The sequence below is a fragment of the Trichosurus vulpecula genome, chromosome 4, assembly GCF_011100635.1.
Source record: "Trichosurus vulpecula isolate mTriVul1 chromosome 4, mTriVul1.pri, whole genome shotgun sequence".
Taxonomy (NCBI): Eukaryota; Metazoa; Chordata; class Mammalia; order Diprotodontia; family Phalangeridae; genus Trichosurus; species Trichosurus vulpecula.
In genome coordinates this window covers 97,671,737-97,743,825 of record NC_050576.1, presented here as the reverse complement: position 1 = coordinate 97,743,825, position 72,089 = coordinate 97,671,737, and the positions used below count along the sequence as shown (strand labels likewise).

Below are 72,089 nucleotides of genomic sequence, written 5' to 3'. Positions count from 1 at the left end.
GAACAAGGAAAATTCTGCTTCCTCCATACTCCACCCTGATCAGACAATGTTTGAAGAATTGTGTTTGTTTTAGATACCAAACAGGATCCTAGGATCATATAATTAGAGCTAGAAGGAATCTCAGAGGCCATCTAGTCTGTCGATAAACATTTATTAAGCACCTAATATATGCCAGGCACTCTGCCAAGTGCTAGAGATACACAGAAAGGTAAAAGATAGTCCTTGCCCTGAAGGATCTCATAATTCAGTCTAACACCCTTATTTTGCAGATTAGGAAACTAACACCCAGGGAAATTAAATGATTTGCCAAAAGTCATATAGGAAATAAGTGACATTTTAGGAAAGACACTGATAAGCTAGGTCACATCCAGAGGAATTATCAGTACACAAAATGAATATGCAAATAGTGGTTGAAGCAGCTGGAAACATTTAATCTAACAGAAGAGAAGACTTGGGTAGGGAGGTAGTGAAGGATAACATACAGCAGAAGAGTTTTCATATAAAAGAATTAAATTTCTTTTTTCTTAATCACCAATGACAATCCTGATAGCAATGGGTAGAAGTTACAGAGAGAGAGATTTTGGCTCAATACAAGTGAGATATATATATATATATATACATATATATATATATATATATATAAAGTCTTTATACTATACATAAAGTCATCTTAATAGCTTTATTTGTTAAGACATTTTTCCTTACATTGGCAGCTATTAGGATGTGGTTTGTATTGTCCCAGAAGTAGTGAATTTCCTTCACTTGGAAGGCTGCAAATGGAGGCTGGATAGTCACAGACAGGGGATGTTATTGACGTGCTTCCTTCTCAGATCCACGTTGAATTAGATGACTTTGGAGATCTTTCCAAATCTGAGAGCCAATGATATTATAGCACTTATATTTAAATGAAAATAGGATTCAAATGGAAATAGAATAGAAATATATATGTGTATATATATGTAGAACAACCCATTCAGTAAATGTCTCTGATATTTCTAAGCTTCAGAATACTTATTCTGTAAATCTTCTGTAGAGTGTTACTATACAGACTTATTTTTTCTTGTGTTTGTATTTCTTATAGATATTTCTTGAAAATGTTTTGTGTAAAATTTTTCTTGTTATATTTGGAGCTATAAATAAATACAAATTGTGATTATTTAAACCATAATAACATAATGCCTTTAAGTGTGTTCAAGCTTTTGTGAAGAAACATCTGATAAACCAATGAGAATTTTAATAAGCACTATCTTCCACCTGTCTGTAATTCAGAGAGTCAGAAGAAGGAAGGAGATCATGAGATGTCTAGATTAATGTTTCCCAAGTGCAAATCTATGGCGTCTTTTTAGTGATATCCAAAAATTTCATTCCCAGAGGTCCTCACCTTTTAATACTTATAAATAAAAATTGACTCTGAGTGGACATAGCAAATCATATAACTAAGTTTGGACAGCATCAATAGACCTTAATTCCTGGGTGGAAGGTCTTGGTGATGACATATCCAACCCCCCTCCAGGCAAAGCTAATACATACAGATGATTAGGCAAACCCCTAACCACAAGAAGAAGAATATCAGCCTTGGATAGAGAAGTTGGGTCCAAGTTGTGATGAAGGAAAGTATAAACAAAAATGACAGATCAAGTTACTATTAAGGTGTCTGTGAAACATTGAAATGCAAATGGCTGGAACAAGGTAGAAAACCAATTGCAAAAAGAGATTTTCAAGCAACAAAATTTGTAATAGATTAATAAATAAACTACAGAGAGATGACTGTTTGGCTGAACTTGTATCCCCAACATCTTGGTCCTTTTATAGTGAAAGCTAAAATTTTCTACTGTTGGCCATCGACTATGAATTAGTATAGTTAAGGGAAAGGGGTTCACCATATCACTCCCACCTTAAATAAGCCCATTAGACAATGGATTGTACAAGAAGATACAAACATGGAGGAAGAAGTGGGAGAAATAGAAGTCATTTGAACCTCACTTTCTTCTAAGCCCTGCAAAAGACAGTAGAATACCCTCTCATATACACAATAGCCTGCTGTTTGGTCTGCCTACACAATCCTCTCCCCACTTCAGTCCATCCTCCATTAAGTCACCAGTTATTTCCTTAAAGCATGGGTCTGACCGTTTCACTCCTCCTGCTCAATAAACTCTAGTAACTGCCTATCACCTCTAGGATCAAATCTAAAACCCTTTGTATGTCATTCAAAGCCCTTCATAAACCACCCACCCCCACCTTTCTAATGCTCTTATCCCTTACACCCTACCCCCTACATATTCTTTGATCCAGTGGCATTGCCCTCCTAGCTGTTTCTGTAACAAGGAACTCCATCTCTCAGCTCTGAGTATTTTCGTTGTCCACACCCCCACCTCTGGTATGCTCTCCCTCCTCTTCTCTGCTTCCTGGATTGCCTTCAAGCCCCAGATAAATGAAACCTACTGGAAGCTGTTCTTGATCTCTCTTACAGTACTTAGTTACTTGCATGTTATCTCCTCCATTAGACTGTGAGTTCCTCAAAAAAACTTTTGACTTCCTTTGACTTTTGACTTTTGAATTTTTTTGACTCCTTAGTGACTACCGCTGTGCTGGGCACTTAATAAATGCTTAATGACAGACTGACTGACTGACATGTATATACATTGAGTCTGGTACAGAAATACATTCAGCTCAACAGAGAAATAGGAGGGAACTAAGAGAGATGAGAAGGGGACTAAGTAGAAGAATAGATTCAGGGAGGGATTAATAATAAGAAAAGTAAACACTAGCCTCATTGACTGAATTATAAAGAGAGGTTTAAAAGGGAAGAAAGAAATGATAAGAAAATGAGTGAGTGTTGGGCAAGGGAAGAGAACAAAGTGAGAGGAGTAGGCTTAGATTACATGAAATATGGGTGACTAGTGCTGAGTACATTCCTCTTACCACCCACCTCATCTTTGTAAATATGGGAGCAGCAGGAAAAGATGAAAAAGTAAAAAGGGATAGACTGACTGGAAAGACACAATTAACAGTCATAATTGTGAATGTGAATGGGATAGTCACCAGTAAAATGGAAGAAGAGAGCAGAATGGTTTAGAAAAAAATCCAACAATATGGTGTTTAAAAGAAATGCACTTGAAGCATAGAGATTCCCACAGAGTTAAAATAAGGGGCTAGAGCAAATTCCTAACTGGACTCACAAAAGCAGGGGATGCAATCATGATCTCAGACAAGACAACGGTAAAAAGACAACTACAAGAGATAAACAGGGAAACTACATTATGCTGAAAAACATCATAAACAAAGAGTTAATATCTATATATGCATTGAATTAAATAATACCTAAATACTTAAACAAAAAGTTAAATGATTTCAAAGGAAATAGACATTAAAACTACAATAGTCAAATGCTTCAATGTACCCCTTTCAGACTTAGAAAAATCTAACAAAGAGATAAACAATGAAGAAGTTAAAGGACTGAATAAAATTTTAGCAGAGTTAGATATGATACATCTCTGACAAATGCTGAATAGAAAGAAATACACATATTTCTTGGCATTGCCGGTTTGTCACTTTTACAAAATTTGACCACATATTAAGACTAATAACTTCCCAAAAATTTCAGAAAAGCAGAAATATTAAATATCTTATACTCAACACAATGCAGTGAAAATTATATCCAATAAAGGATCTTTAAAGAAAATATTAAAATTAATTGGAGACTAAGTAACTTGATCCTAATAAATTAGTGGGTCAAAGGTTGAATCATAAAAACAAGACATAATTTCATCAAAGAAAATGACAACAACAGACAATATGCCAAAAGTTTTGGAATTCATCCAGAGCAGTTATTAGGGGAAATTTTATATCTCTAAGCACTTTCATCAAAAAAAGAGAAAAGAAAACAGACCAATCAATGGAATATGCCATTTCAAAAACCAAAAAAACCAACAAATCAAAACTAAATACCCCTACTAAACACCCAAATTTTAAAAATGTAAATCAAAGAAGAGAATAACAAAATTGAAAACAAAATGTTGAATTAATAAGTAAAACTAAGCTCCATTTTAAAAAATAAAGTAGATAAACTACTAGCTGGACTTATTTTTTTAAAAAAAGAAAGAGGAAAAACACATTTCCACTATCCAAAATGAAAAGAATTTACAACAAATGTAAAAATATATTTAAAAATTCATCATATTATATATGCATACATACATATATGTGTATACATATATATCATTAAAACTGACATCTTAAATGAAATGGATGAACATTTACAAAAACATAAAATGTCCAGATTCATAAAGCAAAAAAAGCTATTAAATAACCCAATCTCAGAAAAAGAAATTGAACAAGACAAAAAATCCCAAAATAAAAAATTCCGTGGCCAGATAGATTTGCAAGCAAATTCTACCAAAAAGCTAAAAAAATCTGTTAATTCTAATATTATATAAACTACTGAGCAGCATATAGAAAGATTTGGCAGAATATAGAAAAAGTAATGATTTAAGTGGGTTTATTTTACGTCCTGAAACTTTGCCAAGATTGTTCCAATTAATTTTAGCAGACTTTCTAGGGTTCTTCTAAACAAAGCATCATATCATCTGTTAAAAGTGATCATTTTATCTCACATTTACTTGGGCTTTCCCCTCAATTCCTTTTTTGTTATATCTAAAAGTTCTAGCACTGTTTAAAGTAATTATAGTGATAATGGACAGCTTTCCCCTGATCTCATTGGAAAGTCCCCTAGTTTATTCCACTATATATAATACTGATCTCTCATTTTTGATAGATGGTATTTATCATATTAAGGAAAGGTGCTTTTTTATGATGTGTTTTTATGTTTTTAACAAAAATGGGTATTGTGTCTGATGAAAAGTTTTTCTACATCTGTGAATAAAATTATCTGGTTGCAATTGTTTTTATTAATATGTTCTGTTATAGTTATAGTTTTCTCAATATTAAACAAAATCTGTGTTCACTTTCTCTCTGTGAAGAGAAACTCTATTCAAAATAACTACAAAATTTATGACATATTTGGGAGTCTGCCTTTCAAGGAAGTATATGAATATAACTACAAAACACTCTTTGGAGCAATGATTGACATACTATGACCTGTGAGCCCAATCTGGCCTACCACCTGTTTTTATATAGTTTTATCAATTTTTATGGTGCCAATTTTAAATAGATTTTATTCTCCAGGACAAGAATTGCATTTCCACTTGTTTACAGTATTGATAAAGTGCAATATTGTTCACTTCTCTCCCTCTGCGTACATTCTAGTATTCAGAGTGCCCAGATTTACACAGTAGATTAAATGTTACTTTTAAACTGCTACTGCCTTGGCTACAAATTTGAGTCCTTCAATCTTTGGAAAGCTGCGTGGAATGCTCTTTCTTTTGGTGTGTTTAGTCGACCTCTTCAATGGTGGATCCAGAAGAAGCACCTCCAGATGGGGCTGCTCCACCCCTGGGAACCCACCAGGCATGCCTCCTGGCATGCCCCCTGCAGTCTGGTACAGCTTAGTAATTATGGGGTTGCAGGCCTTCTCCAATTCTTTCTGCTGATGCTCACATTCTTCCTCCTCAGCAGTCTGGTTCTTATCTAGCCATCTGATTATTTCATTACACTTGTCAAGGATCTTCTGTTTGTCTTCATCACTAATTTTGCCTTGAAGTTTTTCATCCTCTACAGTAGCCTTCACGTTTAAGGCATGAGATTCAAGAGAATTCTTGGAAGACACCTTGTCTCTCTGCTTCTCATTCTCAGCCTTGTATTTCTCAGCCTCCTGGACCATATGCTCAATGTCTTCTTTGCTCAGATGTCCTTTGTCATTGGTGATGGTGATTTTGTTCTCCTTGCCTGTGCTCTTATCCACAGCAGAAACATTGAGGATGCCATTTGCATCAATGTCAAATGTTACTTCAATCTGAGGAACACCCCTGGGTGCTGGGAGAATTCCTGTGAGCTCAAATTTGCCAAGCAGGTTGTTATCTTTTGTCATTGCTCTCTCACTTTCGTAAACCTGAATAAGCACCCCAGGCTGGTTGTCTGAATAGGTGGTAAAAGTCAGTGTCTGCTTGGTGGGGATGGTGATATTATGTTTGATCAGAACAGTCATAACTCAACCAGCAGTTTCAATTCCAAAGGAAAAAGGACTGACATCCAACAGCAGCACATTCTCAGATTTATCTCCAGACAAAATGTCAGCCTGGACAGCTGCACCATAAGCAACAGCCTCGTCAGGACTGATACTCTTGTTGAGTTCCTTGCCCTTGAAGAAATCTTTCAGAACCTTCTGGATTTGGGGGATTTGAGTAGAACCACCCACCAGGATGATGTCATGAATCTGTGATTTATCTAGCTTGGCATCTCTTAAGGCCTTTTCCACAGGGTCCAATGCTGTCAAGAGGTCGGCATTCAGCTCTTTGAAATGGGCTCGAGTGATTGATGTATAGAAGTTGATACTTTCATAGAGGGAGTCAATCTCAATACTGGCCTGGGTACTGGAAGAGAATGTACACTTTGCACATTCACAAGTGGTGCGAAGATGGTGAATTGACCTCTTGTTCTCACTAGTGTCCTTCTTGTGTTTTCGCTTGAATTCTGCAATGAAATGGTTGACCATTCTGTTGTCAAAGTCCTCCCCACCCAAGTGGGTGTCCCCAACTGTGGACTTGAGTTCAAAGATGCCATCTTTAATGGTAAGAATGGAGACATAGAAAGTACCACCTCCAAGGTCAAAAATCAACACATTTCTCTCGGCACCAACCTTTTTGTCCAAGCCATAAGCAATAGCAGCACCAGTTGGCTCATTGATGATTCGGAGCACATTGAGACCAGCAATGGTTGCAGCCTGACATTGGGAATCATTGAAATAGACTGGTACTGTGGCCATGGCATTTGTGACAGTCTTCACAAGGTAAGCTTCAGCAATTTCTTTCATCTTGGTCAAGACCACAGAAGATACTTATTCCAGATAAAAACTTTTCGTCTCCCCTTTGCACTCCACTTGGACCTTAGGCCTGCCTGTGTCATTTGCCACCATAAAAGGCCAATGCTCTATGTCTAACTGTACAACTGCATCATCAAATCTGTGACCAATCAGACATTTGGCATCAAAAATTGTGTTGGTGAGGTTCATTGCAACTTGATTCTTTGCAGCATCACCGATTAAACATTCCATGTCTGTGAAGGCAATGTAGCTTGGGGTGGTCCTGTTTCCTTGGCCATTAGAAATGATCTCCACTTTCCCATGTTGGAAGACTCCCACACAGGAGTAAGTGGTGCCAAGATCAATACCAACTACAGGTCCCTTCAACATAGTTGCTGGGGAGTTGGGGGGTCATAGCTGACCACTGTGGAGGAAGAAAGGCTGCTGCTGCACTGAGCAGACCCTTTATCATATTTTTTAAAAAACACATTCTTAGCTCACTGACTATACAAAAAAAAAGAAATGGGTAGATTTTGGTCCTAGACCATAGTTTGCTGACCCCTGCTTTAGAGAAATAAGACAGATTTGAATAAGTAGAAAGATATTGCTCAGGACACAGCAAGGTCATTGTAAGAGAAATGACAATGCTACCTAAATTAATTTTCTTATTCTGTCTCATACCAATGAAACTACAAAAGGAATAAATTAAAGAACTAGAAAAATAATAGCCTTCATGTGGAGGAACCAAAGACCAAGAATCTCAAGGAATGTGATGGAAAAAAATGGAAAGGAAAGGAGCCCAGTAGTGTGAAATCTTGAACTATATTGCAAAGTAGCAATCTTCAGATATATTTTGTACTTGTTAGGAAATAGAAAGATAAATCATGTAAATAGATTAGTCACAAAACCAAGAGATAGGGGGAAAATAGTAGCATTATTTTTGATAAGCCCAAACACCCTGACTACTATAGCAAGTATTTGCTATTTGAGAAAAAATGCTGAGTACATTAGCAAGCTATCTGGCAGTAACTGGATTTAGACCATCTCGTACCATCCAGCAAGATAAATTCCAAAAGGATTAATGACTTATGTGTTAAGAGTTAGATCATAAACTAACTAAAGATGCAAGAAAAGAATTACCTACTATAGATCTGGATAGGGGAAGAGTCCATGCCCAAACATGGGATAGAAATTATCACAAAAGATAAAATGTACAGTTTTTATTATATAGAATTTTAAAAGTTTTGCAGAGATAAAATTAATGCTGTTAAAATTGGGATAGAGATTCCCCAGAGGGGTGGAGCCAAGATGGCAGCTGGAAAGCAGGGACTAGCGTGAGCTCCCTGCCGAGTCCCTCCAAAAACCTATAAAAAATGGCTCTGAACCAATTCTAGAACTGCAGAACCCACAAAACAGCAGAGGGAAGCAGGGCTCCAGCCCAGGACAGCCTGGATGGTCTCTGGGTGAGGTCTATCCCACACGGAGCTGGGAGCAGTGCAGAGCAGAGCCTAGGGTGAGCAGCACAGACCAACCAGACCAGAAGCCCGGGAGAGCATGCCCCAGCGCCCTGAATCAGTGAGCTGTAGCAGTTACCAGACTTCTCAACCCACAAACACCAAAGACAGAGGAGAAGGTTAGTGGGAAAAGCTGAGGGAGTGGAAGGAGATCGGGTTTGGCCACCACCCCCTGGGCAGTGGAGGTGGGGCAGCTACAGAAGTATAGCTGCAGTTGCTTCCGGCCCCAGGCCCACCTGGTGGGAGGAATTAAGTGGCGGATCAGAGATGGAGTGAAGAGCCTGCTGAAGATCTAAGTCCAGTCAGGGTTGGAGGTTCTTGGGGAAGGAGGAGTGCTGGTGTGGCAGAGCTGGCGCATCCCCCCAGGCATGGAACATAGTTCTCTAAACTCTACAAGCAGTCATAACCCACTGAAAAACTCAAGGGTCAAGTTAGTTGGCTGGGAATATGGCCAGGCAGCAAAAATGCACCCAGATTCAGTCTCAGACTTTGGATTCTTTCTTTGGTGACAAAGAAGACCAAAACATACAGACAAAAAAAGTTAACAAAGTCAAAGAGCCTACACCAAAAGCCTCCAAGAAAAACATGAACTGGTCTCAGGCCATGAAAGAGCTTAAAATGGATTTGGAAAAGCAAGTTAGAGAAGTGGAGGAAAAATTGGGAGGACAAATGAGAAGGATGCAAGAAAACCATGAAAAACAAGTCAATGACCTGCTAAAGGAGACCCAAAAAAATACTGAAAAATATACTGAAGAAAACAACACCTTAAAAAATAAACTAACTCAAATGGCAAAAGAGCTCCAAAAAGCCAATGAGGAGAAGAATGCCTTGAAAGGCAGAATCAGCCAAATGGAAAAGGAGGTCCAAAAGACCACTGAAGAAAATACTACCTTAAAAATTAGATTAGAGCAAGTGGAAGCTAGTGACTTGATGAGAAATCAAGATATTATAAAACAGAACCAAAGGAATGAAAAAATGGAAGACAATGTAAAATATCTCATTGGAAAAACCACTGACCTGGAAAATATTTCCAGGAGAGATAATTTAAAAATTATTGGACTACCTGAAAGCCATGATCAAAAAAAAGAGCCTAGATATCATCTTTCAAGAAATTATCAAGAAGAACTGCCCTGATATTCTAAAGCCACAGGACAAAATAGAAATTGAAAGAATCCATCTATCACCTCCTCAAATAGATCCCAAAAAGAAATCTCCTAGGAATATTGTCGCCAAATTCCAGAGCTACCAGATCAAGGAGAAAATACTGCAAGCAGCCAGAAAGAAACAATTTGAGTATTGTGGAAACACAATCAGAATAATCCAAGATCTGGCAGCTTCTACATTAAGAGATCAAAGGGCTTGGAATACGATATTCTGGAGGTCAATGGAGCTAGGATTAAAACCAAGAATCACCTACCCAGCAAAACTGAGTATGATGCTCCAAGGCAAAATATGGTTTTTCAATAAAATAGAAGACTTTCAAGCTTTCTCAGTGAAAAGACCAGAGCTGAATAGAAAATTTGACTTTCAAACACAAGAATCAAGAGAATCATGAAAAGGTAATCAAGAAAAAGAACAAGAAAAAGAAATTGCAAGGGACTTACTAAAGTTGAACTGTTTTGTTTACATTCCCACATGGAAAGATGGTGTGTATGATTCATGAGACCTCAGTATTGGGCTAGCTGAAAGAAATATGCATATACATATATATATATATATATATATACATACATATATATATATGTATAAGTGAATGTGTATGTATGTATATATATATATATGTGTGTGTATATACATATATATATATATATATATATATATATATATATATATATATATATAGAGAGAGAGAGAGAGAGAGAGAGAGAGAGAGAGAGAGAAGACAGAAGGCACAGGGTGAGTTGAAGATGAAGGGAAGATATCTAAAAGAAATAAATTCAAATTAAGGGATGAGAGAGGAATATTTTGAGAGAGGGAGCTAGGGAGAGATAGAATGGGGGTGGATTATCTCCCATAATGGTGGCAAGAGGAAGCAGTTCTGTGGGAGGAGGAGAGAGTGCAGGTGAGGGGGGAATGGGTGAATCTTGCTCTCATCAGATTTGGCATGAGGAGGGAATACCATACATACTCACAGGAAAGAAGAGGGAAGAAGATTTAAAAAGGGGGGGATGATGGAGGGGAGGCAGATGGGGGTGGAGGTAATCAAAAACAAACACTTTCAAAAGGGGACAGGATCAAGGGAGAAAATTCAATAAAGGGTGATGGGTTGGGAAGGAGCAAAATATAGTGAGTCTTTCACAACATGAGTATTGTGGAATGGTTATACATAATGATACACATGTAGCCTATGTTGAATTGCTTGACTTCTTAGGGAGGGTGGGTGGGAAGGGAAGAGGGGAGAGAATTTGGAACTCAAAGTTTTAAAAACAGATGTTCAAAAACAAAAAAAAGTTTTTGCATGCAACTAGAAAATAAGATACACAGGCAATGGGGCATAGAAATTTATCTTGCCCTACAAGAAAGGAAGGGAAAAGGGGATCGGAGGGGAGTGGGGTGACAGAAGGGAGGGCTGACTGGGGAACAGGGCAACTAGAATATATGCCATCTTGGAGTAGGGGAGGGTAGAAATGGGGAGAAAATTTGTAATTCAAACTCCTGTGAAAATCAATGCTGAAAAATAAATATATGAAATAAATAAATAAATAATGGAAAAAATTGGAATAGAATTAGCTAACTGGAGGGAAAATCTTTGCAGCAAGTTTTTCTGATGAAGGTATTATAGCTAAGATATATGTAAAATTTTATTCAAATGTATAGCAGTAAGAGCCATTCCTCAATAGAAAAATGATTTTTAAAAAATATGAACAAGAAGTTCTCAAAGGAAGAAATATAAGCTATTGACAGACATATAAAAATGATCTACATCACTGATAATTAGGAAAAAAATCAAATCAAAATAACTCTAAGATTCTACATTATACCCATCGGTTTGACAAAAAGAAAAATGATACTTAAGTGAAGAGGCTGCAGAAAAATAGGCATACTCATTCATTGTAAGATAAACCTTTGTGGCTCCCCATAACCAACCTGGTCAACACATAAATCTCGTATTTAATCCATTAATATAATAGAACACTAATGCACCACAAAAATTATGAAAAGGACATTTTCAGAGAAATTAAGAAAGACCTTTATAAACTAATAAAGAATGAAGTGAGCAGAACCCAGAAAACAATTCATACACCAACATTGTAAAGAAAAAAACAAAAGCTCAAGAACTCTGATTGATGCAATGACCAGCCAAGATTCCAGAAGATTTGTAATGAAATATGCTACCAAGTTCTGGACAGGGAAGTGAACTTAAGGTGTAGAATATCATATGTTTTTGGACATGTCCAATATGTGCATCTGCCTTCCTTGACCATGCATATTACATAAAAATTGTATTTCTCTTTCAGTTTCAAAAAGAAAATTATGAGATGTAGGGACAGAAAGATTAGCTATTACCAATAAGAAAAAAGAAGAAAAGTAAAATAGAATCATTCAAGTATTTAAAAATGCAGAGAAGAAAACAGAAGGAATATTAGTAGGACCTATAGACAAAAAGGACAGCTTTAAAAATAGCATGTTGAACTTACTATATATTTTTAAAAGAAAAGCAAACTATATGTGATTCAGATTTGCAGTTTTAGACATTAAAAGATGATGGGCCTTTGTTTCAGGGAAAAGGTTAGTGACATTAGAAGTACTTTGTAATTTCCCAAAGAAAATCTTGCCTGCTCCCCTTCTCCTATTCTGGGTCCAACTCACTGTCCAATTGTAGTGCCTACCCATCATAGAGGATGTATGCTAATGAATGAGATCTAGAAGTCATCCATCTAACTTTACATCACAGACTAGACAGGAAATTGATTTTTAATCCCTTTGTTTTTTGCTAGATAAATAGGCCAAACTCTTTGATCAATTAAAAATCTCACTTCAGAAACTCAACAACATTCAGAATTTTGATACAGTTAGCATTATGTCATCCACAAAGAGGATCATGTAGAAGACTTCACCATCTGTAGAGAATGCCTCTTTGATTTGGAATCTGTACAGGATCTTCTCTATGACAATGGTACACACCTGTATGCCTTTTTATAATTCACTCAATGTTAATAATAGGATCATTGAATAATATTATTTCTGTTGTTTTATCTTTCAAGGAGTCTTTTATGATTTTGACATATGTAGGGGAGACATGTTGCTGGAGGAGAACCTTTGAGGTAGCATTTTGTTCTCCTACAAAAAATACTTTTTAGAGTCAACAAATAATAAGCACAATTGGGTATTGTATTCTCTCCATCTTTTTGTCTTTGTAGTCCCACATCCTAGCATGATTCCTGGCACATAGTGGGTGCTTTATAAATTATTATTGATAGAATGATTTATATTGTATAAAAGATGTGGTCAGAATTTTGCTTATGAAAGCTTACTTCTTGTCCCTTGCAACTTGATCAAGGATACTCTCGATGGCATCCTTCACATAGCTGCCAAAATAATCTTCAGAAGGGACAGATCTGAACATGTAACTCTGCAGCTTAAAAACTATCATTGGATCCTTATCATGCCAGCTGTGATCCCACTAGAATATAGTGAGACTATCATCTCCCTCACTCCAAACATTCTTTCCCTTTCGTGCCTCTTTCCTGTATTGATCCGTCAGATTTGAAATATGCCTCCTCAAAGTAACATTTTTCTCCTCTTTCCAACACCTTTTCCCATTATTTGTTAGTTTTCTTTGAAAATTCGTGTTTCCAGGTGATCGATGCACTTTTTTTAAAATTGCCACAGTAAAGGGGGATTTTTGTTTGTTTTCAAATAACAAAGATTTCATTCAGACAGAATAGAAAAGTAATTAACAAGAAAAAATTCCTCATACACAATGGGGTACAAGCTCTCATAGATTCCCATACTACTGGTGGGAGAGGGAATATCTGAAAGAGAAATATTTGAAAGCAGCACCATCTGCTTCTTCTCTGTCGTTTTGTGAGCTAAGACTTTCTGCATACCTTTAGGGAGATTTCTCCATGTTTCTGTATACATAAACTGTACACATACCTTTAGCACAAAATTAGAAAGCTTCAATCCTGTAGGATTATAAACAAGGAAACATAAGAAGTGGTCTTTATTTTCTCTCCTTCTTGAACTCCTAGCTCATCTCCTGGTATATTTAATTTCCAAAGCATCACAGAAAAAAAACTGCCCACATACTTTTCATACTGTGTGATGATTCAGCATATTTCCCTGACAAGAAGCCCAAGGCGTTAAAAACCCTAATAAGGAGTTATAATAAAGGAATTCCTCCTCAGAACAACCTTTCCCCGCTAAGAATCACCTGACTCAGCTGGTTCAGTGTGCAACAAATTCCCTAATAAATTACAAATTGCTTGCTTTCTTAGTAGAAACTAGAATATTGTGTTCCAGAAAGTACAATATAAAAATTCCAAATAAAAGGCAAACCAATGCAAAATGACAACAAAGAAAGCATTCTAGCATCAAACTATAAAATTATAGAAATTAGTTTTACATTTTTGCATCATGAACTTTTGAGCTAGAAAGGACCATTTTGTTCAGTCTCCTTGCCTTATAGATAAAGAATATGAAACTTAGAGAGACAATGTGACTAACTTGGGCAAGGTCTTATAGTAGTAGAACTGAGGTTCGCATCCATATCTTCTGACTTTAGGTCCCCAGTGCTTTCTTCTATATTGTGTTTCTTCTTACTTAAGGGAAGGGGCACATGCCTAGGTGGTACAGTAGATAGAGTATTAGGCCTGGAGTCAGAGTGACTCATCTCCTTGAGTTCAAACCTGGCCTTAGACATTTACCAGCTATGTGACCCTGGGCAAGTTACTTAACCCAATCTGCCTTAGTTTCCTCATATGTAAAAGGAGCTAAAGAAGGAAATGGCAAACTACTCCAATATCTTTCTCAAGAAAACCCTAAATGGGCTCATGAAGATTTGGACATGTTTGAACTGAATGAACAACAACAAGAGAAGGGTCAAGGGTTTTCCTGAATAAGGGATTCCTTTAGAATACACTAAGGTTATTGTGGAGAATTCTTGCTAAATGTTTCTTTGGAATGTGAGAATCAAAGATGATTTTTGTCTCAGTGAAAGAGGTGTTAACATAAAAATGAAATCTATTTCTTTTGGAGACTGCACTGGATCTCACTTCAATGGAGTTTCTCAGAATTTTTTCTTGTCTCCTCCTCTCACCCATTTAATATCAGATGAAACTATTAGCCACAACATTAAACACAGGAAGGAAGAATGAAAATAGTATCCAGGTCTAGAAAGGACTATCAATCAGAAGGTATCCATGCATTGTTCTCCACCACTATAGGACTGAAAATTCTGAGAAGGACTTAAACTACAGTGAGAGGTTTTTATGTTACCTGTTTTCCTAACATGAAGAGTTAGCAAACACCAGACAAAGGTGATCAGGATGAAGAGTGGCATATATAGATTATGCTCTATGAGGACTGGCTGAAAGAACTGGGAATGTCTGCCCTGAAGACTTGCCAGATACACAATTTCTATGGGGGGGTGGGGTTTAAGTATTTGAAAGATTGTCATGTTAAAGAAGCTGTTTGGCCACAACTAAAAATGATAGGTGAGAGAAAATTTATACTCAATGTAAGAAAAAATTCCTGAACAATTAATTGGAACAATCTAATTATCACTGGCCCAGCAAATGGGTTGGCAGAGGAGAAAGAGAATGGCATTACAGGGGAGAGACTTTTAGAACATACTCAAAAGTAGTAACAGTTAATGCTGTTTTTATAAAGCAATATTGTTGTGCCATCAAGAAAAAAAACACATGAAGAATTCAGAGAAGCACAGGGAAACTTATATGAAGTGATGCATTGATGGAAGCAGAAACCAGAGAACAATGTAGACCATGACTACAGTGCTATAAATAAAGACAACACAGCAAGGCAGCAAAACTCAGATCAAAGACAACAAATGATGTTAATGATGTCATTCCTTTCTAACAACAGCCCCTAAGTTAAAAAATTATTTTTAAAATAGGGTGAGTGGAATGTGTACTATCAGTCATATTCACTGTACTGGGCAGTTTTTCTTAACTACTTGGGAGCAATGTATTTTTGTCTTGGTGGATTGTTTAACTGTGTTTTGGGTCATATTGAGTGTGTTGAAATAATATTTGTTGAAATAATGTTGTGTGTCATTAAGAACATTTTTAAAAGTAATTAATAAGGAGATTTCCCAGGTGAGGAAACTTGTTCCATCAATGTAGGTCAGCTCCTTCTCTAAAATGTGGAGTCTTTTAGTATTTCCTGAAGCACTAAGACATTAAGCAACTTGTCTAGGTCCACACAGCCAATATATGTCAAAGCTAGGACTTGAATAAAAGACTTCCTGACTTTCAGGCCAGGTTTTATCCACTGTTTAGTATTGTCTCTCCAACAAAGAAACATATAGTGGAAAAAGAAGACATCCAACTGGAATAAAACATAGCCAATGTGTAATGCCCAGGTTCTATTGAAACTCCAGTAAGATCAAGAGCATAAAAGGAAGCATATTAAGTGGACTTCCTGTGATGAATTTAGGGGAAAACATGGACAAGAGTCATAAGACGTGCAGGCTGGGATGGATGCTGAGCTATATAATCGGAAGGAGATCCAAATCAATGAGATTCCATTGAAGTTAGGGGCAGCTGGATGGTACAGTGGATAGAGCAATATGCCTGGATTCGGGAAGACCAGAGTTCAAATGCAGCCTAAGATATGTACTAGCAGAGCGACCCTGGGCAAGTCGCTCAATCTCTGTTTGTCTCAGTTTCCTCATCTGTAAAATGGGTGTAATAAGAGCACTTACCTTGCAGGTTTATTGTAAGGATTAAATGAAATAATAATTATAAAGTGCTTAGCACAGTGCCTGGAACATAGTAAATGCTATATAAACGTTAGCTATCATTATCATCATAGAATGATGAATACACATCACGGGTGATCTTTCTCATCACCTGACCCTAGGCCGGCAAGAATTCTATGCTTCAATTTGAAAGAAAGAGGAGTTTTATGAGATCTTTTCCTTTTTCACAGTCTCAGCCATGAAATTCACTATCACAGTAGTCAAAAAGTAACTCTAGCTTCCTGTCTCAAGCCTTTTCCTTCAATCCCAGGATGGAGCCAGACAAATCAAAGGAAATGAGAGGACAGAAAGAAAAAGTTCTAGAACTCATCACAGCTAAGGTACAATATGGGAAACCTACTTCTGATTCAGCACAGGATAGTGCCACTTGAGACCAACTTCTATTTGTTTCCCCAAAAATTGTGACCTCAGATGCATTTAGTTTACTAGAGTCACTGAAGGTATTCAAGCAGTATCCATACAATTAATTTTAGGAGATTGCCAGAGGAGATCTATGATGCAGGCAGAGGATGGACTACGTTACTTCTGAAGTCCCTTCCAACCCTGAAATTCCATGAGTCAACCTTTGACATAATCCTTTACTTATCTACAAATTCTTTCTTTAACATATATTAACTAATGCTAGAATTCACATAGTATATTAAGGTTTGCAAAGTGCTTTATGACTATTATCTCATTTTATCCTCATAACAACCCTTAGAGATAGGTGTTATTTTTATCCCCATTGAGAGAAGAGGAAACTGAAGCAGACAGAGTGACTTGGCCAGGGTCACACTTTCCCAGGCTAGTAAGTGTCTGAGACAAAATTTGAACTCAGGTCATCTAGACCATCCAGCACTCCAACACTTTGCCACCTAGCTGCCTCTGCCATCAGAACATAGCTGAAGGTCCTTATTCCCTTTTACTGGTCTGACTATGTGAGTAGTCTCCTCTAGTTTAAGCCATTCAGGTTTAAGTCTTCTCATCAGAGGAAGCAAGGTTCAAATAATATAATTACGGTATCATTGACTTCTTAAGATATTTAGGAAATCATTAAAGACTTATGGGAAGATTTTACAGATCAAGTACTCAGCCAATAAATATTTGTCAAGCACTACCTAGGACTATGCCAGATATTTGGGGAAAATATGAAAGGAATATAAAATGTTATTACTCTTCTTGAGGAGTTTTAATCTTGTAAAGGAGAAGACTTACAACTGAAATAAAGAATAGAAGACAGTAAATAATTAAGAGATAATATATATGGCGGCACAAGCAATTACAAAAGACATTGTGTTGTCATAGGAAAAGAACTGGATTTGAAATTATAGGACCAGGGTTCAATTCCTAGCTCTATGGTTCTGGAGAAAACAGTCTCTGAATCTGTTTCCTCATCTACGAAATGGAAATGATAAGTATCTCCTGCATTAAGTTGTTGTAAGGATCCAACAAGATTGTGCGTGTAAAGCACTCTGTAATCAGTGCAAAACTATAGAATCTGACTGTTATGACATGTATTTCTGGGTAATCCAGGTGCCCTCTGATCTGCTGAAATGGGGCAATCTCCCATAGAACTGGATATGGGCACTCCAGCACATGCCCTACAGATTAAGGGATTCCCTTCATCATCCCTTTTACAGAGACAATGTGGGGAATATGCTGTAGGAATCCAGGGATTCATTTTCTTTACTAGTACACATATGTGCAGCCTTTCAGTGGTCTTCCAAGGATTTTTTTAGAAGTCTATGTATATGTACATGAACAAGTGTGTTTGTAATCCTATCAAATCACCATCTAATATGCCATGTGAATTTCAGACAGATACAAAAAAGCAAGTTCCCAGAACAGAACTGCTATTAGCACTACAGGTGGAAAAAAACCACCCCAGGACACTCTCCCCTATTAGCCAGAGAGGAAATGGGAACTTCAGTTCTGACACATGTCAGCATCAAGGGTGAAGAGGAAAGCACTCATGCAGATACCAGGGAGCACAACTGCCTTTGATTGCACTCTCTGCTCTTTATTCTGGAAGCAATCGACAGTCACCACAACAGGGGATTTACACACCAGGCAAGCTGTCCTCCGGCTGTGCAGACCTTTGGAAGGGAGGCATTTTTTTATCTTGTTTTTGCACTTGTGAGTGGACTGTGAAGTTTTAGGAAATCTTGGAAGAAAAAAATCACCGCTCTATGACTAGAAAGAGCACAAAACACTTGGCAAATTTCCCAGTGTAATGGTATATGGCATATACAACATGTGTGACTATCTTAACTAAATATTCCTTCCATAAGCTTGATAATCCTCTTGATTACTAAAACAGCATTTCCTAAGTCAGTGATGTCAAACAAATAGAAATGAGGACCACTAGTTCACATATTGACAGTTTTAAAATGTAACACTATGTTTTATTGTATTTTTATTTATTTTGTTAAGTCTTTCCCAATTAGTTTTTAATCATGTTAGGCTACACTCAGGGGTGTTGTGGACTGCATGCCTTGGGCTGTGTGTTTGATCCTTCTGCCCTAGATCACATGGAAGACAAAGGGACTGAGAGTTTATGTTTTCATTTGATTTCTCATTATTATGAAAAATAGGTGGGTTTTTTTAATTAAAATGCCAAGTGTATCAGAGGCCATCCCCTTTCCTTCAGCATGTCATACTCCCTACCTGCTTCTGGCCAACATGTGCATGACTCAGCATTTTGGAAGAAGACAAACTTTCTGGCTGCTTCCCAATATACGGCGACCCGTTGCTGAAAAAAAATGGCATTAATGTATTACGGTTCCCTTCTCTCCACTCACACAGCTACCTCTCTCTTGAAAGCTTTCATCACTTCTTGCCCAGACTATAGCAATATCCTAGAAGTTAGAAACTGGTCTCCCCACTTCAAGCCTTTCCCCAGCCCAATCTATCTTCTACTCAACTGCCAAAGTAACCTTTTTAAGTCACAGATTTAACCATGTCACACAATGCCCCCACTCAATAAACTGCAGTTTACCCCCAAGGTTAAATGTAAAATCTTCTGTTTGGCATTTAAAGCTCTTTCTAACCTGTGACATTCCTACTTTTCCAGCCTTCCTATATTTTACTTCCCGTATACATTTTATGATTCAGCTACATGATACTCCATCTCACTCCTCCGTGCATTTAAACTGGTTGTCCCTCATACCTGTACTGATTTCCCTTCTCACCTGGAACTCCTAGTTTAAAAGGCTTCCTTAAAGACTCAACTCAAATCTTACCTTCTACAGGAAGCCTGCCTTAGTCCCCTTCTGATGTTAACCTAAGCCTCCAAGACTACTTACCATTTACACTTGCGTGTATGTGTATCTTGCATGTATACAGTTATTTGTATATTGTCTTTTCCCTCCTCTCCCCAATAGAATGTGAACCCTTTGATAGCAGGGACCTTGTTTTTGCCTTTATTTGTATCGCTGGTGCTTAGCACGATGCCTGGCACATAGTAAGAGCTTAATAAGTGCTCATTGACTCACTGACTAAACCTTGAATGATCCTTTATTTTGTACTACATGGAAGGGTTTTTTTTAAAAAAAAAAGATATTTCTGTATGTCTTTTAGTTTACTAAAATACAAGGTACTCTAAATATTTAGTAAATACTTATTTTTGTGTAGTAATATAGAATATTAGAAAGAGCAATGAATTTGGAATCACAGGACATTGGTTAAACCAGAGAGCTTCTGAAGATCCTTCTAGATCTGAAATCCTGTGATTCAGTGACCTGAGTTGGAACCCCAGTTCTTCTGCCTACTTCTTGTGTGAGTCAAGTGTTCATCCTCTCTGGGCTTCAGTTTCTTCATTTGTAAAATGGGAGGATTAGATTATATTATCTCTAAGGACCCTTCAATATCTCACATTGTGAGATTCTAAGAGAAAACGGTTCTTCAATTTCTCTGAAATGCCTCGTATACTGTATCCTTAGCTGTAAAGTAGAAATAGAACTTCCTAAGTTCAATCAACAAACTATATACCAAGTACTTACTAGTATGTTAGGCTCTATGTTAAGAGGTAAAGATACCAAGACAAAAATAAAAGTCTTTGCCTTCAAAGAGCTTAGTCTATCAGGGAGAATATAGAAGTTTACATAGAAGTATAATAGGGGATTAGGGCATTCTAAGACCACCTACCTAAAACTGAGATACCCAAGTGGGAGCCACCAGAGACCTATTTCTGGGAGAAAGACTTGGCACACTCATGGACATCCTACAATTGGCCTACCATGTGGTTGGGAGTAGTCTCTTTCCATTGGCTATATAGCTACAATTGGCTGCATCTTTAAGACCCTTAGCTGAAACACTCTGTCTCTCTAGGTTCTGGATGCCAGAAGGAAAGACTCATTTACTCACAGAGTTGATGCCATCCACTAAATGGGGAAGGACTGGAGAGCCACCTCCCACTCCTCATAATACATGGCCCCAAGAAATACTATTGGGATTTTGGTCTATTTTGTATCTTCTTTTTAGTTCTAGGTATGTGGAATGGAGTCTCTGACCCAGGAGTCCAAGAAATGAGGATCTTGGAGCAGAGGATTCCAGGCTAGATGTTGTAGCCAGCTCAGTAAGGAAGCCCTCAGAATCCAGGTTCCCAAGACCCAAAGGAGGGGGTCACATGTTAGACTTGAATTTGGGGGGACTAATGCTAGGCAGTAACTGAGCTAAGCTATGAACCTTATCCCCTACCTCTCCCTAGAAACTGAGGTGGTATAGAGGGAATTATATCCTATCCTACTTTCATGTTGGGGGAAAATGTTTATGTTTATTTTTTGCTATGCCTTTGAAGTAAATATTTCTCTGCAGAGCTAATCTCACTGTTAAGTAATTTAATGAAACTAGGGTGCTCGGGCCCCCAAAACCAGGGGAACACAATTGATCAGGTCTCTAGCAAATGGCAAAGAAGGGAGACCTCTAACCTCCTCAGGGTACTGGAGAACTCTGGGGGCTCTTCAGGCAGTAGGCACCAAAGAATCTATATTGTATAAGTATATCCAAAATATTTTGGGTGGAAAGGCTCTAACATCTGAGATGATCAAGAAAGACCTCATGTAGAAGGTTGCATTTGAGCTGAGCTTTGAAGGAAATTAGGGACTCCAACAGGTAGAAGAAGGGTGTAATACACTAGGATTCCCTGAATACCTGAGAAAAAAGAAGTATCTTACTTTCAGGACTGTAAGTGCCCACCCAGAAAATCCAGAAAAAAAATCACTACTTGATACCACTATGTAAATACTTTGTGGTCTTGGAATTAAAAATCAAAGTGGAAATGGTAGTATTATACAATGGACCTAAATCACTTGTTGGACTTGGTAAGTATGGAGACCCTAGGCCTAGAGCACCCAATCTTTTTTACCAGCTTGAATAATAATATAGTTTCTTGAGAGTTGGGTACTTTGAACTCATTCTAAGTAAGGTAGGATGGGTATTATATCCCCAAGATACTTTGTGATCTTAATGAGGTTCCCACTGGTCCAAAGCCCAGAAATGACCCTTTGGTGAATTGCATCTGCAGGCGCCATTCCTGGCCCTTCAATATCCCTCCCACTTTACCCTGACTTACTGAGGTTTGGCTCTGTTGGATGGAGGTTTCTAGCACTTCTAGCACCACTCTAATTATATCTTCTTTCCCCTTAGAATGTAGAAGGTTGAAAAATATTCAGTCTTGACCACCAAGGTCTTATTAGTAAATCTTATCTCTACTTATCCTCATGTGCATTTGCACTCACCTTTCTGACAAGCGTATGATTCATAAAATTTTTAAACCAGACATTTTATTGAAAAATTGAAAAGGAAAGAAAGAGCAAGAGCCTAAATTAGAATTCATAGGAAACACCCATCTTCTAATGAGTTATCCTTTTCCAAAGAACCACAGAGAATCTCAGGCACTTGCTGACAGTTGCAAATTTGCAAGTTCCTCTCTCTTTTGTGCTCAACAGATATTTCAAGGTATGGCTCCTCCTGCAACCTCCTAGCTGCTCCCAGGAGATGTTGGCAGGTCTTGCTCCCTGTGCATCATGGGCTCATCTTGGTAGTTCTGTGGGGCTTCTTCTACGAAGCATCAAGCACTACACTACTTCCCTCCTGAATTTCCTTCTTGGTTCTTTCTGTGGTTTGTAAGCCTGTCAGTAGGCAATGCTCTCAGGCAAGGCAAATAATTTTCTATTCTTGAGGTCAGGCTTTGCCAATAGGGCAGGACTCCATAATATTATTTCTCAGAGAGATCATACTTCTCCTCTCTTTGAAGCTGTTCACCTTTTCCACTGCTTCTTGCCAACATCTGATCTTACAAAAGCTTACTCAAGGAGTAAGCCCCTGTCTGCAAACCTCCATCTGTTCCTGGTCATCAACTCCATTTCAAATATGGAGACTAGTAAGGATACATCATAATCCCCTTTCTCCAGCTGATACCTCAGAAAGTACTTTCAGCTGAGGAATCACACTTCATTTCTTTTGGATCTGGTAATTTCATTTCTTCCTGATTAGCACTCAAATTTTGAAGAGTCTTTTAGGTCACTAAGTGGAACTATCCTTACAATCCTGGGGAGATAATCCTGAATAAACCAGGGGAAGTTGTACATTCTCCAGGTACTAGAGCATGCCTTACTTCAAGGCATTCATTTTAAAAGAGGAAAAGGAGCAAAAGTCTCCAAACCAGCTATATGCTTGTTGAATCATACATTTAACTCTAGATCTGACCTTGAAAAAGGATAATCTTAGAGGACCTTCAGCACAAATGTCCTAAAAGATGAACATTAGAAAAATAACTTGCTGATGATTGAGACATTCTGCCGAAAACAAAGAAATGAATGTAACAAGAAGACATGACACCATGATGGTAATTACCCATTGTTCTAGAAGGTAATGAAAAAAATAGTACCACTCCTCAAGTGGTTAGACAAAATGGAATCACTGACTTGTAGACCAAGACAAAGCAGGAAAGCTAGAACATTTTTTTACCTTTACTGGCTTGTTCCCATTAGCAATGCTCCCATTCTCTCTCTTTTTGCTAAATTATTTTTAGCAACAAGAAGAGAATAGGATACATGAACTAAAAAAGAGAAACTGGTCTAGTTAAAATTCAGAAAGTCACAGAGCTGGAAAAGATCTCAAGAAATCATCTTTTAAAATGTTATCAAATAGGAAGACTGGGAGGATGTTGATAACATCTAAATCATCCCATAATTCCAGAGAATAATTTTAAATCTGAGAAATCTCTTCCAACATCCATCAATCTATGATGCAAATAAGCTATTCTTTATATAATTACCCAAAAGCCTCATGATATATTTTCTTTATTCTCATTGGAAAGGGATAGTACCTAGCCACCATTCACCTCCAATTCGTGAATTAAAGGGCTTATTAGGACTTAATTGGGAACTAGGTGTTGCAGAGGATAAAGCATTGAGTCTGGAGTCAGGGAAAACCTGGGTTCAAATCCAGCCTGAGACATTTACTAGCTGTGTGACCCTGGGCAAGTCACTTCACCCAGTTTGCCTCAGTTTCTTTGTCCGTAATACGAACTGGAAAAGGAAAGGGCAAACCATTCCAGTATGCCAAGAAAACCCCAAAAGTAGTCATGAAGAGTCATACATGGCTGAAAAATGACTAAACAACAACAAGGACTTAACTAGGACTATTAAAGAATCAATGCTGCATTAAAGGAGATAAGTACATATTTCTCAAAGTAGATGACTACCAACTGGAGAATGGTAAGTTGTGGTACATGAATGAAATGGAATGTCATTGCACTGTAAGAAAGATGAATATGAAGAATCCAGAGAAGCATATGAAGACTTCTTTGAACAGATGCAAAATAAAATAAGCAGAACAAGGAAAACAATATACACACATACAATGTAAATGGAAAGAACAATAGCAACAAAAACTTCAAACTAAATCCTAGGAAATTTTAATGACCAAATTTCACCCCAAAGAAGAGATATGAGAATGTACTTCCATCCCTTTCCACAGAGGTAGAGAACTGCGGGTATGCATCACTACTTACAATATTAGACTTGATAGATGTGCTGGTCAATTTTGCTGTGGTTTTTTTTTTTGCTTTTTCATACTTTGTTTTAAGGGATGGTACTCTGGGAGAGGGCAGAAAAGGATAAATTGGGAAGTATAGATGATGTAAAAACAAAAAATCAATAAAAAATCAAAATACATATTTAAAAAGAAAAATAAAATAGCTCCTGTCGTCAAGACACTGTAAACCCTATAAAAAATATAAGGTGGTTTTTGTGATAACAATGAAAACCCAGGGTTCCTTGTAAATATTGTCCAGTAAATTAAACTAGGTCCTCCCAGCAGAATGTTAGCTCCTTGAAGTCAGAGCCCTTTCTTTTTTTTGTTTTGTCTTTGTATCCTCAGTTCATGGCACAGTGTCTTGCACACAGTAGGAACTTAATAAATGCTTATATATATATATATATATATATATACATATATATATATATATACATGTATATTTCAAATGCCCAAACTAAATACAGTACTTCCTTAAAGATAATAAAGTCTATAAAAACTGATGAATTTGGGGGAAAATTATTATTGGGAATATTCCACTGGCCCAACCAAAAGGTCTAAGCTAACAGGTTCCTGTATTTTTCTATGAAGACATTATCTCTGGTTCTTGGAATCTTCTGTGTTTGGGGAATTCACAATGATACATGTTGGAATAAAACAACAATGAACAACAACCACAGCAACAGTTCATGCCTGAACTCTGAAGTACCAATAGGGAAGGCTAGAGATTAGGAAATATATGTCATATACCAGGAAGGGAAAGGAAAACTAAAATACACCTTTCTGGTATAAGGTTGTAGCTTTTTTCCCCAGATTGCAACATAAAGAAGCCACTCTAACAATAGCTCTTATAATAGATCTTGTGCTCTCAACTGTCCCCCAGAGTTCTGATCAAAAACTGCTTTCAAAGACTAGTCTATCTACTGAACAACAAAAGTTTTATTTTGCTATTGCTCAATTCAATTCAGCAAGGTTTGATTGAGCACATACTACATTGGGGATAAAAATTCTTATGACACTAAGCTCTCCTCTTTAAAAAAACACATATAATCCTTGGTTTAAGTAAGACTTTATATAGAAAAAAAATTTTAATGGTCCAAGACAATGAAAAAAGCATGGAGTTTTAAGTCAAATAGCCCGATTTTGAATCTCACCTCTATCATTTACTACCTGTGTGAACTTGAGCAAGTAAATTAATTTCTCTGGGCCTCAGTTTCTTCATCTTTAAAATGAAGGGGTTAGACTGGATGGCCTCTAAGGTCTTGATGGCTCAAATTTTTGATTCTTTTAAAAAAACAGTATGTAAAAAATTAACTTTAATCAAATACACATTGTAGGATACAGACAAGAATGCAGTCAGGGAGAGGGAAAAGATATACCATGAAAAATATTATAATCTGAGTCATGATATGTCTATAGGAGAGATTTAAAAGAAAGGGATAAAAGATTTTAATAGAGAGACATCATTTTCAAAAGCATTGAACTTGGGAAAGCTTCATGGAAAGTGTGATACCTCAGCAGGACCTTGATGGAATACAAGGATTTCTACAGATCTACAGATAGATTTGGGAAGGGAGTGCCTCTCAAAGTTGGAGACCCTAGAAAGGAGCATGAACATCATTTGATGTGGTACTTTATCATCTCCTATGTGAGTTCACATGACATTTGAAGAAGTCCACTGTGAAATAGCTATAGTTTATGCCTCAATATTAAACCAATCATTTGTTCCATGTTCGGCTTTAACTGTTGTTCTTTGGCCCACATATAGGTTCTTTAAGAGACAAGCAAGATGATCTGGTACTCCCATCTCTTTGAGGACTTGCCACATTTTGTTGTGATCCACACAGTCAAAAGCTTTAGTGTAATCAATGAAGCAAAAGTAGATATTCTGGAATGTCCTCATGTTCTCCATAATCCAGTGAATATTGGCAATCTGGTCCCTGGATCCTCTGCCTCTTTGAAAACCAGCCTGCTCTTCTGGTAATTCTTGTTTCACATATTGCTGAAGCCTAGCATTCAGAATCTTAAGCATAACCCTGCTGGTGTGTGAAATGAGAACAATTGTTCTGCAATTTGAACATTCTTTGGCATTGCCCTTGTTTAGGACTGGGGTATAAAGTGATCTTTTTCAATCTAGTGGCTCAAGTTTTCCAAATTTGCTGGCATATTGAGTGCAGCACTTTAACAACAACATCTTTCAGAATTCTAAATAGCTCGGCTGGAATTCCATCACTGCCACTAGTCTTATTGTTAGGCCCATTTGACTTCATTCTCCAGGATGTGTGGCTTTAGATCTGTAACCTTATTTATTTAATTGATATGCGGAGTAGATCATGCAAAATGCCATATACTAGATGACTCAAAAGCCAGAATTAGGGTTGTTGGGAGCAATTGCAACAATCTTAGATATGTAGATGATACCACTCTGGAGGAAGAAGCCTCTTGATGAGGGTGAAAGAGAAGAATGTAAAAGCTGGCTTGAAGCTTAACATAAAAAAAATTAAAATCTTGACAACTCGTCCCATCAATTCCTGGCAAATAGAGAGAGAAGAAGCAGTGTCCAATTTTATATTTTGGGGCACAAAGATCACTAAAGATGGCAACTGCAGCCATGAAATTAAATGACATTTGTTACTTGGAAGGAAAGCTATGGCAAATCTGGACAGCCTACTAAAAAGCAAAGACATTGTCTTGCTGGACAAAGGTCCATCAAAGCTATGGTCTTTCTGGTAGCAATATGGCTGTGAGAGTTGGACTATAAGGAAAGCTGAGCACTGCAGAATCAACATTTTTTAATTGTCATGCTAGAGAAGACTTTTGAGAGTCCTCTGGACAGCAAGGAGATCAAATCAGTCAGTACTTAAAGAAACTGATTCAGACTATTCACTGGAAGGTCAAATACCGAAGCTGAAGCTTAAATACTTTGGCCACATAATGAGAAGACAGGACTTATTGGAAAAGACCCTAATGGTAGGAAAGATTGTAGACAAAAGGAAAAGGGGGATGGCAGAGGATGAAATGGATAGATAGTGTCACGGAAGCAATTAACATGAGCTCAGACAGACTTCGGGAGGTAGTGGAGTATAGAAGGGCCTGGGCATGTATGGTCCATAGGGTCATAAAGAGTCAGACACAACTGAATAACTGAACAACAGGAAAAACAAATATGACCCAATATCTGTTATGGAATAGGGAGGAGTAGAGAAATTTAAAGAAAGTCAGTAAGATTCCCCCAACTAAATTGGCATATACTTTACTATTCTGTGGCTTCAACACAAACATAGGCATAGCGGAGGAAAGCAAGAACCATAGTTCGAAAGTATAAGGCAAGAAGGGTCAAAGACTTACAGACTATACAAAAGCCTTACAAATATTAATTAATCAATTAAGCATCTGTTAAACATTTATTATGTGACAGGTACTATGTTATATAATAAGACTACAAAGACAAAAAAGAAAATATTCCTGTTTAGCTCACGAATACTTCCTCGAGCTTAACTCATGAATACTTCCTTTAACGAGAATCTGTCAACAGGGAGAGCACAAAATAACATCATAAAAAGTGAAATTGAATATATTTTCTCAAATAGGAAATGACTAATGAGAAATATGCTTGCCAAAGGTGTCATAGACCTTTGTGATCATAACCACCATCATAGAGGATGTCTGGCCCAGGGTTCAAAAGGAATGCTTTATTCCTTATAGACTGCAAGCTACTTCAAAAATACTTTTTGCAAATGACATTGTGTAGATTGAATCATGCGCCAGAATAGTTGAAACCAAACTGGACTCTTTGATTTACCCTATACATAGGATTACATCTTGCACATATGTGACTTTGCACAAACTCTTTCTCATGACTGGAATGTACCTGCTCCTCACTTCTAACTCTTAGGGTCCATAACTTCCTTTAAAGCTCAATTCAGGTGGGACTCCTAGAGAAAGATTATCCAAGTTCTTTCAGCCACTAGTGTCCTTCCATCCCCAAGAAATCATTTTCTATTATGTATGTGTTTTTAAGTTTAATTTTCCATATGTATGATATTTTCCTGATAGAATGTGGGTAGAGATTGTTTCCTGGTATGCAGTTGGTAATTAATAAATGTTTGTTCAATGAATAAGTGAATACTAAATGAAATCCATAATTAATCAGAAGACTGTGGTCTAAGTATCCATGTTGAAAAAAAAAACCAAATGGAGGAAGAATATCCATTGTCCAGAATACAATATACGATTAGATAAATAACTTGTAGAACTGCTTGATCTTGAACAAACAATACAGATGGACAGTGAGTTAGACCTCAAGTTGACCAGAATGAGGAAAATGGGCTGAACTGACTTTGGGGATTTATATGGTCATTTTAGGTACCCTTACTCACTGAAATAAATGGGCATTTTGGTTTTTAATATCAATAGTATTCCAAGGATTTTGTATCAAAAAGTCATTCAACAAGTATTTATTAAGTAATTACTGCATGCCAGACATTATACTAGCTAGAAGTCATAGAAAATATACCACATTCTCTGGAATAAAGTTTCCGATTACTGAAGGGCAAGGGAGAAGTGGATGAGAGAACCTGGATAGGTTGCAACATTTTAGCAATGAAGAATTATTCAGGATAGCTGAATGAACGAAAACACATTTATTAGAGAATTCCTACTGAAAAGTAAGACAGACCCTGCTGGTTTGTTGCTGGAGGAATTCTTGTTCGGGTATGAGTTGGTCCAAAAAGATTCTGAAATCCCTTGCAACATTGAGATTCTGTGATTTAGGAAATTTTTGGAAAGAAAAGATTTAGCATCCTCTTATACCTTATACAGTGTGTTGCATTTAGGTGGCGCTCAAAAGATGATTATTGGACAGCTGGATGGATATCAGAAACTCTCTAAAGTAAACAATCATTGTTCAATAAATAATAATAAAGGTGTCATTAATGACTATGATGCCAAGCTAAAAATTCATTTCGTTTCGCTTGCAAGGGTGAGGCAGCTTAGAATAGTAGATAGAGAGCTGTCCTCTAAATCAGGAAAACCTCCATTCTAGTCTTGCTTCTGATGCATACTGGCTATGTGATCCTAGCCAAATCATTTTAGTTGGCTCTAGCCAAATCTGTAAGACTATAATTTGCAGACAAGTCGCTGACCTGAATATGTAGTGAGTTTCCTCACTTGGAAGTTCCCTCTCCCAATTAAAACACAAGTCTAGTCCATATCCCTAGCTTTTAAGGGTAAGAAAACAACAATTCTATTGAAGACTAAACTGGTAATCCTATTAGTGATTTTCTTTGGATAAGTTATTTAATAAGAGAATGAATAGATAATCATCTCTCTAATCCCTCACTTTCCTGAATTGGATCTGTTTATCTACTGAGGTCCTTTCTCATGCTGAGATTATATCATTCTGAGATTATATCAATAACTAGCCCCTAAAATTTGACAGTGATTTATTTTATTGGTGGCCTTTTCAAGTATGCTAGCTCTGGACTAGCAAGAATCAGAGAAGTCCAGGACTGATGCTAAATTCTTAACTTTATGTAGAGTGAACAGCCTTACTAAAATTGCACATTTGCTGAAATGTATAATGTGGTTGGTTTTATGTCCTGGTCCCAGCAATTTGTACATTTTTTTTTGCTATCCACATTATGTGTGTTTATGTTATAGCTAATATTTTTAAAGAGGCTAATGTCCAACCAGCCTGAGGGATTGGCTAATGTTCAAATTAAGCTATTCACTTGAGATGTGAATGCACCTTCCATTTCCTAAGCATGTCTTTGTGAGCCAAGTGAAATTTAATTACTAAAGCAAGTTCTGCCACAAACTAATAGTTGGACAGCTCACTTAACTTCTCTGGGCCTTAGTTTCATCACTTGTAAAATGAGAGGCAGGTACATTCTAACTTTACAATTCTAGGACTCTATTCATCCATAGGGAAACTTTCTTATATTCTGGTTTACACTGAATATTGAAGATTGGTCAACCTGTTGTTTAACATTAGCCATGACACAAACAGGACTATATTTACAGGAGCAAAGTCATCACCATTCTTCATTAAGGCTGTATTAAGTGTTCATTGCATGCACGCATGCGTGCATAACCTAAAAAGACTAATATGTTGATTTCCCACAAGAAGCTTATAAACTAAAAATATAAAGGGGATAAGGAAAGTTGGGGCATATGAAGCACAATCCTTCTGAGAGTCTAACAAAAAGATAAAGACTTTATCAAAGAAAAAACTCAAAGTGCTTTTGCCATTTTCTACTTCAAATTGAGATGTGGTTTTAAAAAATGAACCTACAGTCATGAATGACATATTTTATTTTTGGACTGCCCTACATGGGAAGCAGGAAAAAGCTTTTGGTTAACACAAAAACATTCCATCTAGGTTCCTGACTTGCTGAGCACAAGAAAATGAAATTCAATGAGTTAAGAACCTTTAGAAAGATGAATTTTTCTACTTCACTAAAATTTTCTGCTTCATGTTCTGGCAAGAAGCCCAAAATCTCCATACTAACAGCAAATTAATATCTAAATGGCTTTCTAAAGCAGATCACCTCAAATGTATTACCAAAAAGTCCATATCATTTCTTTATTTGAAAAAAAATCACAACAGGATTCCTTTTCAGGCATGTGGTATGAGGAATATCTACCAGAGTACCAAACCATGTAAACTTTTTTTTTCCTTAAAAGTATTGAAACCATCCTCAAGACTTAATTGGCTTGGAGAACTAAAATCTCTAACTATTGATATCACTTCCTAGTCACTAGAGTATGAAAATCTATGAGAAGTTCTAGCCCTTCTCTGATGTTTGGCTGGCAGACCACCCTGGGCAACTCAAAAGGAAAGGAGTTGTGAGCAATGACTTGGCTACATATCCTTGTTATGTAGCTTTCTCCTGCTATGACAAAGTGAATCTTTTTTTGTCAACTGTTGAATAGTCTGTGAATATCTCATTTTGTTCAGATATCAGACCTACGCTACAAGAAGACTGGTTAGAGTCAAGCCCCACCTATAAGATATTAGTGTTTCTTCACAGCAACTTTGTCAACCATATTCTGAATATGATTTCTTTCATTAACTTACTTTTGGGTTTTTTTAAGAAGTCATTGTATTTGTTTATAAAGTTCAAACAACTTAACTAGCTCAAAAATGTGAAATACATCTAAGCTTTTGTAATGTTTCATAAAGAATATTTAATTTCCAAAAATCTAAGTTAACCAAGTATAATGAAGGCAAAAATTCAAGTAATGCATGCTGACAAGATCTGTGAATATCAAAGTGGAGGCCAACAGCCCTTTCATAGCTCTCTGCTGCCATGGGAGAAGTAAAAGAGCAGGAAACTAGCATTAGAATGGTTAAGGCAAGAATGTCAGCCTCACCCTGGAATTTCTTCATCTTTGTCAGTTTGTCACAATCACCAATTTAAATATCAATTTGTAGTTAATACTTTCTGTTTCAGTGGGAAGGTATAAGGCAAAACATATTTCAACTAAGTTTACACATAAATATGAGGCAATGGAGACTAGAAAATCTTCTTTTATTTGCAGCAAATTTTATTTTCAAATAGCAAAAAAAAAAGTATCCATTTATGGTTTTTAAGATAACTTTTAAGATCATGCAAGATGTAAACACAAAATCCAACGGGGAAAAAATCATTCCTGACAATTCTAAGACGTGAGGAGAAAGCACACTTAGATGTACAGCAGGAACTTCCTAAAACAGATATCCAAACCTTTCATCTCTAGATTTTGAGCCATAGTAGTGAGATCAAGTCAAATATAAAGAAATATAAATTAAGCAGTTGGATTTGAAAAAAAATAGGGAAGATACGTATATTAGTAGAAGGCTAACTAGACAAAGAACTCCCAAAGAAATGGGAGCATTGAGAAGCAATCATAAATAAGAATAAAGATTCACTTTGCAGCACAGTTGAAAAAGGAAGTCATTGGCAGAGAACATAACACTAAATAAATGTGAGTTATTACTTACACCATATTCACAGACTTTTCCTAGAGTACCATGCACAATTCTGATCCTTTTGCTATGACAACATAGGAAATTGAAGCAAATCTTTCAGGAGGGCAATCAAAATAATATATTACCTTAAAGTGATAACATTTGGAAAAATGAAGCAACAACTGGAAAAATAAGGGAAACTAATGCCATTCTCCTAAAAGAAATGTCCATAAGAGAGTTGAATGAAATGTTTGAAAAGCAGGGACACAAGTAAAGAAAATAATGCTTATGTGGGACATTGGAATAAAACAAAGCTATGCACAAAGTTTAAAGATAAAATTTAAAAGATAAAGCGCAAAGTTTTATTTATTTGAAAAGTTGGAATTGGTTCCTAACAATTAAGACAATACAGTGGAAAGGCAAAAAAAAGCATGAATAAAATATTGGCATATACTTCTAGTTTCACAGAAAGTATGCTGTAATTTCTTCTACTTGGGGTAAATTTTAATTTCCTCTACTTATTCCTGGTGCTTAGAGATTTCCGACTGCAAAATTTAAATAGTGTTGAATATTCCATTGAATAAAGAAGTTCTCTACAAGGAAGTCTAACAGTTTTATTTCATTGTCAAAATATTATTATCATAAATTTAAGCTATAGTGCCTTGCAAAGCACCATACCAGTAGTTGCTTAATAAATGCATTTCCATAATAATGGCGCAATTGCCTCTAAAATAACTTAAAATAGCATCACTCCAAATATCCAATTCCTTCTCACTACTGATGAATCAGAAAATTCATAAAAGATATCCATGTTTATACCCCACACAAGGATATTTTGAAGGAAAATGGAATATTTATAAGATATTTATTAAGTGCCTTGAGCTCTTTGGAATAAAGGTTATTTAAATACATGATATTGTTAGCATACTTTAAGTGACTTCCATTGGAGTTTGGATACAGTAAAACTTTCCCTTTTAGGCTATCAATTATCCAATTTTCAGAAATGTTTTGAACCTCTTATCAGCCTTTTTCAAAAAGGCATCCATTATTTTAATGATTTAATGTATTATTTAATATCAAAAGGTCCAACTCAACCACTTTTGTGTCTAGCAATATTCGAGAATCTCAGTGAACACTTTGTTTTCCCCATCCAAGATTAACTTGCTAGAAGATAGATAAGGCTATCCTTAGCTCTTTGTCCATTCCACAATCTAGATGGAGAAGCTATGAAAACTTGTTGTGCTGCTCCCACCTCAAAAGTTCACATTATTCTGTTCTCATTCCAATACATGAAGTAGGCAATTGTCCAGACTTTAAGAACCACTCTCTAATACAGAAAACCACAGTAGTCCTTCCAACTCTGAATCATATGATTTCTATACATCCAACCTGCTTCATTAGTTCTCCTTACTTTTTGTAAAATGTGCCTGTTTAAAATTAATATTACATTGAGTTGTTTTCCAGATGTTTTTCAGATATTTTTCAAATATGCACTTTCACTTTTGGTCCTTTCCCTCATTTAATTTACCAGACAAATATTTAAACTTCAACAGAACTAGGAGAGGTGCCAAGATATTTCTGAATCAGACTGTCACAGGTGAGTGACACAGGAGAAGAGTATCTCTGTAGAACAAGAATTTGAATTAACTGGCATGAAGTGTATTTCTAAAATCTATTTAAACAACTATAATTATGAACAAGGTTTCACTGAAGCATAAACATTCTAGTTACTGACAAAACCAGCATGTTTCAAGATCTCTCCAAATAGTCTATATCTAATCACGTCATGTTGCCTTCTTATTAAGAGCTTCTCTCTTTCTTTTTTCCTTTCTTTTTCTTTTCTTTTTTTTCTTTTTTGGTATCCAGAAGATGAAAGCATTTAAGAAAACATTCAAATACTGAGAATACAGGTGAAATATTTAATGTCTGTCATAATTATTCATAAAAGTTACATCATTTACATAGGGTTCATTTGTATATAATAAAAATTTCATCTTAATGAAAAAAATTTCCGGAAAGTATTTTATATGTTAATTTGTTTAACATATGCTTTGGATATACAGCTAAATATGAATAGTTTTTAAAAAATTCTTTCTGCAAATACTCCTTCTAACAATTAAAAAAACCTCATTGCTAAATAATGGTTTATTTTCTCATTCATTTTTGCTTGCAAAATCATATGTAAATTGGACTGTGCAAAGATCAGATCCTTTCATAGTTCAGAATATATTTTTATATGTCAATAAATTTGTTCATTGCATAGTGAACATGTAAACTTATCAAGAATCCATAAATTTTATCCTAATATTCTAAAAAGAAAAAAGTTGCTGATGCTTTTACACATGCTACTCTTTTTCAGAGATTTGTTTTTCTTATTGTTGTTTGGGTTTCCTCTGTCTTTATTTTATTTTAAATACATGTTTAATTGCATACAATAAATGAAAGTAAGTCATGAAACATTAAAATCCAAGGAAATCATTTTACACTAAGCTACAATAATGCCACCTTGTTGTTTTGATTATTTGTTTTTTTTCCTCTAGGTATAACAAATTGGAAGTTTACCAGCCTGCCTTTTAAGACAGTGTCCAAAATATTCTAAATTAATTTCAACAGCTAGATTAGGTGTGCTTACATAAAGTTAACTATGTTTGCATCAAATAAAATGTTTATTCATGAAAGCTATTTATTGTACAAGAAACATCAAAGAGAAGTCATCATACAGAAATGTACACTATAGGTGACAGATGTAAAAGTGCATGCAGATTTTTCGGCTTTTAAAAAAAGAAATCATAAACAATAATGCTAAAATTACTTAGTTTTGATCTCTATGCTCTTAAATGAGTGATAGCTTTTCTTTGAATTTACAAAAATGCCATTTAACAGATATGACTAGTACACATTAGCAAGCAGGTGGAATGAATGTATTTGGATTTTATTTTACAAGTATTTGTGCTTGGCAAATGTGTTGTTGCTATATTTTTAATTTTTTAAAGGAATAATTGTCTTCCAACATGGGTAGGGTATATTACTGCCAGGTTGCTCTGGTTTATACACAGCTTATCTAACTTTTGTTTTAAACCACACAATTTTGTAAGCTTTCATTTGTATTAGATGTCATAAAGAACATAAATTTTGTTAACATTCAGGAAATGTCTCTCTCTCTTATTTTTTTGGCTCAATAGATTTTTTAATGTGTGATTATCATAACCTAATATTGTCTTTGTCTTCACTGCAGTGGATTTCCGATCAAACTTTTCCCCTTCTTTTAATACTTTAGGGAATTTTCAAACGTCGGGATGTTTGGCTGTAATGCCCCAAGATTTGTTCTCCCTGAAAGAAATCATAGTGACAATTTATTAAACTACAGAGCAACCTGGCTTGTAGGGGTCTGCAATTTCTATTGGGGTTTACCATCATTCATTTGTGTTAAATACACCTAGCATTAAATCTTTATCATATTTAGGTGATTTTTTCATGCAATTACTTTAGTTGCTATTTAGCTTCATTTTTAGAATCTGAAACTGGGACTGTGGTATCAAATCAGTGGGGCATTTTTTTGTTATCCAAAAATTATTTTAAAAGGAATCTGGAATTACATTGCAACCTCAGTGGCACACACAGTGAATAAGAACCAGGGATGGAAACGCTAGAGACTAATTGTCTTGTTAAATATTTATAAAATTTGTATTACCCTCTTAACATGATTCAGTCATAAATATTGGAAAGCAGGGAAACACACCAATTCAGGGAGACCTTAAATAAAACTGATGGGAAATAAAACTCCTTAGATTCAAAATGATTTATTCACACAAATTTAATAGGATATATCACAATTGTTTGGTCCATAAATATTTAGGGGAAATAGTTTCTATACAATGTATTTCTCAATAAACAAAGAAACATGGACAATTTTGCTAGACCACTTACTGTACTATAAACACGAAGCTCAATATATAAGATTATTGAATTTATCAACTATATTTGAAAGAGTGCACAACTGCTTTCTATGACATGTTTGTCCCCTCTAACAGGATACACCATAAAAAGAGTTTCAGAAATAAGAGGTAAAACAGTACAAAACTAGTGAGGTGTCAAAAGGGCTTAAAACAGTTAATTTAACAAACAACACATATATCCTGATTTTTCACAAACTTACTTCCAAGTTATATCATAAGGCACATATTAGAACTGAGTTATGATTAGTCTACTTAATAAAGTAGATCTATAGTACCATATATTGTTCTGTCAAAGAACAAAATTTATATGTATCAATATTTTTACCTGTAAAAGTGTATTAATAAGATCTCAGCCTTACCAAGGTTGTTTGGTCTGGTTAGTGGTAAATGCCCATAATGTAATAGAAATAGGAAAAGTCAAGATTTAAGCTCCATATAAGATGATAACCATACTTGCTAAATATATAATGGCAATCACACCTTTCTTCTGTTACAGTGTTAACATCTCTTCCATCATCTTTATTTTTAAAAATAAGCTACTTTCTGTGCTAATTTTCTAAAAACCCTGAGCAAAAGTTACAATAATGCACTTTAATGTGGGCAGTGAACTGTCAATATGTAACCACACATTTATACAGCCAAAAGGACACCTTTAAATATTTTAAATAGCCACCCTGACCACCAAAAGAGATTAATGGGGCCGAAAAAGTGGAGAATATGTGCAAAGTTATTCTTAACAATCCACTAAAGCAAGACATATATCTTGACTTTTTCTGAGAAAATTCACAATCTAATTGGTATTTAACTACAACAGAAGCATACAGATGAACATTCACCACTGCCCAGACCATTAAGATTTTTAGTTTAAATTAAAAAGAAAAAATGCTACTGTAAACTAGGAAATTATTTCAGATCAGCATCCACAAGGCTTCTGAGTTTATCTGCTTCAGAATAGTTTACTACAAATGCCAAATTTCAGAAAACCTTTTTTTAAAAACATATCTTCTTATACAAAATTAAAATAAAACAAACAAAAAACTTGATGTTGATAGAAACAATATTAATGTGCTGAAGTTTTAAAAGTTTTTTTTTTGTATGTGTGATGCCAGGAGCAATTGTATGGAAAATGTGAAGTAAATCAGAATAGCAACGAATCAAATTAACTAAACCACTTTTCTAAACATCTTAATGAATTATATTTTGCTTATTTCCATTTTCCCTGAAAAAAGGAAAGTAATTTATAGAGAATTACCTCAATACTATATACTCTCAGTCTTTGGAGACTAAAAGTATAGAACTTTAAAATTCTAAGTGGAATTTTCATGGCAGAGGGAAGTGGGATAATATCTAGAATGTTAAAATGAAATAATAAAAGGGTCATTTTTGTTGTTGTTGAATTATATGCCCATGGAAGGAAAATCCAACTTCCTAGAGTAGGTTCCCCCAATTAATCACAAAACATCTTAGAATGTTAAAGCTGGGTGGGACTCTAATCATTGGACTTTTACACATTTCTAAATCATTATTTTGTAGCGCTTTTGTCTAATCACATTTTTCCATTTGAACTTTTTGGTGCATGTGAGGAAATCATAATCGTCTAATTTTTTTTTAAGTTGCAAAAATAAAAATGTGAAGGCTGCAAAATTCAAGAAGCATATGTGTCATTGCCAGACAGAAAACTCCATTTGGTGATAATTATCTGATTCTTTTTTAGTCTGGTTATTAGACTGGGAATGGGATTCTTTGCCCAGGATAATAAAGCTCATTTTTCTCGAGATTCTGGAAATAAGTAACATACAATTTTAAGAGGCACTTATTAGAATGAGTCAAAAACTTCCCTTACCTACTGAAAGACCTAATGATTTTTTTTAATCCAAATACAGTTTGTAGACAAAGTATGTTCACTTTAAACGAGAGACATGACTGTAAACTCATTGGCCAAGTGGCTGCAGATGCTACACACCAAGCTGTTGTTTTTTTTCCCCCAAATATCTTGTGGGTTAAAAAAAAAAGTCTTGTAAATAATAAAAATAATAATAATAATTAGAATAATAATAATAAAAAAGAAGAGGAAGAATTAAAAAAAATCCAATGTTAGAAAAGGTTCGTTAAGGTAGTTTGTGAGGGGCTTCCGGATTCGTGGCTGTCCAAGTTAGAGGTCACGGATGTCACTACAGTGATAGTGGGATTGGTCAGGTCTGTTAAAGTGGTCGCAGTGCCGGGTGGAGAGAGAGCGCCGCTGTCTGCTGAGGGCGGTGCCGGGAGCGACGTGCCATCAGCTTTATCAACACCCCCATTCTCCTGCCGCAAAAGATTCCTTCTGAATTTGGCTCGTGCGTTTTGGAACCAAACCTGCAAACCAATCCCAATTGATTTCTTTACCGATGTTTGTTTTTGCTGATTGTTTTTATTTTATTTTATTTTTTGATGTATGTTTCTCCTTTTAAAATGTTTTGTTTTGTTTTGTCCTTTTTTTAAGAAACTTTTTTTTCTCTTTTTCACGTATTTATTTTTTCAAATAAACTTCATCTGCTGTCTGTGCTAGGCTGCACATAACCCCCCAGCATGACAAGTGCCTCTTAGGACAACTGGAGCTGAAGTTAAGAAATAATTCAAATTAAGCATAGGGATATAAGGGGTTTGGGGGAAGTACACTATGCCCTTAGCTACTGGTCATTAAGAGGGCCTGCTCTGAGTCTTTTGAAGGTAGGGAACAGTCATGGTCATTGAAAATATCTAAAGGTGAATAGCAACATGGACGGCAGTTAGTACTAACAGACTTTCTGATTGCTGAGATCACCTCCCCTTAGACCTTTCACAAAGTGAAAAACCTTTCTGTCCCTTGGCCACAGGTGAACCTTGGTCAGCCAGACTGCAAATGCATGCTATTGATCATCAGGCAGCCAGGGCAAGAAAAAAGTATCTGTCTCAGCACCTCCCATCACCCACTGCTGGAAAAAGAACTCACAGTGGGACTATAATGTCATCTTCCCACATAAAAAACCATACATTAAGGGAAGGGGGCATACGGCAGAGCTAATTATTTGGAATTTTTCTTTTCATTGTTATTTGTTAGCAAAATTTATTAGTTAGAAACTGACAATTTGTTGCTAAGGGGGAAAAATCATACCCTAGGCCTTTGGAAAGTGGAAAACGGGGACCACCTGAACTTTGAAGACTGTATCAATTCAAATTCCCTGCCATGTGAGTAGGATTGCCAAGATTTTGCTGAACCGAGGACTGCAATGACAATTCTCCAGAAGCCAATAGACTAAGCCTCATAAAATACCTCTATCTTTGCTTTCTAATAGACAAAGTGTCATTGCTGTGTAAATTACATGCTTCCGATATGCAAAGCAATATGGTAAGCCCCGCATTCTCTATGGGACCCATCTGCATAAAAGAAGGAAGAAGTTGACTTCATTTTTTTTAAGTTTCCTGGGCCTCTCTTTGGGTACCCTGCCATGTTCCCCCTCAAATCCTCAGTACACCCACTTGGGATAGCTATATCAAACTAATGAGAAACAGTACAAACAATATCTATATCACTCTAAGAAGGGAAGATAACTACTTTCACTGGCAAGGGGAAGGGAAATTTTGACCCAGCCAGTCGTGGTGACTTCTTACCTGCAGAACTCTTTTGGTCAGGCCCGTTTTCTGGGCAAGCTGCTTGAGGTCCTTGGCATCCGGGTTGTGGTTTATAGCAAAGTAGGATTTCATGGTCCGGAGCTGGTGGTGCTTGAAGGAGGTACGCATGCGCTTGGTCTTCTGGGACGGGGGATAAGGCTGCTGGTCTCTGTCCAAATGATCCGTCTCATTTTCATTACAACCTGGTGAAATGACAATGGGGAAAACAACCACTGAATATAAAGAACCCTGAATTAAGAAAAGAATGGGGGATACTTTTTTGTTTGTTTTCATCAAAGTAACTGCTTGAAAGGGGAATGGAAAGTGGTAAGTAGGTGAAGTGAGACTGAAAGAAGCACTTTGTTCTTATGGGTAGTTTTTTTTTTTAACTTTTTTTTCTTTCCTAAAAGGAAAGAACCAAGTTTCAAGGAATCAGAATGTGGACTGCATGTAAATTTGATAACTACATTTAACAAATTATGAGATACTTTTCCTCTCTTAGGTGAGGAAGTGATTATTTTATTGTGGTCCTAGATTCAGATTCTGACTGATGAACACTACTTATATGACTTTAATCAAGTCACTTAACCTTTTTAGGTCTTAGTGGCCTCATTTGTAAAATGAGGGATTAAAACTATACAGTCTGATTGCACTTATATAACTTCTATCAAATTTCTTACCTTCTTAGAGAAAGGGGAGGTGATTGAGTTGGGAGGGGAGGATTTGGAACTCAATTTTTAAAAATGCCTAAAATTGTCTTTACAAGTAATTGGGGAAAAATTAAATACTATTTAAATTTTTAAAACCAATATAGACTCTGAAGCCACTTCCAGCTTTAGAACCATGAACCAATGAGAAAATATATGACAAATTGAAGGGCAAGCTAAAGCCTGCTCAGTTTTTTTTTAAGTTTAGGGCCTTCCCTTGATCCTTCTCAATCCAGAGAAAGTTAGAGGGAAGAGAGTTTCTTTCACCTCTTCCAAGTCAGATTTGAAAGGGGTAAATAGAAATTTGGAAATTTCTAATGTGACTACAATTAGACTATTTTTGAGCCATCGTGAACTTCTATGTATAAATGGCTAAATTGTGACTTTACCACATATAAAAGGTGTTCCTTCCCCATTGGAGTAATTTTAATATACATTTCTGAGGGAATATAATCCTATACTTACTTCTCTTTACTCAAGTTTATGCCTGAAGCATCCCCCTAGCTTGCATTTCAGAGGGGCCAGGTAGCAGACTCGGATCTATTTCCTTTATGTGGTAAATATGGGGAGTCCTAAGAAATGTGCCTTTAGCTGGCCTTGGAGAGAGCCTTGTGTTTCCTTTTCATCAGTGGATGTTCTACACGAAACATCTCTTTGGGGGAGAAAAAAAGATACTTGAAAGCAGCCTAAAATTCATTATCTCTCAGATGTAAAGCTACATGGACTTTAATAACCCAATGCTGGTCACTCATATGGAGACTACGACTATTAAAATGAATGCATCACTGCATCTAATGCTACAGCTAACTTCAGAACAACAACAAAAGACAAATTTTTTTTTAAAAATCTGTACCTCATCCTCAAATGTAAACAGCCTATGTTCTTTGTTCAACTCTATTAAGATTTCACTTAAAAAAATAGAATCAGTGAGTTCTAGAACCAACTGCAGTATGGGAACAAGAAAAGAACACAATTTTGAAGGAAGTGTGATACAAAGTACCATCAATTAATATTAACCCTTCATTTTTATTCATTTAAATGTTGTCTACGTGTTACTTTATGGTCAGATTTATTTTTCTAGTCTTGGTGAAATCCAAAAGAAAAAAAAAACTGGGAAGGCTATATTTGGTAATTTGTTAATCCAAAGAAATGAAAAAGATCAGATACACTAAAAACCAACAGGTAAGCAACTGCTTCTAAATAGTTCTAGCTATTTACCAAATGTTTCCTTTCTTAATATTTTCTCTAAGATAGGACAAGATACTTGACAGGTCAAGCCCCAGCTAAAATTTCACCTTCTACAGGAAACCTTTCCTGATCCTCCTTAATTCTAATGCCTTTCCTCTGTTAATTATTTCAATTTATCCTATATTTGTATTTGTACAAAGTTGCTTGCATGTTGTCTCCATTAGATTATATGCTCCTTGAGAACAGGGACTATCTTTTTCCTTAGTTCCCCAGAACTTAAACACCTTAGGTGCCTGGCATGTAGAAAGTACTTAATAAATGTTTTTTGACTGACCAGCTGAGGTCAGGTGAGTTTTATTTTTAAATAGCAAATAAATTTGATATAGAGTCAGTCATGTGTAGACATTTAAACACTGTGCCCAAATGCCTTAAACCTTTTCAGAAATTAGATATTTTTTCCTTGAGATAATGGACAATTATCTTCTAACTTTAGAGTTTACTTTATTCAGATATAGCCAGGGATGTTTTACTGCAAATTTATATAGTATTACATTTACACATGATCAAAATGGTTAAACTGGCAACCAGAGATCAACTGTAGCCCTGTGAAAACAATTCATGCTTCAGGGCCTGAGTACAAAACTAACCACCAATATCAAAATGATCAGAAGAGTATAACTCATGTTTCAAAGTTCTCTCTGAATAAAATTTATATCCCCGGAAGAGGTGGGTAATAAAGCAAAAAAGGTAACTTTTTCTTGGATAACATGTTGGATAATAAACATGCTTGGAATAGAAAATTTAATTTGATTTCTAAATACATACTCAACTTTCCATACCTTGTTCACTTTTTTATTTCTTAAGAAATATGTTGGTAGAGTAACTCTTAGATGTATATATATATATAAAATCACTGTGCTTTAAATCACACCTCCCCAGGGGGAAAAAATTTGATTGTTTAGAAAGTTTCTCCATTGCTGTACTTGTGTAAACTTTTTTTTTCCCTGATGGGTGGTGATATATTTTAGTGCATTAAACAAACTATGTAGTAGCTCTCGTACAGAAATACTAGCTAGTGAATCAAGTGGTTGTTGTAATATTTTATTGTATTAGAATCATTGAGATTGTATTCTTATAAAATGTTATCATTTATATCGTTCAATTTAATATTGGAAGCACTTTCTACTAATATCTATTCTCTTAATTTAGTTAAGCTTTACTACAATTTTTGCTGTAGGGAATGAGGTTGAACCTTTGATTTCACCCAAGGAGGGAACTCCTGGTGTCAAAATTCTCTCCACCAATGAAGATCTGCAACTAGTCCATAATTTATAATCTTACAGAGCTACCCGCAACACTGAGAGGCTAAGTAACTTGCTGAAGGTGGCACAGCTAGTCTACGCCAGAGATAGCATTAGAACCCAGAGTCTTCCTGACTTTAGGGCTAATGCTCTATCAATCTCACCATGCTGCCTGTTTATAGCAAATATATTAGGTGAACATATAGTGAATTGTCTTCCTCAGTTCATCACCATATTAGTTCATAAGTTATGCTTTTTGTTTTGAATTATAGAACATAAAACTGAAAAAAACATAAACTAGTAAGAAAATCTAATTACTTTTTATTACACTTAGGAAACTGAAATATCCTAAGTATGTTGCTGTTTTAAAATGGGCAAGTTGAACCCTCTAAAGATACCACTAGGGGTCACTGCCACATTCATTTAATAGTTGAAGTAATTTAAAAAAGTTAAGAAAAAAAAAGTAAAGGACTTGGGGAGGACACTGTTGGGTAGCTTAATAATAGATTGCTAAAATAATTTCTCTCTTATTCTAAAATGACATAACCTTTTTCCAGACCTTGCATCTCATTACTACTTTCCTCATTTTCGAAAACTGGTCCTCTGAATCCCAAATAAACTCTGGATTTCCTTTCCCAAAGTGCCTGCTTGATTCATTCCTAATTGTGGAAGTAGGTGTAATTTAAATATAGTCTTGCTTTGGAATGCACTTAGCATATTTCAAATATTAAATGACCTATATAAATGTTCTCAAATTTTGAAGTATGCATGTATGTTTCTTCTAATATACATTTGGTATGTATATATGAATACATGTATATATACACACATGCACTATGAACTTCACATGTACTCATATATACTTCTAATTAGTAAGGTATTAATGTGTATTTCTATATGTACATATATTCTTGTATATATGTGTACAATACATCCATGCATGTGTAAAATTATATTTGTTTTCTTCTATTTAATGTGTCACCGTATATATAAATATTCTACGTATTAGAAGAGATGCCAGCCAGTACAAAATTCAATGAAGGCTAGAAATTTAACGAGGTAAAACTGTTAGACCATTTTATTTCCTGCTTAAGGAAATGCTTAACATGTTTTTAATTCTCTAGGGTTTCTTTTCCTCGTTTTAGTGCCAGACACTGGCATTAGATTCGTAAACACTCTTTTTAAAATGGTTTTGTGGCTCCTGATACTTATTCAACGTACCACTTAAACCAGTTACTGAATTTTTGACATCCCTGAACATTTCTTGACCCTTTTGTTTAACCCTCTCTCTAGAAAAGGAAATGTTCTTCATCAGCAGGGGCCCCAAGGTGCTTCGGGGTCCTTTTCAATAGAATCTTTATCATTAGGAACCCTAGAGAGAGGAGATTTCTTAACACACACAAGTTTAGAACTAAATAAAAAACTTTTTTTTTTTGGCCTTTCGTGAAGATGGTAGCACCACTGACTCCCGACACTCAGTTTTTGAGGAGATTCTTCCCTAAATTGAAAACCAAATAACTGGATAAACCTTGTGGGTTTATTGGTTGGTTTGTTTGTTTTTAAAGAAACTTTGCATTGAGTTCTCCAGTTTTTCAGCTCACTCACGCTGACCACACCCTACTGTCCCCTATGCGGGATGGTTTTGAGAATACAAAATCAGAACCAATGAGCAAATCAAACAGAATTAATTAGGTTAAATAAACAAATGCGAAACTCTATTTGTAATTTGGCCAGGAATTCCCCACTGCCCGGGCTTTCTATGGTCTGCAGGGAATCCCTAGCAAGAAAGGACTCTTCTGTCTTTTTTTTCCTCCTTTTTTTTTTCCTTTTCTCTTTTCCTAGAGACCAATTAGGGCCCCGGTGAGTGGCCAGGGATTCCGATGTCATCTTCCATTAATAAAGAACAATTAGTGCCCTGATTGCCCTCGCTCCGAAGGCCACGCATCAGAGGAGATGAAATAACCGCACTCGGTAATGCAGCCCTACACCAAAAGCCCCTTAACGAGCCGCTACAGGGGCAGGGGCACCGGAGGGCGGCCGCTCGGCTGGGGGTTGGCAAAACGAGGAACGGCATCCTGCTGCCCTCGGCGGAGAAGGATTAAGCAGGTCCCGGAGCAAGCTGGAGGATTTGGTCTTTTCCTTTTCTCTCCCTTGCCCACCCCCACCCCCAGCCCTATTCAAAACTGCCCCAAATTGAAACCACCTCGAGAAACTCTCACCGTCTCTGGACTTTCTGGACCCTGGGGAGTGGAATATGCCCAAGGGGGGTGACGTGTCATATTGTCTCCCCCACCCCTGACTTCTTAGGGTCCTGCTGTCCCCACCAGAGAGATATGCTGCAAAAGTTAAGGACTGTTGCTAAAAAGCACGCCGACCTTTTCATTGAATTTGAGGAACGTGGGGTAGGGGCCTTCTTACTCTTATTCTTCAGGATTGAGAGCCGGAAAGGGGCGGGAGCAGGAGGGATATAAAGGTTAAGGCGAGCCAAGGGATCCCTTAGTAGCCTTAAAATAGGACTTGGGCTTTTTGAGACCTTCCTCAACAGTGCTTTTTGTGACTTAAAGGAGGAAAGCTCAGACCTGCTCTGCTTTCACCTCCAGCCACCCTGCTAATAGGAATTAGCTAATAGGCTTAGATGGGTGTGGGGGAGGGGGTTTGAAAGCAACCAACCTTCCCTGCCGCCCCCAAGTATAAGAGAGACCCAGACAGATAAGCAAACAAGTTAAGAAAAAGAGGAAAATAGTGGCCCCAAGAGAATAATAGAATTTTCTCCCCTCTAACTAGAGAGGCTTTCGCCTCACTTCTGGAAAGAAGAGTAAATCTCAGCTCTGAACCCCTGGAAATCCTACCCAATAGCTTAACCAGGGTCTCTCTCCAACGTGATTCAGCAAGGCCTAGGTGAATATTGATTTGTCAGTCATTCAGAGTGTGTTCAGACTGGTCATTTAACACGTGTAACAAACTTGTCTTTCTCTGACATCAAAGGCTGATTATTACAGCAAGTTTGGGTTTACTACAGCCAAGAACTGGGCTAGCTAGTGATCTCAAACTGTGCTTTTTCAAAGTTGAGGGTGAAATTAAAGCTTCTTTTCAAAGTGTTTAGAAAACCCTCCACTAGGACTTGTGCCTAGCAATCCACAAACAGCCTCTGACCTTTCCTCCAACTGAAGATCCTGAAGTAATTGGGCCACCATTGGTAGGTACCTGGACAGCTGGGGGTTGCACTTGTCTCCCTGAAAAGCCTCCAAGTCTCACTGGTTGTAGTTGGTCGGTTTGCGTAAATAAGAATTTTTTTTTGAGGGGAGCGACGAGGTGGGAATGGGAAAGGCTGCACCTGAGCAAGATCAGCCCTAACCTAGAGGAGTTCACAGAGAGGAAGGAAACCGGGGGTTTTTCCTCAGGGTGCGATTGAGCAAGGGGTTAACTATTGATGTCCTGGGCCCACCTGAGTTGTAATTGACGATGTCCACTCCGAGGGCTGGGCTCTTTCTTTTTCTGGGCCTCCCTTTCTGGACAGTGCCAGTGCCGTTGAAGTAAGGCAGTGCCAACCCGCCGCTCTTAGCCGCTAATTCAGTGTAGCTAAGCTGCGGGGGGTATTCTCCTTGTAAGAGGGTTTCAAAATGGGCCCGACAGTAAACCAGGTTGTCCTTCATGCCAAAGTGATCGCCGGTGGTCAGAGTCTTGTTGCAGGTAGTGCAGGTGAAGCAGCTCAGGTGATAGACAGACTCCCTGGCTCTCATAACCATCTCGGAAGCCGAGATCCCAAGGTGGCAGCGGGCACATCTCTGCACGGAGAACCTTCTGAAAAGAAACATCAGAATAGGAGCATGAACTTAGAACAGGCAGAACCACGTTCCCCTTGGGAGAGGCGGGAAGGCGATGAAAGAAGGGGGGTGGTGAAGCAGCTGGGGCTGGTCTGCAGCTGTCTGACACCTTCCCAAAGGGCCCAAGGCAGCTTCTTAGGAGTCCGGGGGCAAGTAAAATAAAGGAGTTTATTTTATGTGTTTGAAACAAAGGACGAATACTTTGAAATCTTCCTTTCCTTTATAAATTGACTCGAGGAGTGCATATATTACTCAAGTGTATTTCTAATTATATAAATATATATGTATACATATATATGCAGACACACAGGTGTGCCTGTAGATACACACATGTTTAATGAAGACTCTCTTGTTTTCGCTTACCTCGCTCTGGCTGAGATTTGAGTATGATCCCCTGGACACACAGTTATATCCAGCCCGGTCCCAAAATAAACAAAATAAAAACCGGAAAAGTCCATTTAAAAGGCGCTTTCGATTTATTTCTAACTACTAAGGCAAGTTGAAAAATTCAGTGACCTCTTTTATAAAGAATTTCACTCTTGGATGGCTTAAAATGTGACCCTTAGAACCCTTTCTATTCTAATTTATAGGGTCCTCTCCAAGACCGACAATATAGCAATAAGAATCACCATGGATATTAAATCCAGTTAATAGATGTAAACCTTCCCTTCTTCGTAGGAAACGGAAAGTAGGGGAATGGGGGAGAAAACAAACCCTCAGGTCTTCCTACTATAGAGACACTGCTCTTAAACTTCACGTGGCTGTTCCCAGGACCTTTAATTTCCTAGAACAAATACCAAGAAAGCAAGGCGCCTGGGTATTCTATTAGGGATTCTCTAGACCTAACAACTGCTCTAAGAGATCTGAGATTTATGCATCCTCGATGCATGTTTTCAATGATGATGAGAACATAAACGCATATTCACTGAACCAACCCTAGTGTCACCTGGGGTAAGTTCTTTGCTCCTAATTACATCAACAAATACACAAAATACAGGTTGTGCATGGGACCTCATCTCGATCTTAGCTTTGTTTGTACAGGGTAGTAGTGTCTGTGGACCTGGATAGACTTATCTGAATGAATACCTGTAGTAATCCTCCTTGCAGTAAATGCTGCCATCCTTGGCAAAGCAGGTGAGCTCTGACTCCAAAGCCAGTTTACATTCACAGCACTTAAGACACCTCAGGTGCCATTGTTTGTCAACGGCCAGCAGGTAATATCTGTCTGAGATCTTCCCTCCACAACCAGCGCACAAAGCAGGCTTTTCGGGGCTCATAGGGGGCATACTCTGAAAAAAAAACAAACAAGCCAACAACAACCACAGGAGAGATGGGTTAAGAAAGAAACAGAAAAGGCAAGCATTAAACTGGAAGATTGGAGTCTAGACAAGATGGATTGAACTAGTGAACCGAAGCAGAGAAAGAGAATTTTCCAGAACCCAATCCTGCCCTAGGAGTATTGAGAATTCTGGGCATGAAAGAGAAAACGGTGCCTAATTTGGTAAACATGGAACTTTAGTGTTTATTTCATTCAACACCATTCCCTCCATCTGTTTTTTTTTTTGTCTGTACCCTGAGCTACAAAATATATGAAACTATGGAAACCTACTCCCAGACATCAGACTACCAGGCAAAGGCCTCAGTAGGGAAAGTACTGGGAGTTTATTAACAGCAGTCTGGAGGGAACTGCAGAATTAGCGTAATTGCGACCTAAATTATGTCAATTGTCTTTTTTGGAATGGACAAAAACAAACCGGGGAGAAATGTTAACTGCACCCCTGGTACACAAGGGGACAGATTAAGAAAGACTTGATTTTATTGTTAGGTTAAATTCTCAATGTTATCACCTATATTTCTAAATTCTAGTAGGCATAGGACCAACCAAAGAAAAAGAAAAATCTGATGTTATTCCTATACCTGTGCTCCCAGTTTAGCAGACAATAAATTTCTTCAAAATTTGACAGATCATGAGTGTTATAACTTTGCAAAGTAGGCTGTAGGGTTTCTGTCTGATAAGTTAAAAGAGTACATATGTAATACTCAGGGTGTCCCAAAGGAATTAGTGTAGTTTTAAGCTATACTAAGACTTTTGGGACACCCTGTGTCCATACACACATTTGTATAATATTCGTTGTTCACATGTAAATACATGCAGACACATCTTTACAGTGAAATTCCTGATCTAGCATCAGTAACGCTTCCTGTGTTCAGCTCTACCTGAGCAAGAGGAGGGCATATATGGACTGGGGGGAATCCCATCATGAACAGACGCAAGCTCGACCAGAAGTTCAGGTTTTGTGTTTAAAAAAAAAAAAAACGGAGAAATGCCAAAGCCATCTGTTAGATATTTTCGTCAACAGGAGAGAAATGTTTTTTTCTACCACCACCGCCCCTCCTTTTACTGAATTGCAAAATCAAAAGAGAGTTTTCGTGTTTACAACGTCTTAGGGTGAGCCCAGACGTCGAAATTACACACACAAATCCTTTTAGCAAAACAAAACCAAACCGCTAAAGTGATTTTGCAGGCCGTTATTTTGTTTAATAGTTTGCCATGATTGATTTGTAGGAGATATGCAAATACGAGGAAAATATATCTATCTCCCTTTCCTGAAATCATTTCCGGAGAGTGTCCTGGCTATTTTCCCCCATTGTTAAGTGGAAAGCGTTTTCGCTACGGAAAGGTGTCTAAAATAAAAATAAATGGATATACCTTGATTCGATTTTGTTAGAAATCTTGAGGCTTACTCTCAAATACGGTCTCAAAACTCTTATACTTAATCTTTTTCGAATCTCTACCCTGCCTCCAAGAAGGGGGCTCGAGGTGAAAAGCCGAGATACCTTGAAATGCCTCTTGTGCAGGGGATTCAGGAGGAAGAGGAGGAGGACACAGGGACCATGGACTTCGCTTCTTTCTATTCATTCTCCCACTCCTTCAAGTGGCATGTTGACCCCCGAGGGAAAGCCAAGGAGACTCCTTCCTCTGTAAAGGACTCTGACGCCTGATTGTCAAGGGCTGCAAACAGCCTCGGCCCCGGATCTGTCGGGAAGCTCAATCGGCTCCTTAAGAGTCCGCCCGGGAAAAACTGGGAAGTTTAGGACCAGTTTGCCCCGGGTTTCCATAGAGAGCAGGGACTTCCACTCAGGGTATCCCCGCTTGTTCTAAAAAAAAAAAAAACGGCCATCGCTCCAAGGCGATCTCTCCATCCCAAATCCCCTGCAGAGAGGCCCGTTATTTCTCGCGCATTTTAAGTAAGCAAAACACAGTCTGCAAACCCACCAGCCTACAGCAGAGCACTCGTCCCTCTCAACACACACACACACACACACACACACACACACACACACACACACACACACACGAGACTCTGGGCTTGTCACCTCAAGGCTTCAGAGAGGGTGTGGGACATCTTTTCAGTCAAATAGAATTGGGAAAGAAATGTGCCGGGAGAAACTGCTCCGGGCCTCTTACCGCTTCTCTGCCATTCATCTGCCCTCCTTTGGCCAGGCGGGACTCAGTCTTGGATCTCCTCTCCATCTCTTCCATGATCCCTTGGATATGGCCCCCGGAGATTCCGTGGAAAAGCATGGCTGGGGGACGGAAAGGACAAGTATTTTCTTCGGCTCGGCACCCCACTATTTCCATATACAGACACCCCAGAGTCTCAGATCATCCAAAAGAAAAAAAAAGTCTACACCGTAGACGGTCACTGAGTGGGGATTGGGGACTGGGGGAGAGGAAGACGAAGAAAGAAAGAAAAAAGGAGAGACAAATTGCAAAACCGACTTCTTGAAGAGGAAAAAAAAGCAACAGCTTCTGGAGATGTGCGGAAAACAAACAAACAGGGGGGTGGGAAAAAAAAAAAGGAGAAGAAGGCGAATCTTACTGCTCTGGAGAGATCGGATTACTAATGGGAAACAACTGGAACGGGGGGGAGAAAAAAATCTGGTGGAGACAGAAAATAGTTTTGAATACAAAGAAAGAAAAAGAAATGCTATTTTCAGCCGTCCCTGGATGCTTTAAAGTTCCCAGTGCCTGTAGGTTGGATTTGGGACTGCTGCTTTCCGGAGCTGTGTCCAATTTGTTAAGAGACTAAAGCCAGCCCATTTTTGATAATTTAGTAGGAGGAGTTCTCTCCCTTGAGCTGCCACTGATTTTTATTCAGACAACAAAGACCTGTCATACTCCTCTCAACCCCCTAGTGATCGGCCAGCAGTGACAAACATTACAATGGGGGGAGGAGGGAGGCAAGGAAAAAGGGAGGGGGACATTTATGCAAGCCCCCTCCCCATCTCCTCGCGCACACACGTCCCCTCCCCTACACACACATGCATACACACCCCCTCCCGGATACACTCGCGCGCACGCACACACACATACACCCACCATGGTGCACACGCTTACACACACACGTCTTCCCCTCTAGATACACACTTCCAACGGTTCCCAGCGGTCACGTTTTAAAGGCAAAAGGCAATACACATTGTCCTAGGCTGGGCTCAGGAAATGCAAAGCGGGTCCTAGGTCAAGACTAAAGCCTAGCCAAGAAAGGAGACAGACTGGCTCAACTGTGCAAACTTTGCCGGACGCGCTAGTTTGGGGTTCTGATCTTAAACCTATCAGCTCTGTACCCATTACGGAAAACAGACACATCTAGCTGAATTAAAGGTGCTGTTTCCTTCTTTTTCCTTTCCCATAATAGAAATTTATCCCAAGGGGTTTTCGTTCCTCACTTTCTCCAAGGTTTGAAAAGTGCCGTTTGAGGAGTTGATTACAGAAGTTATCTTGTTTCTGTTGGCGGAATGCTTTAGCCCTCAGATAAAAGACTGTGTGTATGCACCTTTGCATATGCAAATCTAATGTGTAGCCTCGAGACATTATTCCCAACTCCAAGCGGATGGCAGTCTTAAGGAAAATTTCTCGGAACTTTTAAGTTTTGTTTGAAACTTGCCAATAATAGCCACAAATCCCCATCAGTCACCATCCCCATTTACCCAACAGGTAAGTAAACAAATAAGTACAGTCCAGACCACTATACAGTTTGCGCATCCTCTCATAGCCTTCAGGGGTGAAAAGAGTTTCAAGAGTAAGAAAATGGGGGGCGGGGGAGAGGAAGGCGGGACAAGGCATCCGAGCTAAGAATGACATGAGACTAAATTGTTCACGTAGCCAAAAGCCCTTTACAGAGTTTTCCCCCAGCTAAAAGTACCTGACCGCACCAAGCTGTTGTAGGTTCTCTTATTCGATATTACCATCTACCCCAAGTCCACGGAAATCTGGTGGGCTTCCCAAGTCAGAAGGCTAGACAAGAGACTAGTAAATCCAGGATAATGATACGATTCATCAGTTCCTCCTCTTGCTTCCTTCCTATCTTCCTTCCTTCCCCGTGCCCTGTTTTTTTTTTTTTCAGAGTTCTCTTTCCGTGCCTTTCACTGAAACAGCTGCCGGCTGTTTCCTGACACCTCAATCCCTCCAGAAGGATCTTCCTAGAGGCAGAGCTGCTCCCCTCGTCCGTAGGGATTTCTACACTAAACCCAGCCCAGTCGTGAAAAAAACACCAGGCGGGGCCCCGCTTCCTTTCCCCAGCATCACAATCACTCCTCCTGAGGGGCTGCTGGAGTCACCTCTTCCATGAAACCCAAGATGCATTAGGCTTTCTCCCAGCTTTTTCTCCGAGAGTCAAAATTAATGTTATTTGCAGATCGGCTGTTGTTACATTCCTCCGCGTGCCAGAATGCAGCTCATAAAACACCATTTCACACAAAAATGAAGTCAACCAAGTGAAATAAGCCGAAGATTCCCTCCCCCCCTTCTGTTGGCACACTAGACCCTGGACAGCAGGGCTGCTATTTACTGTAAGTAATGTAATTAGCCCTTTTGGATGAAAATCAATGTGCTTTAAGCACACACGCGCACAACAAAACACCAAGGGCTACTCAGACTGAAGTTCGGGAGTGTTAGCTGTCTTTTCACCAAAGGTCCTTTCACATAGAAGGGAGGCAGGTTTCCTTTAGGGGAGTCAACGTCTAAGGCTTCTGAGGAGAAAAAGGAGGTCTCTTCTTAGGGGGAAAAAAACTAGTCAGTATAAAAAGCCACTGGGAGTTTAATCCGGGTAAAGGATTTGCAATTTTTCTGATAATCTCCTCCCACCCCCAGAAAAGGAAAGTTTGAAATTATTTGTGTCTACTTCATACAACAACATCAAAACTGTTACATTCTGGGCCTCAGTTTCCTCGTCTATAAAATGAGGTCGTTGAACTAGAAATGGCCCTTCCAGCTCTTACACTTTATGATTCTCTGATTCTACCAAGATTCACATTTCAAAAGCAGTAATTTCGTGAGATGGGGTTGTGAGACGCTTGGCTGAGAGAAGATAGTGATTAAAAATTGTAAAAGTGCTCCATGTCTCTATGCCGGCAAAGCACGGTCTAATTCGCTTCGGGGTGAGACCTAAGTTCTGTGTGCCTTTTCATATTAAAATTCAGGTTACAATTCTCTCTCCCAGAATCTCTGCTCCTGCTGCCTTTGCTTTCTTCAATAATGTCTCATATTGAGGACTCTGCCTCCTCATCGAGTCCCGGAGGCCCCGAGAAACTCGAGCTTTTCTTCTGTGTTTAGTTCCCATTCTGTTTGGGTTTGGGTTTCTCTTGTCTTTGTTAGTTTCACTCTAAATAGCTCTCAGCACAATCCCAGCCTTGCTTAGTGCCTCCTAATTCATATAAAGAGGAAGTCCTTAGGACGCTCCCCGTTGAGCGAGAGACCGCTCAGAAAGTGGAGTTTTAGAAGCCCAGGAGTCTTGAATTGTGCCCTTAGGCGTCCCGACTCCCATACAGGAAAAGCTAATTTCATTTGGAAACGGGAGAGGGCTAAGAACAATTGAACTCACCTTCCTTTCCGAAGTGGGAAGAGTGGTCTCAAGTCCTTGGGCAATCAGGACTTAAAATTTAAAATAAAATTTAAATTTAAAAAAGGACTTTCTTTATCGTTCTACCGACTTTCGTGCTTCCCCACTCCTTAATTTGAAAGTAGCCTCTGCTAGCCACAGGAGTTTCTGGCACTAACGGAAGAAAGCATCCAATAGACTACCTACCCTACCCCACTTCTCCCCAACTCCGGAATAAATTTCCTGGAAGTGCCTATAAAAGTTGAAATATTTGCTCTTCCCCTGTTCTCGCCCCTGCATCTCCCCCCCCCCCATTCCTTAAACTAATGGTCTCCGCCTTGTTCCATGCTACCTGCAGGTGCAAAGAGGCAGTTTACGCCATCCATGGGCTTTGGAAGAAGGGGCTTAGCCTCCTTCCCTATCTTAACTCAATGACACTATTAGAAATAATTGGACAGATCGCACAAGTCAACTCAGAAGCGACTAAATCCCTTAAATTGGGCACACTTAATTAATTATAGGCTCCTTTCTTTCTGCTCCACCAGTCATTCTTATGCTACTGTTGCCAATGATGCTCTTGGCTCTGAGAAAACCAGTGTTTTCTTGGGTTAGGGATTATTAACATCTGAAGTATCCCAAAACAGGGAGTCTGGGCTTCCTTGGACAATATTCAGATGAGGCTCCCAGGGTTCTCCAAGAAAATCCTAGTACCCCAAGATAAAGTTGTCGTCCTAAGACATCCTTACCTTGTACCGGTGGCAAGACAAAAAAAAAATGGTTTGATTAGGAAATAAAATCACTCTTGACAAACACAAATAAAATGATTGCAAACAAATCAGCTGATTTGTCAATCAGCATGTTTGTTGGACAAAATCTGAAGCTAGAGCCCTTTGCCCTGAGGCAATAAAACAAAACTTCACACAAACCCAAATTTCCCTCTTTAATTCAATGGTTAGATAGGGCCAGGTTTTCCTTTTTCCTAAATTATACAGACATTTTTGCAAATACAATGATTGGGATTGTGAGATTTTACAGAGCCATCTAAGGCAGCCAGATGCTTTGTGTGCCCTTCAGATCATGGCAGGTCAAAGCCCTCCCCCACTTTTTTTCTCAGCTCCACCAAAACCTAGTTCTCTTTCCTCATTCAATCAATAAACATTTATTAAGGGCCTACTATGTGCCAAGCATTGTGCTAAATGCTGGCAGATGAAAACCTTGTGGTCTTCACTACCATCATCTGATCTGGAAACAACTTAGGACCTCTGGCAACGCCCTAAAATCTAAAGTGAATCTTTGTTGGGTGATGTTCCTTAATGGAGACAAGTATCCCCTACATGTCGTGGAATAACAAACAAATGGACAACAAATGTCCCAACTGAAGAGGGATATTACTGAACCTGGCCTCAGCAAGTTTCCCTTCAGACCCTGTAACAGAGCTTTCTTAGGATGGGAATTTCAGGACAGAGTCAAAGGAGGATGAGAAGTGAGAGGTGAGAATACACTCAACCTTTGCCAGAAGTAATCTCCCACCAGGAGCCAAGCCACAGTTCAGTCTCATGTCTAGGGCAACTTCATGAGCAAGTTCCCACAGAATTCAGAAGCATTGTTCCTTGAGCTGAAAAGGTCAGCACCTCTCCCCTCTGCAATACACACTCATCTCCCTCACCAAATCTTTTACGGTTTGGGGAGGAGTTGTCGATGGGTGTTCATATCTTCTAAACCTCCCCTTTCTTGAATGAAGCCCCTTAAGTTCTCTCGAGTGGGATAGGTGTTGATGATAGAAAAATGCTTTCAAAAACTAAAAACCTTTTACTATTGAGTGTCCTCATATTCATACTCCGAATCACCAACCACATGAGTGTAAAGTATTGGTTCTCATAAGGAATGGGGGAGGGGTAGAGATAAGAATTTGCCTTGTGACTTTACTGAATAAGCCATATCAAATAGATAATATTTCTCAGTACTCTCACGAATGACCATATTATTTGAACTGAGATTGTAGTTTTAAGGTATATCCAGTGCCAGAAACTGCCTCCTGTTTCCTACCGCTTTTTCATCAGGTAATGTCCATCTTCCATCAACTCTCTCTACCTCTCTCATCCCAGCGAACTAATGCGCAATCGGACAGAGATGAAATCCTCCCTTACAATAGACCAAGGTATCTATCCTGTCAATTCAACTCCTTCGACTGTGCCCTGCGCGCCGAGCGCTGACTTGACCCTGGAGAAGTGCAAGGACATTCAAACGAAAGGAAAGAAAGGATACACAAGGACATGAGAAGACAGGAAAACTAAACTCAAGAAAGATGGGGGGCAGAGGGAGAGAAGATGAATGAATCCATTCTATACAGCCATAACTTTCTCATTGGAAAGTTACTGAATATTTTAAATCAAAATAAAATTCATACAGATTCGTTCCACCCCCACCCTCCCGGCACGCACGAAAGCAGAGACACACGGACACGATCACAAACGCATAGACGCAGACACAAATATACAGATATACACAAGTGCAGGGGTTGGGGGGGGGGGGGAGAACATAAAGAAAATGAGACCGAATGTCGTGTATAACTGACCTGCCTCTAGAGTGGTGCCGTTCAGCATCCTTAAGGCTTAATTTTATATCAACTTTAATGGTACTTGCCCGCCACTGTAATTAAAAAGCAGCGCATTAGATTCCCATTCGGATTAGATCAGTGTTTCCTAAGCAGCACGGTCTTTGGTTAAGCAAGGTTAGAGACTAACGCTGGTAATCACAGCCACAACCTCTAGCTGCAGTCAACCGCAAACTCAGGTGAAGGATGCAGCTCCCTAGCAAATGAGGCTTTTCCCCTTTAGGATCTACAGAGGCTCAATCTTCTGAAACTGAGCGGAGGCGGGGAAAAGATACTAGACATTTGCCTGAGATTACACTAGGGGAATCGGCCATCCTGTGCTGTTAAAAGGGGGATGACACAACGGCATTCACCCGCAGCTACCGGAAAAGGGGGGAAAACCCGGCAGAACCTTACCTTGAGTTCCCAGGTGTTCCCCCCAAAAAACTGACTCCTTAGTAAGGGAGAGAAGACAGAGAGGCGGCGACTGTAAGCCTGCCAGTAGATGGGTGTTGTTCCTCGTTTCTCGAAGAGGGTACCTCTGTTAATCAAAATAAACAAACTGCTGGATGGGAAGGCAAGCCTGCCTCTCTCTCTCTCTCTCTCTCTCTCTCTCTCTCTCTCTCTCTCTCTCTCTCTCTCTCCCCCACCCCGTGCCTGTCTCTACGTTTGTGTCTGTCCTGTATGTGTTTCTCTGTCTCTCTCTCTGTATCTCTCCCCCTTCTTTTCTCTCTTCCATTGCAGCCTCGAATAAAGAATTGATGTGCAACTCTCACCTCTGACCTCCTCTGCCAAGCCTTTTCCACCTGTCTTTTATTTTCTGTTTGTTTCTAGTGACTGAGGAAAAAAGGGAGAAAAAGGAGGAAGAAGGGGAAAAGAAAGAGGGAGACGAGAAGAAAAGGAGGTAAAGGGGAGGGGGAAGCAAAGAGCCCACGTACATCGAGATGTTAGGTTCCCTTGTTCAGTTTTTTCAACCTTTCAATGATCAAGTAAAGTGTTAATGGAGGAGTCCGCTGTAAATAAAAGAAATTTTTAAAAAGAGCATCTTTAGAAATTTGCATAGTGCTGTGTCTGGAGTCTTTCTGAACAACCTGTACCTCCAGGCCGGAAGCTCGGATTTTCCTTCTTGGAGCCTGTGCCTTAAGATGCTTCCACCAGTAACTTCCCACACAGCAAGCACATGGAAGAAGATGAATCGGAGGCAGCTACCTCTATGGCTAGCCTGGCGACTGCTAAACAACAAGTCTTCGTGTGTTTCTCCTCCTCCCTTTCCCGAACTCCCCGTTTTCTCCCTCCCGGCCCTCCTCCCGTCTCATCTCTCACATTCTAGTCTCCATTAAAAGAACACTCCATTCTGAACTGATCTGATGTGATCTGATCTCCCGATGTATTCGAAGGGAGCGGTAGCCCACAACCCACCCTTATGTGATTTTGGCATTGCCTCGCTAGGCAGTCGGACGCAGGGTAATCAGCAAAGTGAATCCAATTTAACCCATTAGGATAAGATCGGATGCCAGAATGAATGGAAATCATCCTTGCGAAAGCTATAGTCCAGTGACAAGCAGCCAACTAACTGAACAATAGGCATCCACCCTCTGGTAGAGAGAGTTTATTTGTTTGTTTGTTTGGTTGGTTTTACCTGATTTCAGGTTCCTAACAGGGGCACTGCCTGGTCTTAGTCTGACCTAAGCAAAGTCCACCAGGAAGTTGAAGGGATAGCCAGAAAAAGATGTCCCTTTCACCCATTATTTACAGACTTTATTTTTTCTCTTCTAAGAAAGGAGGAGGCAGCAAAGAAAGGGGTGGGGAATTCAGAGAGAATTATTGGGAGGATCATCATATTTGTGGTTGTTGTAGGGGCAGAGAGATTGGCTGCCTTCCTTAATGTTTTTCCATGTGACAGTGCCAGCCACCCCCACTCTTTTCCCTTTCCTCCTTAGCCCAGCCAAACAATGAGGCTCTTTAGCATATCTAACCAACCTCTTTTATTCCAAGTGACAAACTGTGTTAATGAGCTTCAGAACGTTGGCTGAAATAGACAGTTTCCATCCAGAGGGGCCTATCAGAATAAATTTTCTTTGGTACCTACTATAGAGATGGACCTTCTGAAATCAACCAACACTAAGAGAATCAACCAAAGACAGGACATTATCTCTGGGAGAGGTTCAGCAACATCTTTTAGGGGAGGGGAATCAGAGAGTCAGTTGATTCTTGGTTCTCTCCTTTATTTCTAGTACTTAGAGCTGGAGCTGTCACTCAACCTTGGGTCATGGTGAAGTGAATGCCTATTTCTAGCCAATCTAGCTAGATTTATCAGCAAATTCCATTGGTTTACTTTTCTTCCTCTCCATCCCCTTTTTCTTTCTCTTTTCTCCTCACACAAAATTCTTTGATCTGTTAACCTTCCCCATCCCATTTGGATCCCAATCAGGAGTGAAGGAGAGAGGAATCTTTGAACTGCCCAAGGTTCTTACACTTGGCTGATTCAAGCATCTTGAATTAAGACAGCAAGGTGAATGACATTAGAACTCAAAGTGTTTTACATTTGGGAGAAGGCTCTTTACCTTTGTCCATCTCCACCTAGCCTATTTAAGCCTGTTTGCACTGAGAGAGAACAGTCATAAATGGTGGAGGTCTCCAGTTCCAAACTAAGCACTAGAAACCTGTGCCAGCCTGTTTCTAGGAAAACTGGGATATACTACTCTGTGTAGCCAAAATAGAACCCTATATAGCAAATTAGCAATCCTCCTCCTGTGTATTGTCCATTAATAATATTCAATCAGGCTTTGCCTCTTAAGCTACCATTGGGCACAAAGATTCTGCCGATGGGTTTCACTTAATTATCTGAGAACCAGGACCTACTGTGAAGATTTTAAAAGGTTTTGTCCCTCCTACTTAAAGACTTTCCCAGGAGTTTAAATCTGCCTGCCAAGGGCAATTTCTAAATAGAGTCCAGGGTCTAAAGTTAATTCTGAGTGTAGAAAGGGGATATGACAGCAAATGGAAAGAAGGGAAAACTGAGGTTGATTCTGTGCCAACACAAGAAGTCCATTTGACTCCCAGTGAATTCACTGTAATGCCAAGAAGCCATATTTCACTTGCCTGGCACCGTGGTTCTGTCCTGTGGTCTCTTCTGGAGGGTGTTTGTGTCTGTGCCAATTCTGTGCTGCCAGAGGATGATTGTAAAAGTAAACACGAGGAAAGACTCTTTGAGGAGCAGAATACAGGTTAGAGGAAGCTGTCTAATATTGTCACCGGGGGCAGCTCACACGCTTCCCATGGTCATCATCAGTTATCCCATCAGGAACAAACCCCAAACACGGCTTGGGAAGCCAACATTTTAATCTCTGAAAATAAAATTAGTTCCGCCTCTGCTCCCCTCAATTACCAGCATCTAAATGGTTGGAAGAGAAAGGAGAATATGCAAGAGCATAATAAGCCACCTGCTGCGCTGTGTCTCAATAATAGCATGTTCTATTTCATTGTTACAGTACATGATTGCTGCCCAGATAACGCCAGTAGACCTCATTCTGGAAATTCTCCAGCTAATAAGTGAATTGAAGGTGCAGTATTTTCCTGGCTGACAATAAGAATAACAAGCTCTTGTTGGGTCATTGAATTTTAGAAACGATCATTTGATTTCCTGCACAACGGGGTAAAAAGAATGCTCAGAAACCTTTAAATAGCAGTAGCAGCTTAATACGAAGTTTTGCTAGACTGTGTGTATTTCTAAGTGTCCACACGTGTCTGTACACACACACAGTAATATGCCCTCATTTTTACTTTACAACGTGTGAATACAATATAGCTCCAAGCACTTGAAGTGAGTCCCATTTATGTGGCCCTATTCTGTTTCATGTGGGAGCAGTCTCACTGCCTTACCAGATGTGTTACTGACTACTGTCTCATTACCAGAACTAGAGCCTGAGCATTGCGGTCCTCAGCTTCCCAGGGTCCAGGTAAATGAAAAAACAAACAAACAAACAAAAATGGGACAGGTATCATCACAAAGCTATTCTCTTCAGAAGCGGATTCCTGAATGTTACAATGACGTCGGTCTACAAGAGCAGAGCCCTCCCCAGGGAAGCATCTCAAACGCGAGCTGCTAGAGTCCTCCAGTGACGGCGACAAGTTGACGAGAGATTAAGGTATCTTCTCCTTTCCTATGCTCACGCCTACTGCAACAGCCCGGAGTAGAAAATAGATGTCTCTCTGAAGGTATCTAGCCTGGGAGGATTCCATTTGGAAAATATCTTTCAGAAAACCTTTATCTACTTTTTTTTTGCTCTCCCCCCCAAAATCTCTTCCTCTTACCTCTCCTTCCCCCAGGCCAGATCCCTCGAGTCCTCTGGGTTGGTACATTCATTTACTTAACTGAAACCCCTCTCTTCTAGCTGCTAGCAAACCCAATAGCCGCCCTTGACCCTAAAAGGAGGAAGCAGGAATTATACCTCGGTTTTTTCAGACCTAATGGGAGATATGGAAGCTGCTTATTATTGTAATTAGAAAGGAAAGAAAACTAACAATAAGAAACTAACATACATCAGATTTTCTGGAAATGCTCAATCACTCTTAGGGTCCACAATGTTGTTCCCTTCAGAAGTCCTGGGTACTCCTACCAGGCAAAATTAAATCTTTCTTCCACCCTAACTCCTGACTGGGTAGATGCCACACGGACTCACAGAGGATGCTATTCAGAAGGTTGGATGAATATGCCATTGGAACCCTGCTATGAACTTGAGGGATAGGTGTGCCTTTTGGCAGGGCCACTGAAGCTGTTTCAATACCTTTGAATCCACACTCCTGAGAAGGTTAAGGTTTGTGAGCAAGATCAACTTAGCAAGTTCATTAGTGTACCCAGCTACACAGAAAGATCCTCTGGGTCTCCTGGACACTAATCAAAGTAATGGAGAAAGGTATAGATATAGAGGTAGAGACAGGCCTCAAATTATGTATGTAAGACCCTGTTCACCTTTCTATCACACTGCAAACTCCTTGTGAGTTAGTGGGAAAGTTTTCCCCTTAGACAAACTGTGAGGAAAGAAGACTTCTAGAATGGATGGGAGAATTAAAGTGCAACACAAAAGAGAAGGGAGAATTGTCAAAACTCCTTCCCTCCTCTTTAGATTCCTGACCCCCAGGTGGCAATGATTTAAAGTTTTTATTGAGAGAACAGATGGAAAATGAGAGCCACTATACAGCAAAATTACACTTCCTGGGCTCTCCTATGCCACACAAAATAGGGTTATGACAATCTTTTTATACCTGTAGACAGACATTAAGTGAAGTATTGATTCAAACTCCATTTGCCAGCAGTCAGCAACCTTCCTTAGACAGATCATACATATAAAAGAATAGTAGGGAAATTCGAGGTAATATACAGAATTAAGAACTACCAATGCAAACTTATTGCCACTATTTATTTAATGGAGCACTAATTTTCTTGCTTTAACATATGTGTCTGGTAATGAAGCTAAAAGGAGGAAAATAACTATTGATGTGTTACTTCTGTAACACTTAAGCATACAAAAACAACAGCTAGTTTTAATCTTAATTACTTTTTTTTAAAGAGCATCAATAAAAGGGAAATTAAGGCTTCCACAAATAACAATTCTGGATTAGGCTTTTTATTGTATTTTACTTTGCAGGCTGTTACAAGGAAAACACAAATTGAAATCATTCTCAAATATAAAACAGTGAGTTGAATCGCTTCCTCTTCGACAGATCTTTAATGTTGATTTGGCCATATGGACACTGCAGAATAAATAAAATAAGTCGTTATTGCATTAAAAAAAACAATCAGCATGAAAAACTACAAGGCTGCTTATGATGAAAAAGGAGATTGTTAATGATGTTATACAGCTCATTTGATCCATCGTGCCCTCCAGACTAAAAGGAAAAATAATGGCAGCCTCGAGCAAATGGTCCTAATTAGTGTCCAAGAAATCACTTCCTAAATGCTCCTTCGAATTTTAGGGGTTTTACAGTGCAAACCCTCTCCTTAAAAAAAAAAAAAACCCAATCACTTCAATTTATTTGGGCCCTTATTCCTATACATCTTATGTACTCAAGCTATTGACAGACAGGAAAATTCAAAAGTTAAATGTATGCTTTTGAATACTGGCTACAATTAACATAAACACTTACTGCTCATTTTCAGTTGTTAAAATGTATCGTCAATGAAAACATTCTCCTTATCCATCTAAGTATATAGTACATTTTGTTATTTAAGGTTTGTTCTAATTCAAAATCCTAAATGAATCTTTTTTCTTAATCCATTGCAAATATACAGTAATTTGCATTTTGCTCAGAATCAATGTGCCTTAACTTGGAGCACAAGCAAGTTGCAGTATAAACAAATTGTCTGAATCTAGACTTGCTATCTGTTTATACACCCTTGATTTATCAACTTCTCTCCCTTTTCTGATACAACTTGAAAAGTCACATCAAACTGCCTCTTCTTTCCATGGTAGTCTCACAAACTGTGTGTTTGAAAGAAAAACAAATTAGACTTCCTGATCAATAAATATGATGTGTTGCTGTATACACCATAATATACATTATAAGGAGGAAATAGAGTCATTTTAAAACAATTTTCAAGGAAAGGAAAGGAAAGGAAAGGAAAGGAAAGGAAAGGAAAGGAAAGGAAAGGAAAGGAAAGGAAAGGAAAGGAAAGGAAAGGAAAGGAAAGGAAAGGAAAGGAAAGGAAAGGAAAGGAAAGGAATGAAGAAAAGGGAAGACAGAAATAGAGAAAGAAGGAAGGAAGGAAGGAAAGAAGGGAGGGAGGAAGGAAAGAGGGAAAGAAAGAAAAATTACCCAAAGTAAGCCTGTGAAACAAGGTTGGTCAGTTTTCAACCATTTCAATTCAGGCAGCATAGCCGGCAATACACTGGCTCTTAGCAATTTGCCCTTTGGGTTTGCCTAGTGAATGCAACAACTTGAAAAACAATGAAAAGTTTCCCTGTAATAATGAACTCCTGTGAATTTCAAATCACTGCATTTCAAGGAACTGATGTTTATGTGAAATGGGGCAAAATTCTATTAACTTTAAAGGTCCTTCATTGGCCCTTAAGGACTTCATTGTCTTTGGCTAAAGTAGCTTGTGAAAAGTGCACTCTAGGTCCATTTAGATTTTTATTTGACTTGTTTTTTCAAATAATACCTATTTACGAAGTTATAGAAGCGAGGCAAGCTGCAGCGATAATGGGAGAGTTTACTACTCACATGTCTGCAGGCAGAACCACAGCAGTCCCCTCTTTGCAAATGGGCCACTTTGGTGAGTACTAAATAGCCAGTGGTTGGATCCACATAATTTAGTTGGCCAGTCTTAAAAATAATAAAATAATTAAAACTTTAGAAATCTCTAGAATCTTTATATTCACAATACACTTTCTATTCATGAGACTATAATATGTCTACAAATGTTTACTTCCCTCCCTGGAACCCAACCCGTTAATGACAAAAGTTGCTTTTGAGTCACTGTGCATTATTTATATTATGAAAGGAGAAAATGCATAAGTTGAGGGGAAAGAAAATTAAACATAAGAAACAAATGATGGCTTAATTATTCTTCATCTGATTTCTATGGACCATAGCAATTTAAGTTTCTTTAACAACTTACAATTCTGAAGATGGACAATCACTCTCAAGTTGCAGGGGAGCTTCCTTGAAAGTGACGTTCAACTTAGATTTGTATAGAAGGATTTAAGTTTACAGAAAAGGTACCAATCAGAAGAAACAGCTGTTGCTGAGAAAATGTAACATGCTGTAATTTTACCATCTTCATCACACTTTTTATGCTTTATATCCTTATGCTTTTTTTACATTATTTTCTTTTTTGAAAACATGACTTATTTCAAAAAGCTGTTATAAAAATATTAATACTCACTGCTTTCAACTGCTGTTTGATCAAAAGCCACTCTTATCCTAACAGCTCCAATGCTAAAGAAACACACTACAATTTGCAAACTTAGCAAAATAAGTATTTAGTGTGACGGTAAAGCCCACTGCCTCTTTGAGTGGAAGTCTATTATATGTGCCTCAACATAATGCTTGGCCTCATATTTTCATAAGCAAACCTTTTCTGGGTGTTTTAATATAATCCTCTGGACATGCAGTAATTCTATCATTCATTCTTGAGAAGAATTTCCCTTCACAATCATTTAGAAGCCATTCAAATATCTTTGATATACAGGGGGTTTTATGTGAAACATTTAAGTCACTCAAATTATTTAAAAGAAAAGTAAGTGGGGGAATATTTAACCCTCTACCTTTTTTTCCTCCATTAGGTGAAAAGTGTACCATAAAGTGAGAGAGCTCAGTGTTAACTGCACTGCAACCCTTGTCCCAGAGGTAAATAGAGTGGGGACTGAAAAGCAAGCCATTCTGAAGAGTAGGCGCATATTATCTCCAAAATCCTTGATACTCACAAAGAAAGACCTCTTGGAAAGTGAGGGCATGAAACTCCACCTTAGAATGGCTGATCACTTTATCATCTCTTCTTTACTTTGGAAACTAGGTCTAAGTTTGGGATATGAAAAGACTAAAAAGCAGTAGCAACTCCTTCCTTCCTCCCCCTTTTCAATAGCCTCTAGGAGCCTTCTGAGGTCACCCAGAAACCTAATAGATTACTTGCCTTCTGCTCTGATCAAGAAACTTTGTCCATAAGAATTTAATTTGTCTTCAGTAAATGAATTTCATAATGGTGGTGGGTGGATGAAGCTGCAGCCAAGGTGCTGACCGTTTGGTTGAAGAGCAAGATGTGAAGTGATGATCATCAAAGCAAGGTGAAAAGGTAAGAGAGCAAACTATCTATCTTGTGGCTTTGAAGCAGTGTTTTTAGGTGAGTCTGGTTTGTTGTTAAGGAGAATCACAAGTGTCATTATTGGCTTGACTTATGGACAACCACATGAGCCATGACACTGACACTGATGATACAACTGTGGCTTTCTCTTGTAAAAATAATGTTACTTTCAGTCATTAAGTGGAGGCAATCAATCAGTCAAAGCACATTTATTAAGTGCCTACTAAGTGCCAGGCACTGTGTTAAACACAGGATGCCAAAAGGGGCAAAAGATAGTCTCTGCCCTACAGGAGCTCACAATCTAATGGGGGAGACAACAAACAAACACATATAAACAAGCTACATAATAAATGAATAAATAATCAATAAACAAAATAAAAAATAATAAAAAGAGGGAAGGCACCTAGATTAAGAGGGGTTGGGAAAGACTTCTTGTAGATGATAGGATTTTAGGTGGGACTTAAATGAAACCAGGGAATATAGTAGGCAGAAATTAGAAAGGAGAGCATTCTAGACATGGGAAAACTATCTGGAGCTGAGAGATAGGCACCATCACACTATTGGTTTCTGTGGCTATTAAAAAAATGAATTTGCTTTTACCTATGTCTAGGCTAGAATAGAGAGTGAAAGAACAGGAGTGTGACTTATTTCTAGCCCTTAAAAATGAAACAACAAAATAGTCAACAATTTGTTGACAAGCCCAGGCAATCTGTAACTAGAAGATTTTAAGGCAAGAAATTGCAGCCTAAAAAAGGAGGCTGTTGGGAAGTCTGCATCCTTAGTACACACCAATTCCTATGCAAAAGAAATAAGATTTTGAAGGAGTAAAGTTCTTCCTCCACCTAGCTTTCCTTTTGTCCTCTTTTTTTCCAAGCCAAGTTCTGGCTTCAAATGATAATTAACATTAATAAATCTTTAATCGATTTTTATTTCAGTTATAGGACTCTCGGATAGTCTTCCCATTATCTTCCAAAGAGAAGGAAGGGTACATTCATGTGTAGGTTATGCCATAGTTTTGACTATGGCTGTTCTCAGAGGACAGTCTTGGACGCCAGTTTTAAACAATTACCAAATGGTCCAGGACATGAGAATTCAGTTTAAGTGTCTCCCGAAAACTGCTGATTGTAGTTTCCTTTCAAATATTCTTATTTATCTTGGACTGGGGAAGGGGGGGGGTGGAGGGGGGAGGAGAAAGGGAAAGGAAGGTACCTACAATATAGAGAAGCGATAACTTTGAATACATTCAGGGTTGGTAAATGTGAAACGATGTATTTGGGAATGTCTTGTATTCGGGCTGCACTGTCACCATTCACTCACTAAAACACAGAGGGTTTTGTTTCACACGTGAAATAAACATACAGCTTTTTTTTCTTACTCTGCCCTCCAAGTCCACACCCACGTGGGCGCACGTTGACACAAACCCATTGCGCGTCGTGGACTCTGTTTACTTAGGTCAGCTCGCAGAGAACCATTCCCAGGTGCACCTAGGCGTGCATGCGTCCCCTCCCCGCCCGGGCCCAGCAAGCTTGACTGGCGGAGCGTACGGCTGAGAGCTGTCCCGCAGTCCTCCCAGCGGGACCTAGGGAATCGTCCTGGGCGGGGCCTGGGAATGCGAGGCGGGGGAGGGGCGGAGGAGTAGGACGGCCTAGAGTGGCGCCGCAGCCGGGCCCTGGGAGGGCGCCTCCGCGCCTCCCGCACGCCCGCACCCGGGCTCGGGCCACGGCCTGGATCCAAGCGGCGCTGCGGCCCGGAGCTGGGAGGTAGCGAGCGCGGGGGGCGGCGTAGGCGCGCGGCCGCCCCCGAGAGAAGCGGAAGGAGGGAGCTCACCGCGCAGGCGGCCTCGTGCAGTTGGGCGATCTGCAGCTCCGCCGCCGTGAGCTCGGGCCGCTCGGGCCGCTCGGGCCTGGTACCTTCCGGGGCCTTCGCTGCCGAAATGTTTCCCCTGTTACCGCTGCTTCCGCTGCTGCCGCAGCCGCCTGGCCCGGAGGCGGAGCACAGCGTAGAGCCGGGGGTGACCCGAGTCCCCGTCGAGGAGGGCAACGGCGAGCCCCGGGAGCCCCCTGCCAGGGCTGGGAGCCGCCACGCCGCCATGGCCTTGCCCGTGACCGCAGGTGCCGCTGCGGGAGGCGGGGCGCGGGCCCGGGAGCCTGGGCAGAGCGGCGGAGCTGCGCGCGGATGTCTGGGCCCAGAGCCGGAAGGGGCCTCAGAGGGCATCCAGCCCCCTCCCCTTTCCCTTCTCAGTCGAGGAAACTGAGGCCCGGAGAGGTGAAGGCACATGCACGAGGACACAGTGTGAACCCATTTCCTGTGACTCCAAACCTTACCACGAAACGTTCTTTCCGCTGGACAAGGCAGCCTGCACCCCAAACTGGGTGGGAGGAATCTTGCAGGTGTAAACCCCGATGGTCCAACTCCATTTACCGACGAGGAACCTGAGACTCTGGTTAGAGGCTCTCTAGCCCTAAGCTTGGTAGTGAAAACACTTTTGAGAGGATAGGTCGCTATGGTCGTTTTTAGCATGCATACACCTTTTCTCCTCCCTCAGCCAAATGGGACACCGGCAGAAGCGTTCCGCACACTCCTGAGTTTTAAAAAGCCAGAAATCCACCGTAAGAAGATGTGGAATTTCCAGTGGTGGAGATACATGATATTATTGGTGGAGATAGTAGAATACCAACTGATGAGTTTGGTTGATAACAGTTAAAATGTTTAGTCTTAATTGCCTAGGACACCGAGGTTTTAAGTGACTTGTCCAGGATCACAGAGACAACTCATGTCAGAGACACAGTTTGAATCCTGGTCATCCTGAAGCTCTGGCTCTTAATTTGCTGTAACACCTGCTTCTTCATGTTCTTTCTAACTTCCCTATTGCTGTTGAGGGTGCTAACCATTCTTCTCAAGTTGGAAAAAGTCTCCCTCTACTTACATTCAATCTCCACCCCATAGCCAGTCTGGATCCAGTTGCTGGATTCTGTTGATTCCACCTCCTCAACATTTACATTCCTTCTTTTTCGCCAGCATACCCATAGCTACTGTAGTCCAAGTTCATTTCTCACCTGGACTATTATTGTAATAACCTTCAAATTGGCCTCCCTTTCCGTGCTCCACACAACTGCCAAATATGTCCAACATACAAGCCAGACCATATTACTGCTGTTTAAGAGGTCTTACTAGCACTTCATCGCTTTTAGGGTAAAATATAAACTCCTTTGTTTGGCATTTAAAAGACCCTCATAATCTGTTCTATTCAGTCTTTCTGCCTAGTTTGTATATTACTCCCTCTCACACAGGCTACTCTTCAGCTCAATCTGTCCATTTGCTCCTCCATGTATATAATATTCCAACTGCCGCCTCCCCACATTTGAACCAGCTAGACCCTGAAATACTCTCCCTTCTCACCACTGCCTCTTGGAACCCCTAGCTTCCTTTAAGACTCAGTCCAAGGACTACCACCTTATTTAAAGGGCTTTTCTTGATTCTCCTAATGGTTATTAGCCCCACCCCCAAATCACTGTGTATTTATTTTGTTTACATACTAGGGATTCTGGAGATACTGTTCCAAACACCACTCACATTGGAAGGATGGGTCCGAGAAGGTGACTACTATGTCTACAATAAGGATTATAAGAATATCCCTGAAAGGCAGGAGTGCGGGTGTCTTTTCTAGTTCTATGGCTCACAAGTTCCCACTGATGTGCTTCGTTCAGTAGTTAGTTGTCATTAGCTAACCAGCCAAACTTTATTTTTTTGTTTTTGTTTAGGGTATTGTGACATAAAAGTTTGGAGATACATAGTTTCTGGGTAATTATTTTATTAATCATGCTAGCAGATAATAAAAGGGGTCAGTGGCACTCTCCAGTACCAAAGACCCCTCATGGAGCCCACTCAATATTTATATGCCCTTGGAAAAGTAGATGTTCCTGAGGGTGGCAATCAAGTCAGATTTGTTAACAAAGAGAAGAATGAATATTATAATGAGAAGTGGACCCATTCTAATGAGGGGCTGGGAGATGTGACTTTGCTCACTTTCTCCCAAACCACCTCGCCCCCCACCCCCCAGCCTTGGGCAAAGGATCTACCTCTACTGGGACCTGGTTGAGTGAAATACGATGTGCTAGAATTCACCTTAGATTAAATTCTTCATAAGGGTCTCTTATTTCATCTCATCATCCCCTTGCCCTTCAGAAAATTACACTTCGACCTAATCTCCAAATGAGGAAGGGAAAAAATCCTGCATCTCCCCAATATTAACAGTTGGTTATTTAATAATTTCTCTCATTATTTACCAAGATGAACTCAAACTTAGTGTATAGGTGTGTGGAGGGGCGGGGGGGGGGGGTCAATTGAGCTAATCAATCACCCAACTCCATTTAAAGTAGCAAGAAAATATTCTAACCCTGGTATCTTTATTACGTGAGAATATCTGCATCAAATGCTTTAACCAAATGGATGCTCTTGTACCATCCTGTGATGGTTTTTGTAAAATACCTATTATTTTGGGTAGTGTAATGGCAAGCAAAATGGGACTTTTCACTGTTCTTTGTTTGAAGTGGGATCTTTTTTGTCTTGGAATGTTTCTAAAACAAGTCATTGAATTGTATATGATGTGGTGCCCAGTGGTTGAAGCTTTCCCACACTCTGTTATTGATTTCTCACACTCTAAATGGTGAGCCTCGAGTCCTCAGGGCCCTCTGACCGGTATATAAGATCCGAGGTTGGCATTTGATTTTGGGAGGTACAGTCATTGAAAGAATGTGGGTGACGAAACTCTGGGAAAGCCATTGGAACTGCTCCCCACTCCCGCTTTGTAACCCAGACAGATAGATGTTGGCACTTCTGTGGTTAACTATTAATTGTGATTTGAATCTGACAAGGTCTGTCTGTTGATGTTTGTAATTTCAGTTTGTATTTGCCCTGAAGTTCAGGGGGCTGATCTTCTCCCCCTGAACTAAGTGAATGACATTAAACTGATATTGTTAACCCCTTAAAGTTGCTTTCCTTAGAAAAGCAGATCAAAGAACCTGTGTTGGCAGCCGTTCTGTGTGCTATTGTTGTTGATCTTACATAGCCACAGTAGCTGCTAGCAACATTGTTGCTACAGGTAGTTAGATAAATATCCATTATATGGATGGTTAGAAACCATCATTATCAGAGAATCTGGCAGCTTAAAAAAGAAAAAGTTCCAACCAAGCTGGAATCACTGGGAGATAGGGAAAATGATCAGGACAGTCTCGGTCTCCTCCCTACCCACCTTGACCAGGTCTGAACTTCAGGGGGTTAGAGGATTTGGACTTACCAATGTCCTAGCAGAGTCCCCAGAATAGCAGTGTCTGCATAGGGAGCTGAGGACAAAATAGACACAAAGAGGTAAGGCAGATTCAGGACTCTACCAGGAGTCCAGCAATAGGCTACACCACACCTAAGGGAAACTTTATGAGTCCTCTCAAAGAGAAGGAAGGGACTTTAAGAAAAAGGATTTCCAGGAACTGTTACCCCTTTGAACTAAGCATAAACTCATCTTTCCTGGATTCTGTGTACTTGTAGGAGAGTATATACCTGTTTTTTTGTTTGTTTGGGGGGGATAGGGGAGATTGGTGGTTGTGGTGGTTATACCACTGTTCTTACTGTATTACCTTAGTAAATACCCTCAACAAAAATAATTGTCTGGCTGGCTAATTAATATCAACTGATAATCCTGGTGATAACGAAACCTGTGAGGGCTCAAGAGCTAAAGCATTGGAAACACTCTCCCTGTTTCCCTCAGGTCCTGCATACCCCAAGGGGAGAAGTAGCAGCTGCCCTCTGGGGAACAACTGGATGTGTATTATATTTACTAATTTACTAAGCACTTTTTATCCCTTCAATAGAATCCCCTTAAGGACAAAGAATGTCTGGCTTTTGTCTTTGTATCCCCAGTGTCTAACACATAGTAGGTAGGCCCTTAATAAATGTTTGCTGTTTGTTTGATGGGATTAGAGAATAAAATAAGATGAGAACAAATGGTAAAAATGCAACTTAGGGAAGACCTTGGGAGAGACCCCAAAAGGAAGACTTTTGTTGTTTTCTGCAGCATTTTTTTCTTTGGCCCAGCCAAAAGGTGAGTAACAAACATTCCCTGTGCATTTGGTAGGGAAGGGAGAGAGAGGATCTTCCATCCTAAAAATTGCCAAAAGCATACTAAAATGACAAATCAGCACATGTCAATCAGATCACTTGGTTTTAGAAGAATGAATGATTCAGTGATAATTTTCAGTCTTGCTCTTTTATTAGGTGACCTAAATATATAATGGCGTATATAGCTAACCTCCAACCACCACCAATATCTTATTGATTCTACTCAGTCATTCAAACATTTATTAAGTACCTACTATATGACATTATTTGAGTTTAAAAACCATCATTATCAGGGGGTCTGGCAGCTTAAAAGAAAGAAAGTTCAACCAAGCCAGAATCACTGGGAGATAGGGAAAATGATCAGGACATTCTCAGTCTCCTCCCTACCCACCTTGACTAGGACTGCACTTCAGGGTTTTGTTTTGTTTTTAGAGTGGAATTATTCAATTTGTTTACAAAATTCACAATAATTATAAAGTTCACATGTGCAAATATAACTTCAGTTACTATGATCTTTTACATAATGTCACAAAGAATTATTTTAAATTCATTCCAATAAATATATTGCAGCTCTGCATCCAACCTGAATAATGCCTTTCAAGATGGTATATGCTGGTGCCAATTCTTTTTTTTTTTAATTTTTATTTATTAATTTATTTAATATATTTAGTTTTCAGCATTGATTTTCACAAGAGTTTGAATTACAAATTTTCTCCCCATTTCTACTCTCCTGCCCACTTCAAGATG

General features: G+C 38.8%; 2 protein-coding genes and 1 pseudogene across 5 annotated transcripts; all 3 read right to left on the bottom strand.

Annotated features, from left to right (window-relative positions):
• Positions 1-5,390: 5,390 nt before the first annotated feature.
• Positions 5,391-7,306, bottom strand: LOC118847659 (annotated as a pseudogene).
• A 28,315-nt stretch (positions 7,307-35,621) lies between these two features.
• LHX9 (LIM homeobox 9) lies at positions 35,622-56,435 on the bottom strand. 4 transcript variants are annotated; one of them, XM_036757480.1, is made up of 6 exons: positions 56,408-56,435; positions 50,421-50,539; positions 48,038-48,240; positions 46,573-46,928; positions 39,932-40,134; positions 38,399-38,656 (listed from the first exon to the last, which is right to left on the bottom strand). In XM_036757480.1, exons 1-6 carry the CDS (start codon positions 56,433-56,435, stop codon positions 38,399-38,401), a joined length of 1,167 nt encoding a protein of 388 aa, XP_036613375.1. The 4 variants fall into 4 exon arrangements, with proteins under 4 accessions (XP_036613377.1, XP_036613375.1, XP_036613376.1 ...); XM_036757481.1 differs by lacking the exon at positions 56,408-56,435 and adding an exon at positions 41,373-41,378 and having other exon boundaries at positions 50,421-50,537; XM_036757482.1 differs by lacking the exons at positions 38,399-38,656; positions 56,408-56,435 and adding an exon at positions 35,622-35,678 and having other exon boundaries at positions 50,421-50,594.
• A 5,601-nt stretch (positions 56,436-62,036) lies between these two features.
• Positions 62,037-67,442, bottom strand: C4H1orf53 (chromosome 4 C1orf53 homolog). Its single transcript, XM_036755521.1, has 3 exons — positions 67,056-67,442; positions 63,650-63,751; positions 62,037-62,179 (listed from the first exon to the last, which is right to left on the bottom strand). Exons 1-3 carry the CDS (start codon positions 67,440-67,442, stop codon positions 62,108-62,110), a joined length of 561 nt encoding a protein of 186 aa, XP_036611416.1. The 3' UTR covers positions 62,037-62,107.
• Positions 67,443-72,089: the final 4,647 nt, after the last annotated feature.

Coding starts and splice junctions, on each gene's coding strand:
- LHX9 (XM_036757479.1), bottom strand. CDS start 50,594: ATGGAAATAGTGGGGTGCCGAGCCGAAGAAAATACTTGTCCTTTCCGT. Junction 48,241..50,420: donor AGATGAATGGCAGAGAAGCG/GTAAGAGGCCCG, acceptor TTTTTTTTTCAG/AGTATGCCCCCTATGAGCCC. Junction 38,657..39,931: donor TGACCAAAAGAGTTCTGCAG/GTAAGAAGTCAC, acceptor ATTGGTTTGCAG/GTTTGGTTCCAAAACGCACG.
- C4H1orf53 (XM_036755521.1), bottom strand. CDS start 67,442: ATGCCCTCTGAGGCCCCTTCCGGCTCTGGGCCCAGACATCCGCGCGCA. Junction 63,752..67,055: donor TGCACGAGGCCGCCTGCGCG/GTGAGCTCCCTC, acceptor ATTATTTTTAAG/ACTGGCCAACTAAATTATGT. Junction 62,180..63,649: donor GTGGTTCTGCCTGCAGACAT/GTGAGTAGTAAA, acceptor TTTATTCTGCAG/TGTCCATATGGCCAAATCAA.